Below are 72,089 nucleotides of genomic sequence, written 5' to 3'. Positions count from 1 at the left end.
CAGAATGATTCCTTTAATAAGTAGAACTACTAAAACAAACTTAAATTTGTATAATTTTCCTTGATTGAACAAACATTTGAAAATCATAAAATTGCTGAACTGAATAATATAGGTAAATTAGCTTTTGATATGAGTAACAAATGCAGGGGGTGGGGCTAAGATTGCATAGTAATCAAGTGAAGATCAAGATCTTGAAACGAAAGCTCTATACATTTTTTAATATACAAACTTATATAGCATTAAGTTTTACAAATCATTTCATAGAACCGTATGTTTCTATATGAAGAACTTTAAATTTATTAAAATTACGCTTATTTTCTTAAAAGAAAAAAGAAGATTTGAACTAACAGTGACTCAGTTTTCTGAACGAAATAAGGCCTTTCTCTTTCTAATAGCTCTCTGAAAACTCTTTCATAATTGCTTAACAAACTCCTGTAGCTATTGCAGTTATTAGTCGAGTCATGAGTAGTTGCATATCTCTCAGCAATTGCTACAGGATAAGTAACAACTTCCAAAGATCGAGATATCTTTCATCATAAAAATATTTATATTTATATAAAAGATGATAATTGCAAATAAATATGAAAACAAATGACACGATCAATGGACGCCTTTTGTATGATAGTCCCAATTTAAGAAGAAACATTTTTACACAATTACACGTATAAGTAAATATGACATTAAACTGTTTGTGTTTTACCTTATTGCTATTGGTATTTATATTATAATTATAATTATAAATAAATTAAAAAAAAATGATAGTTGCGACAAATCGGTGTTTGCTGGCAAAGGCAAATATAAGTTTATATCAGAAGACACATGAGAGGAACATCGGGAGTTTAAGGCGCGATTATGATTGTATGAATTCATCGTTCTGTATATCATAGATGTATTTATACAATGTATGGTTGAATGGCTGGGTGGCTCAAAAGCTGAAAGGCTGGAGAGGCTTGATATGAAAAAATACCCCGCCTTGTACTTGTACAAGGTACTGCGTTTTATTGACATTTGAATAATTTAATGATACCTAAAAAACAAGGTTTTAAAAATTTAAAATGACGACTATCCCTATATATAACCGGGAGCCAGAATAGCAAGGAAATTCTAATTGTTAGCATGTCCTGAGTATACTGATTAGTTATATAGTGTTTAAAATTTAATATAATGCTATTAAAGGGTAATCCAGTTAAAACATTTCTGCTCTTTATTTTATTATTTAAAACAAATTGATGTGTCAAGTATGATTTCGACTCGTTTAAAGTGTTCAATGAATTATATCAAGTTTATGTACAAGAGTTCTCACATGTTGAAGTTTTCCATACTTGAAAGGAAAACAACTTTATCAGTACAAATGTGAAAATAAGTAAATGAAGAATTGCAACCAATGCATGTCTTTCGAAAAAGTCTAAAAGATTACTAAAATTTTAATTTCAAATTGATGTAACTCTCTGCTAAATAAATAAAGAAGGAAAAAAAAGAAAGAAAGAAAGAAAATCATTGGATTTTTCTCAATATACAACAAGATGTTTTCTACGCAGCTACTAATAGACTTCTTTAATAAATAGAACTAATAAAAACACTTAAATTTGTACCATTTTTCTTGATTGAACATACATTTAAAGTTCATAAAATTGCTCAACCGAATTAGATAGGTAAAATAAGATCCTTCAAAAGTAATAATGTTTAAATACCAATATAGTTCCCAGGAGTATATACTGTTCAGCCTTTCAAGCATTCAAATATGATCCGTAAAATTCCAAACTAGGCTGCTGAATTATTAACAACGTTTTCTAAAGAGAGTAAAATAAGACGTAACATAATACTTGTTGATTTTAACAACAAACAAAACAAGCATGGCAGGTGGTACTAATAACGACATGACTGATTAAAAATTTTAAAATAAAATATCGGTTTGATACAGATGCTTATTTGAATCAACTGTTCTTATTCTTATAAAATATTTAATTTGAAAACAATAAGTTCATTGTTTTTTTTTTTAGATTCTCATTAAACTATTCAATTTAAAAAACAATAAATATAACATACAAAAGAGCTGACCTACGACAAAAGAACAGTAATAATTACAAACGTGTTTTTTACACCTCAATTTTAATAAACACATATACAGACTGTTATGAACATAGTTAGTAGATCTCTAAGACAAAGGTAAGTTAACTAGTTTTTTTTTGGTTTTTTTTTTTTTTAACTTTTTGTCCATAACCATGATAACGTTAAGTTATGACATCAATTTTACTCTGCTTTAAAAATGCAACTGTCTGTAGTTTGAATCATTTCATGTTTGAAAAAAGTTTGTTAAGGAATGACTGTAATATTGTTTCTGTCTATGAAGAAATAACATAAAAAATTTAGTGCACACTGAATAACGCGCGTAGCGGGTTATTTATCAGTGTGCACCACAATTTTTATGTTATTTCGAATAGACAGAAAAAAATATTACAGTCATTTCTTATAATTTAATTCTAAATTCCATTTTAAACCTTAGAAAACTATGAAAAAACGTTGATGATGTCATGGTCACATAACTAAATTATGTCTATGGGCTCATAACAAAATAACGGCAGCCAATCAGAAGACGTGTTACATCCAAAATTGAATTATGATCGTATATTTTGTAAGAGTATTTGAAGATAGTTGATAATCTCATCTCGTACGCTTAAAACTGCAATTGTTATATATTGTTCATATCCATGGACTCTCTGCCCGAAACAGATTGTAATGTCAGTACCAATTAAAGGCGATATGTCATGTTAATTATGCACTGTTATTGCATTGCTATAAAAAAAAAAAATATTGAAGGAAAAACAGAAATGTCAAGCATATACAGTTTCGAATTTTCATGGAAATGATATATGCAAAGAATTAACAATGTTTTTTTTTATTCATTTTCATAAAAATTGTCTATTAACACAATATTTAGAGTGTCCGGAGATGTCTCGTTGCAAGGCAAAATTTCTAATCCTTTCCAACATACAACAGGTATATCAAACTAAGCGACCTCTTACTTAAGAATTTATCTATCACATTTCTGTTAACCTATTATAGTTCCGAAAATAAATGAAACATTATCCACTTGACAGTGATAAAAAGTAGTGTTCAAACAGTTAATCAAAATGCTGATCTCCGATTTTGTTCTCCTCCTAAAAAAGAGCACGCAAGTAGAGATTGATCGGTAGTTCATCCAGTTTATATTTTATGAAATTTATTTTTAGAATAAATGTTGTTTACACACGTAATTATATAAGACCGTGTTCACATTGACCTAAATTCGGTGTTGTGTTAGTGTAACTCACACGTAAACTAAACACAATTGCGTTCCCATTGATAAAACTCAATGTTTACATGTAGTTTAAATCATGTTTTACCTACACACAGTCGATAGTCAATGTAGGCCTTGTGTAGGTTAAGTGTACACAAAACTAGGCATTTAGGACATTAGTTTTATCGTGTATATATTTAAGGAGGAAACTATTTTTGAGTAAAATTGACATTTTTGATAATTATTAGTTGTCTAAATTTTACAGATTTTTTTTTGTTAAAAAAAATTAACGTACTTTATTAACCCCTAATCAAGACTCAAAGCAGCATCAACGGGGTGGGGTGGTGAGCTATTGATTTTGTTTTGGAAACAAAAAATGTTTCGAGTTTTTGGCCCTGAAAAACAATTTGTTTGTTTCACCCTCAGCTGCCACTATATATAATGTTAAAATTGATTTCAACTTGTCACCAAAATTTGTCCTTAACAAAATCAAAAGCTCACGCCCCCTCCCCCTCCACTAAAAATGAAGTAAATAGTTGCACGTTGCTGCCTAATTCATTTGAAAAAGGTCTTCCCGAATCGACTTGACGTACACAGAAATATTCGCCACTAGCTGGTCTTAACTCAAAATACGATTCACGCATAAATGCATGACTTAAAAAAGTGTGAGGTAATTGTTATGTTTGTCTAGTATATCTGATCCGTTAAATAGCACGTAAAATTAATAAAAAAAACATTACCCTATTCCTTTACTAAATACTCCTTGGAGAAGAAATACCATTTGAAACGAACAGAAAAGATAAAAATGTAGTGATCCCTAATATTTCAATCCTTTTTTTCGGCTGTAAGCACGCTGTTGAAGCTAACGTTTTCTAATGCATTATCGAGACATCTCTAGTATATTCAAACTACTGCAAATTATAAAGATGGCTTTCATAAAGTAGCAACCACTTAACTTAAAAAAAGGGGGAGGGTTATTTTTTTTATCTGAGTGAGATTTTTTTTCGCGCGTACGTTTTTATTCCTTTTTTTGTCGATGCTGGTGATCAAATACTTTTTTTTTCAATATTGAACACTAAAATGTATGGGGAAACTCTTGATTCAGAATATTTTTTATATCATCTGTATTACCATTTTTTTTTATCAAATTGGGGATCGGAATATTTATATCCCCATCCTCCACTCTCCCCCCTTTTGAAGTCAAATGGTTGTTCCCTTACCGCTAGAAAAAATTTCCAAAAATTTTAAATTCAGTTCTACGTAATGAACATTTAAATGACATATAGTTTACAAGTGAGAACAAATCTTATGTACATGTAGCTAAACAAGATGTATAGATGTGAACAAATGTAATGTGAAACCAGTGTACACTACACTAAAGTAATTGTAAACGTGTTTACTCTACACGGCGTTTGGTGTGAACATGGCCTAAGTCTGTGAAAATGTGATGAAAACAAACAACACATATAAATGCACAAAATATATATTAATTATAAATTTTACTTTACTTTAGGTTTACACTCAGGTGTAGATTCAATTTTATATACCACTTCCATTACCCTTTTAGGCATTTCCTTCATAGCCAAGTATAACCAATGTTTTTACAGAGATCTTTGCATGGAAATGAAAGACAATGGAAGCAAATAGGAACAAAGAATAGGTTAGCATTATTGGTCCTTATTGATGATTTTATCAAAAAGGACGAGGAATTCCGAAAAGATAAAAATCGTACGATTGAGAAAACCAGACGGGAAGAGACAGACAAAAAGATTTTAGCAGATCGTGCACAGAAATTGGAAAGATATAAGCAGCATAATACCAGTTCTTTGTCTATTAGAATTACCCAATTAAATAAAAGAAAAAGGGATAGCAATGAAGCAGCGAGTAGAAAAATGAGAAAAATGGAGGAAGAAGAGGCCGAAAGGATGAAGTTTCTTTCAACAAGGATACAAAATGTTAAAACGCGCACACATAGAGCTAGGGAAAAGGAACGAAATGATGCACTTGAGAGAGAAAAGCAGCTAATGGAAGCCGCAATTCGGAAATTAAATTCAATTAAAAGAGAAAATAAATTGAGAGAAGAGAAAAATAAAGAACAAGTCGAAGCAATGAAAAAACGTGTTAATGAACTTGAACGACAGAAAACCATAGCAAGCGTCAATGCAGAACATGCCATGCACATTATTGACAGAAACAGACAACAAAAAATTGAAAACTCGCTGCATCACTTTCGCAGTGTAGAGCGACAATTTGAACGGGATGCAATATCTCTGGCAGAACGAATATATAACCTTGAACGTGAGAAAATCAAACAGAAAGAATTGCTTCGTCAACGAAATGAAAAATTTAAGCAAGAAATCGAAAGGAGGAGAAAAATATCTACTTTGCACAGACAAAACGATGAAAAATGGAAACAAGAATATATCTCAAACTTAAAATCACGAATATCAAAAGTAACAACATCTAAAGGGAGCTTAGGATCAGACATGCATGAAAATATCGCCGACGTAAAATTAAAAGCCGAAAAGGAAAAGCTCGCATTTTTCAGGAAACAACGGGTTTTGCATGAGGAAAATTTAAAAGAAGACGAAAATATGTGGAAAAGAATTAGAAATATGTCTAAAAAGAAAGAATTAGCAACGGATAAAATGATTGATGCGATACAAGATATCCGAGAGAGGAAAATGGAACCCAAACAAACTAACAGCAACACAGAGCCAGAACCGGAAGTTGAACCCGAAATGTCAAAGAGAGAAAAAACTTTACTTAAATTTGAATTAGAGGCAAAGGAACGGGAACAACAGAGAATCAATGACGCTTTTAAAAAACTAATGGGAAATATAGCTTATAAATAGACAACCTTATCTCCTTGAGCAGACGTTAAATGTATAAAGAGAATACCACATATATCAAAATCAAATTCAATAGTAGCCTATAGTTCTCTTATATTTAAACGAAATTCAAAATATCTGATTCTAATCAACTTAATATATATCAATAATATCAATTAATAAATAAGAAAGTTGTAAGTAATTCTTATATGTTCATTGCCATGGTCAGTTCTATCGTAATTTCGATACACCACAACCCGCCACCCTTTTTAACACATTGTCAAGGCAAAGGTTTAGTAGATTTTCTGTGACCAAAATACATACATGACTTATAAAAAAGAAGATGTGGTATGATTGCCAACGAGACAACTTTCCAAAAGAGACCAAATGACACAGAAATTAACAATTATAGGTCACCGTACAGACTTCAACAATGAAAAAAGCCCATACCGCATAGTCAGCTATGAAAGATCCCGAAATGACAATGTAAAACAATTCAAACGAGAAAACTAACGACTAAATTTAAGTAAAAAAACGGGAAACAAATATGCAACACATAAACAAACGACAACCACTGAATTACAGGCACCGGACAGACACATACAAAAGGCCTAACTCACCAGATGGAGAAAAATACAAATATTACAAATACTACAAAGTAACATTTATTCCTTTGGACTATATCAGCCAGACATATGTATTTAATAATTAACAATTAACAATATCAACAAAACAAAGACAAAAAACAAAACAAAGACAAAAAAACAAAACAAAGACAAAAAACAAAACAAAACAAAACAATAAACAAGTAAACTCAGACAAAAAAATAATGAAACTTCGCAGATGGCAGTGGAAATTATGACATTGGACGGGACCTTCCCACAATATGAACAGCGGTGTTACAGTACTTGATAAGAAAACAACTGATAATTTAAAAAAGGTAAACTTATATATCCACGTCATATCTGTGTTTTTGTTTGATGTGCTATAATTTGTACTTGTATTCATCTGATTAATTAAGCCTTTTTTCAACTGATTTTTATAGTTTGTTCTTATGTTGTACTGTCATACCACTGTTCCCGGTTAGGGAATTATTAGGCACTTACAAACATGTTTAACCCCGCCACAAGCTGTATGTCCCTGTTCCAAGTCGGGAGACTGTAGTTGAGTGGTTGTCGATGGTTCATGTCTTTGCTTCGCATCATGGTGCGAAGCTCATAGTTTCAGTTTGAACCAACACGCCATCTTGGAATAATAATTTATCACATCTAGATTCTGATTGGTTGCTTTTGATTGGATGCGGCTGAAATATAGCAATAGTTATAGGCTTAAATTAGGTCAATAAAATTGAGAAAGGAAATCGGGAATGTGTCAAAGCGACACCAACCCGACCATAGAGCAGACAACAGCCGAAGGCCACCAATGGGTCTTCAATGTAACGGGAAACTCTCGCAACCGTAGGCGTCCTTCAGCAGGCATGTTAGACTTTTCTCGTCTCAGGATAAAACGGAAAATTGACTATGTGTATTTCATTACCGATCAACTATCATTAATTCATGTTCGTTTTAATCGTGCATGTATTGCTCACTGAAATTCAATATTGAAACTTTTAATTTTTAGTACGTGTGTATTTGCTTTGTTAATCTGCAATATGCCCAATTGGTCTTGCTTAAATATGTTCCTAAACAATGTTTAAAAAATGCATTATCTGTTATCTGTATTTTACAACTTCTGCCAATCTAGGCAAACATCTAGAGTCGTGTCTACTTGTAAATGTTTTTATTTTCAACAATTAACGTGAAGAAATTGACATTCTAAGTCTAATGCATCCATTTTATATCAATTAATATATGAAAATAACACATTTCCCAAGCACATGCACACATACATGTAAGACCTTAAAGTATGAATGAAGCGAAGCAGTCCTCGGCTTTTTAGAAAGCTCAAACCTGGTCATACATGTCTTTTTTAAATAGTTTTGTTATGCATTAGGCCGTTAGTCATTTTAATAGAATTGTTTCATATTTTTTGTGTCGTGGCCTTTAATATCTTATCATGCAGAATGAGTTTTCTAGTAGTTGTCGTAATTTGGCCTATAATTACTGTAATCTACTTCATTCAAACTTCGGTGGATAGTTGTCTCATACGCAATCATACCACATCTCTTTTTCTTCCAAATAGACCCCTAAGAACGATACCAGATACAAACAACTATAGACATACAAAAGCGAACATAGAGTACTCTCATTTATACAAAATTAGTATAACCCTATGATTAACGTTGATAAATGAAGATAGCAATCGGATTTAACGGCCCAATTATGATATCGGAAGTGGTTTTCTGTTTATTCACTTCAAACGTTGAGAGCAGCAGGTGTTGACTAGCGACCGGTAGAATACAGCTGCAAAACATTATGAACAAATGCTATAAAAATGGAATTACGAATTGCTCATTTTTTTCTAATTTTTCACACCCAAGATATATATCAGAAACCAATTTTCTCCACTCTCAATAGTTTTATTATAATTATTGAAAGAGCTCGGCGAGCCTCGCACGTCAAATATCAAAATGTAACTGTCCCGAGTTGAGAAATATTATAACATACCAGTCACGTATAAGTTGTTGCAGTGGTGGAATCTATATATTAAAAAAAATGCACTTAGAAGTTAGTACAATTACGCGTCACACTGTCTTGATTTTTACGCCGATGGCAACATGATTATGGAAATTTTCAAAATCAGGACTGATCGTATCCAGATCGGCCTATAATACTCGTAGTGCCATCTTTAACCATTTTTAACCATCGGCCACTTTTTCTAGCCTTCGGGAACAACTTCGGGAAGGGTTCTTAATTTTTAACATGTTAAAAAATCCACGAAGGTGTGTCCGATGTTGAGGGTTCGTATTGAGTTCGTATCACCATCCTCACCATCGTTATGTCACCGGGAATGCATCTTTGAACATCGTATTGCATTCGTGTTTCCATCGTTTCCATCGGGCAGTTTTGACATATTACGATGTCTACACGAATGAATCACGAAGCTACCCGAAGGTCTTACGATGGCAACACGACTTCGTGAAGACCTCGTAATCCCGCCGTATTGCCATCGAATAAAAGTACGAAGGCGACAAGATGGAACTACGACGGCAATAAATCCAGCTAAATGTAAGTTAATTTTCGCGCTAAAATACATTTAAAGTGCCATGCGCGATATGCACTGGTCAGTCTTAAGTTATACGACAGTTAAGAAAGACGTTTACAAATCATGGAGCTCATACCATATGATTCTATGAGAACAAGAAAGGCGAGAGCGTTGTTTCTATTAATCCAAATGGAACAAAAAGAGCAGCTATTAAATTTACTTTTACAAGTAAAATATCATTTTTTTGTCAATTTTTCATATCAAGTAACATAATGAAAATCATAAACGCGACTCGTACACCAACACTGCAGGTACATGTACATGTATATAGGGAAAACAACTTTTTCTCCATTATTCTGATTGTTTATGTAGCGTCTGATACACGAATGTTTACTCCATAACCATTTAGTTTTCTATATGTCATATTTTGCCGCATTTGTTTTACGTTGCTTTCCCCACATCCTTCCTTTTGTCTATATTATTATGATATTCTCCTGGAAAGAGCTCTTTTGAAAAAAGTGAGAAACGAACCCATTACCTTACCTTTATAAGATAGATCAGTAAACATGGGCATAATTATGGGTGATTATTTAGACTAGTTCACACAATTTACAGTTCAAACAAGAAAAAATGCCGAGCGTGGCATCCCCTCGAATGTAAAATATTGGGGACAAATATGGACACTTTATTTGTATATGACACATGCAGAGAATGAGACTCAGAGTCAAGTTTTACCATTCAAGCCCACGGTCTTCCGTCTGATGATTAATTCAGAATTGAAATGTACAATATAAAAAAATCATCATAGATACCTGCAGGACTAAAGGAGTAGGTCCGGTAAGGACAGATTTTGGCCTCAAATTTCAAGTTAATCTGACGAAAGATTTTGACCACTTTTTAAACACTTTTAAAAGTGTTTATTTCATTTGAATCAATTAGTTTATGTGAAATATTTAAACTGATTTAGTCATTAAAAACGATCCGATTCAAGCTCAAATATGAAAAGTCTACCACATATGCGAAAAATGTCACTTTTCAGATGGTTTTTGTCAAAAATGAAAGTTGTCCACAACCTTTATATTTTTATATATTATCATAAAATACAACTAATATTTTAATATTAAGGATGAACACGAATGCGGCCACTTTCGTTTTACACAAAAACCGTCTAAAATTTAACTAAAATGCTAGAATTGTGAAGATTTCAGTAATTAAGCATGACTTTATGGTGCTAGTAACCGATATATGTGCATTGTTATGTCAAAAACAGCCCATATTTATGGAGCAGAAGCATTCTACTGTCCAGTAAATAACTAAAATTTTACATTTTAACAACTTTGTAAAACTGCTATATTTTGAGGCCAAAAAGGGGTCTTACTGGACCTACTCCTTTAGTATTAACGGCAGACGCGCGTTTCGTCCACTAAAGACTCATCAGTGACGCTCGAATCCAAAAAAGTATAAAATGCCAAATAAAAATATATTCAATATTAATCAAACATTGATATGAAGCTTAAATACTCGTCTTCGGTTAACCTTCGTATGTCCATCTTTTAATATCGTATTTAATTTCGCACCATCGTATTGGTCACTTTTTGGTATTTTAACGAGATCGGAACCAACTTCGTACGCACTTACAATTTTCGCCTTCGGGTGTCCATCGTATCTAAAAATCGGCGTTTTACATTTCCGCAAATTGGCATTACTTTTCCGCGAAAAAAAGATGACGTTTCCGGAAAAAAAAGTTTACGTTTCCGCAAATAAATATCTTACTTTTCCGGAAAAAAAGTCACTAGACCACTTTCGAGTTCATCCGTCACCGGAAAAAACTCGTCAATTATACGCGCCTTTATCATCGTCATTTGTGCGTTTAGGGGCGTCGTCACTTCCTTCCAATGTTGAGCGAGTAGTTGGAAAACTATAATTCTATATTGTACGAATTATTCGGCAAATTGAATTCTCAAAATTGACAATCAACACTGCTGTCATTAGGGAAATGTCAGTAAGTACCTACAGAGCAACCATTATTTCTAGTTTATCCTGCACAAAGACGATCACTAAGACGCTTGATGAACGTAAATAGTGCAGGGATACAGGCGAGCCCCTCTATCTGGTAAATGACGTCATAAAGGCGTGTATAATTGACGAGTTTTTGCCGGTGACGGATGAACTCGAAAGTGGTCTATTCCGGAAAAAATAAATTATTACTTTTCCGCAAATAATTACGAAATACCTGTTGTTCGAAACCAGAGCTATAATAGAAAAGTGAATATGTATTAAGTTAAAGGTCATCTTAACATGTAAGTAAAATAATTATTAAAATATATGAAAACGTATGTTCAAAAATATCTTGATATGAGTTCATAAGTCAGTTCTGGCAGAATAGTTGTAGCCAACACGTCGTACAAAGTCCATAGTAGCACATTCACCGTTTACAAGTTTTGTATTTTGTTCAGGAAGGAAGTCCATCTTCTCCTTTTCATATTTCCGAACAGGTGCTTTTGCCATCTATATAAAATTCCAGCATATAATCGGCAGACCTCATGCATTTATCGTCAGTTGGAGCATCGGCAACCAATTCAACAAAGCATTCTTCAATCATGTTAGTTGGCAAGTAAGCCAAACCAAAGATTTCTCAATGAAGTTTAACTCATCCTTACCCGAGTCAACTAGTTATATCTAGTAAATTTTAGCTATACTGAGATCAGAACATTTTCTTTATTGAAAATAAAATAAAAATATTTATCATATAAATTTTTCATGTACATTCAAATCTTTATAATTTACCAGGTAAATTTGCGGAAAAGTAATAAATACAAATTGCGGAAACGTATACTTTAAATTTGCGGAAACGTAGTATTGGGACTTTGAATAATTAGCGGAAATGCAATACGCCCCTAAAAATCAGGACAGTGTGACGCGGGCATTTAAAACAACGGTGTTTGAAGAACAAGACTACCGTTAAAAAGCGACTAGGATTTAATTATTGTCTCACTTTAAAACTTAAAAAAAATATATCAATAACTATTGGTAATTACGTTCACTTTTGTTTTCAAATTTTGGCCTCAAATTTCAAGTTAATCTGACGAAAGATTTTGACCACTTTTTAAACACTTTCAAAAGTGTTTATTTCATTTGAATCAATTAGTTTATGTGAAATATTTAAACTGATTTAGTCATTAAAAACGATCCGATTCAAGCTCAAATATGAAAAGTCTACCAAATATGCGAAAAATGTCACTTTTCAGATGTTTTTTTGTCAAAAATGAAAGTCGTCCACAACCTTTATATTTTTTTTAAATATTATCATAAAATACAACTAATATTTTAATATTAAGGATGAACACGAATGCGGCCACTTTCGTTTTACACAAAAACCGTCTAAAATTTAACTAAAATGCTAGAATTGTGAAGATTTCAATAATTAAGCATGACTTTATGGTGCTAGTAACCGATATATGTGCATTGTTATGTCAAAAACAGCCCATATTTATGGAGCAGAAGCATTCTACTGTCCAGTAAATAACTAAAATTTTACATTTTAACAACTTTGTAAAACTGCTATATTTTGAGGCCAAAAAGGGGTCTTACTGGACCTACTCCTTTAGTATTAACGTCAGACGCGCGTTTCGTCCACTAAAGACTCATCAGTGACGCTCGAATCCAAAAAAGTATAAAATGCCAAATAAAAATATATTCAATATTAATCAAACATTGATATGATTCAGAAGCTTAAATACTCGTCTTCGGTTAACCTTCGTATTTCCATCTTTTGCTATCGTATTTAATTTCGCACCATCGTATTGGTCACTTTTTGGTATTTTAACGAGATCGGAACCAACTTCGTACGCACTTACAATTTTCGCCTTCGGGTGTCCATCGTATCTAAAAATCAGGACAGTGTGACGCGGGTATTTAAAACAACGGTGTTTGAAGAACAAGACTACCGTTAAAAAGCGACTAGGATTTAATTATTGTCTCACTTTAAAACTTAAAAAAAATATATCAATAACTATTGGTAATTACGTTCACTTTTGTTTTCATTGAAATTAACATTTGAAAATCAATCTTTAACTTATCAATTATTCTTTCAAATTTCATGTTTAAACGGTAATTATTACTTGCGTAAATATTTACAATCCTAATTGGACAGATCGAACAAATACATGTACACCTGGGAAAATTACAGATCTGCAAACATAGATGTCGAGTTCTGTGTAGTCAAACAATTATGGCTTCCGTTGGCTATAGGGAGAATTTATTTTTCAACCTTACAGAAGAGGAAAAGGAAGAGTTCACGTGTTCAATATGGTTTGTAATTGCCATTTATTAATTTTGTTTATTGTATCATCAAATTGAACGCTTTCATTAGCATATTTTTACTCTACGCTGTAAAATATTTGTTTTCTTATATCGAAAAGTGTCAAATAATTTCAAAATTAAGAAAGTTCTGTCTATTTATATATGATTATAATGGTATTGTGGTATGATTGCTTATGAGAAAACTACCTACCAGAGTTCAAAAGACGTTGACATAAGCGATAATGAGTCAACGTATGGCCTTTAACGACGAGAGAAAGTCATATCGTATACTAGTAGGTAGGCAGCTGTAACCCGTTACGACCAAATCTATAGCAATAGCGCTTCAAAATATCGCAATATTTTCTTTACACCTAATGAACATTAAAAAAAAAAAAGAAAATATCGCAAATACTTTCCGCAATACTGTTGATGAGATTTTGCATGTACTTGATCAGTTGTTATACAATCACTTTTTATATAAATAAGAAAAACAAATCACATCTAAAAAGAAGTTTGAAAGCCTATTATAGATTAGCAAAAAGTTTCGTGTTAATTGTCGCCATTTAACTTGTATTCTCTCACATTTCGAAATGAAACCACTGGTCAAATTGTAACAAAACGTATCAACAATAATGTTTTACCTCTTTAGAAATTATACGTGGGTCAAAATAATGTAGTAAAAAGTATAAAATTATGTACTGATCTGCTATAAAAGATGAAAATAATATATCTTAACGTAGCGTAGTGTGTTTATAATATATATGATAATTCTTGTAGTTGTCACATCTTACGGCAGCCTCATGAGTGTCAAAATGGCCACCAGTTTTGTCATTTCTGTATTACAAGATGGAGTCACCACGCTTCGCATGGTTCCTGTCCAATGTGCCGAGTGGATGGACTTTACCGCGAGAATGTCGAGTTAGAAGATCGTATAAACCAGAAAATTGTACGATGCGAATGGAAAAAATGTTTTTGGACTGGGCCGCTGGCGAACTTGGAAACACATTTGCATACTGTTTATGTGGAAAGGAGTAAAAGAGATGCATATCGTAGTTTGGGAATGGATACGAATCGATCTCGGCAAAGTGAACGGTCACGAAAAACTGAGCAATCAATCATGAATCAAAACACTGCCTTGTCACAAAATATTCAGAAACTTGATTTACAAAGTCATGCTAAGTTCGAGAAAATATACAAACGTATCATAGAAGATGAATGGCAAAAGTTGAAAAAAGGAGAAAATATCAAGCGCCGTTTTATGAAATTAAAAAGTCACATTGAAGAAGAAGACATGCGCATGATTCATAGAATCAAAGAAGTAGAGATGAGGAAACTTAAAGAAATAGAAAACAATAAACGAAGAGTTCAAAGTCTAGATTTAACTAAAGAAAAATTCAGGTATGCAAATATATATTGCTTCAGTTTAGCCAATTAACTAGCTGTCGTATTAGCCTAGAACAATAGCAATCGTAATGATAAAAGCTGACAATTTTTTCATGAGAAACATGCGATTGGAAAAGATATCATTTGAGCAAGAAAAATAGCTCCTGTATACAGTTTAAGCACAAACAAATCTTCTGATACAGCACTTCAATACAATATAAACTGATAACAATATACAATATAAAATTTTGAATTTTAAGATATATATTTTTAAATTTTCTATTTTAGAGATACTTCTCTGAGAAGATCACTTCGAAAAGATAAAGAAATCAAAGATGAAAATATTTTACAAAAGCATCGGATAGAAAATATGCTGAAGAGAAGAAAATCGGAAAAAGAAAAGAGTGAAGAAAAATTGAAAGAAATAGAAAGAGTAAAATCGGAACGTAGTGAAAATTTTCAACGCCGACTTGAAAGGGAAGAACGTGAATGGAAAGAAAAACTAGCAGATTTATTGAGAAAGATCAGAGAGACAGAAAAAAAGAAGAACGAAGAAATAAAAACCATGCAAACAGAAATACAAAGTGAAAGAAGTAGAGATAAAGAGAAAGGATATACACACAAGAATATTTCTTTTTACAATGTTTACAGAAAATGAAAAACAAAGAAATTTGAAGATGTTCTTCATCTTTGACGAAGATTGTAACTTTATTGGATCTTATTTATCATCATTACGTAACGCAAATTATTGTTATAAAAGTTTTGTAAAAAAAATGATGAAGGGATATTTTTATAAAACAGTATATTTATCAATAATGTTGCTCTTATATCTTACTGTTCCCTTTGTCTCGTTTGAAAAAAAAAATTGCTAAATATAGCAATTTAGATCCGATATTTCATAAAAAGTATAACTGTAATTGTTGTTCGCTACACTATAAAACATCGATATTCAAAGCTATCAAAGAGAGCATTATAGTTAAACAGTCCAAGTCACATGTAGGTATGCAACTACAGGTAAGAGTAAGCGGCCTTCAATAATGAACACAGCCGATAGCTTATACTAGGATTTAGACAAGCCCGAAGACCATATTTAGTGTTTTTCGTTATTATATTCGATCTCTAATTACAAGAATTACAATAGATGTTTGTCGAATGTTATTTGGTATATCCGATTGACTAAAAAAAGACAAATCAGATTATTCTGAGGTAAAATAAATAATACTACATTACCTCACGTCACATGTGAACAGTATACCCTTATGGCAATTATTTTTATGCGTTAACTGCATGCATAGAAACATTGCTGTGCCTCGGTCTTCTTAAGAACTGCAATACCATCTTTTCAGTTGGGCGTACATTCAGCTGTGCAGGATATATGAATTCGCAGTCAATTACGACTAAAATGCAAGGTTATTATTTGCATTGTGGGTAGCACAGGCTTAGAAGGGGATGCTTATCTTGACGGATGACCTTATCTTGTTTTTTTTGTCAATTTAAGCAATACTCTAACTCATAAAATTAATTGTCATAAGGGTAAACATGTGACTTGATGTATTGTAGTATTACTTTCACTTATTTGTAAACACAATCATTACGCTTTGCTCATTGTTGAAAGCCGTACGGTATTCTATAGCTGTTAATTTGTGTGTCATTTTGGTCTTTTGTGGAGAGTAGTCTCATTGACAATCATACTGTATCTTTTTTTTTAGAGTTATAATGTATTAATGATTGGCATTAGTGCAGATATTACCTCTTCATTGAGTGTGAACACCAAATACCTGTCTCTGTGGTATTCTGATTGTTTGGATGGTTGGTAAATTGGATCAAGTGCCAAGTAAAATAAAAAAAAGGGTCTATATTTACATTTGATGCTACTTTGAAATTCTTTAGTTCAGTATATGAATCATGTGAATGGAGTATTTTAATTACCTGTAAACCTATACCGTCCTAATAGAGCTTTCTTACAAATTGACGAAAGGTATGTATGCTTGGCGAATCATACGAAAGACTCGTTTTAGGGCTCCTTTATGTTGACATAATCTAATAATAGCCATGGAAATTCGATGGCATTTCACCCTTATGTTAGCCTTCTAAGGACCATTACCCTACATGCAACGGCAATTATTAAATTAGATTTTTCTTGATACATTGTAGGTAGGATTTTCGGACGTTCGATAGGAAAAAATATAATACCACCATGTAAAAGAAGATACATTGTAACTCTACAAAACAGATTAAATATAGGGAAGACTGAAGAAAAACAAACTCCTATGTAAAAAAGGCGTCCAATCTTCCCCTGCACTTTTCAAAAAAAAATAAAAAAAATTATTTAACAACAACAAAAAAAGGAAAAAACCAATGCAAATACATTGTACACTTCCCTGATAAACAAAAAAACCCAAAATGTTTTTAACATAAAAAGATATTAATATATGTTAGTTAACCTTAAAAAAAGAAAGAAAACATTATTTGACATGGTAACTTCCTTATGTATTCAGTAAGTACTTTTGAATTTTGTTCACCCATGAAACATGTGAATTTAGATAATAAAAGAATGAATTGATAGTGTATGTCACTTATTCTTATAATGGCGATACATGTGACAGTCTTATGACTGATGAGTACTCATTTTTTATAAAGTATTGTTGATTGCATATTTTCTATTCTTGTTTTTTGGGGGGAATTTGAGATAAATTTCGAAACATTTTGTAGGAACTTGCTAACATCACGTACGAGATATTAATTTGTCAACGATCTGTGGTAAATAAACTCATCATAGATAACAGGACTAAATTGGTAAGTTAGTATATCAATACAACTTTAACATCATGTTAATATGATTTAAAATTATATGAAAAAATCATTTTCGTATTACAAAGTTAAAACCTTATTTGGGCACTGATGGAGAGTTGTCTCATTTTCAATCATGCCTCCTACTCATCATTATTTTTTTTCATAATTGACATAGATTCAATAAATAAACTCATAATGAATAACAGGATTGAAATGTTGTGTTTGCGGCAAATTCCCATTTGTCTACAAAAAAATCATCAGTTATGCTCGATTCAAACAAGTTAAAAAGACTAAATAAAGTACAAAGTTGAAGAATATTGAGGACCTAAAATTCATAAACGATTTGCCAAATAATCTAATCTTGAGATAGAAAACGATTTATCAAACCAAATTTGTCTGCGTGTGTATTATTTTCAAGTGAATCAATTACTTTACCTTTGGGAGTATTGTGTCAAATTTCCAGTTTTTAATGCTTCTCCAATTCATATTTGATTATCACAGACTTTTATTATTTTAGTTTCGCATATAACTGGTAGGTCATTTAGAAGATACACCCATTTGTGATACAAAATTATAAATCTTAGATGACTGTTTTTAATATCTCGAGATATAATCCAGCGGCTACAGGCATATTTCAGACGTTTTGTTCACATCCTGATATAAGCATGAAATTTGGCATATACCTTCCTCAACTATTATTCTTTAAATTCAGATAGAGAGGCATTTGAAAAAAATGTCTCACTTCCGGTAAAATACAAATACCGAACATTTTACTTAGATCAGGCAAATATCAAAGGCTTGTATGTGAAAAGGTATAATTATTATCATGCTATTATAATAATATTTGGTACAAACGTTTATTATGTACTACTTATTGATAGATTATATAGATTATATGTCTTCAAAAAAACTTACTTCCGGTTTAATCCATTATGGCGGACATTAAACAAAAATAAGACCATTTTTTAAAAAGGGGTAATTGAAATATGTGTTTTCACGTATTGCTGCTATCATTATATTGTGCAGGAACATTTCTTTGGTGCTTCTCATGGATACAATTTATAGGAAAAAGTCTTTAAAACATCTACTTCCAGTAATGTCCATTATGGCGGACACGGAAACATCATTTTTTTATTTTAATATTTAGGTTATTTTTTTCAAAATGTAAAAAAATATATTTTTTTTGTGCAAGTCATTAAACGTTTGGTCTCAAAATCTCAAACTCTCTAGTATGTTCAAAATGTTTTACTACAAAGTTAACACTTCCGGTAATATACAGCACGGTTCTATATCCTGGATGTAGTGTTTTGGATAGATTGGTTAATCGAAATATACTCACTAAAGTACTAAAACATTTCTAAAATTACTACTATTTACTCACAACCACCACCACAAGCACTTGTTTATATCCATGGGAAGACCCACTATCAACGTATAATGTAGTGGGTCTCCCCATATATAGACCAAGTGCCTGTGCCACAAGCACTCAAAGCAGTGCACGAGAGACACCATTTTACTCATTTACAACGACCGCTGCATCCTTTCTTACATCCAAAATGTACAAGCTCCTCACAAGATGATAATGCTTTAGAAACAGTTTTTTTTAAAGGGTTCCCATTGATCCTCTTTGTCCCTTTCCCATTCATTAGGGCCTGGACTAGTTAGCATAAGATCCAATTACAAGCTCGTTTCCTTATCACCCGCATTAGTATATTGCACATTGCATCACAAACGAGATGATTTTAGCTTCCCAATTGTGAACTCTCCATTTCTATGTAGCAACATCCCAGCAGCGCCTGCATACAAAGTATAAATCTCCCAATTGAAACGATATTCCCTTTCATGATTTTCTACGTCTATCCCCTTCCATTTTCATGAATGTCAACCATCGAATCAAACTATTTACCGGGTTTGTAATAACATGAGCAACACGACGGGTGCCACTTTTGGAGCAGGAACTGCTTACCCTTCAGGAGCACCTGGGATCATCTCCAGTTTTTGGTGGGGTTCGTGTTGCTCAGATTTTAGTATTTTATATTGCTTTTTGTGTACTAATTTTTCTGTTTGTCCTTCTCATATTTAGCCATGGCCATGCAAACTAGACTAAGTTGAGGGAATAGCCTCAATAAGCCTTCCCGTTTGACAAATAGTTATGTTCTTGCTTCATTTACCCAATTTGATAAATTTGTGCGATCTTACAGTAAAACTACGGTGATTTGGACTAATCAGTCATCGTTCTTAATGTTAAAGTCACATCTTCAAATGGCATCAATGTCTACCACATAGTTTTGTTTCCTTTTCAAGCAAACAGAAGACCGTATCAAAACCGGTAAATGTATGGATCACTTATTGCCTAGTGCATTTGAAAGGTCATGGTAGATATTTATCTGAAGTTTTTTGCCGTCCCTAACACAAGTCATAGTTTGTCTACCCTTATGTCACGAAATAGCGAAACAGTAATGAAAGCATCATCCATAACGACTATTCGAATCATGAGTAGATTAAATCCGTGTGGCACTGCATCAGACATATGCACTATAATTCTAGTGTCAGTCTCTTAATGTGAACATGGTGTTTAACTTGAAACATCATCATGTGGTGGATTCGTTAGAAAATCCTATGCATTTGTTGCTACAAATACTATATACATCCAAGACTTCATCATCTTGTTACAGTTTCAAGGGGTTTCTTAAGGTAAGGACATAATACTAAATCTGCATACTCGTTAGGAAACACTTTGAAACTGTTAGCAACTGTGGATGTAGTCTCGGATGCACAAAAAGAAAATAGTTTGAAGGCTGCTACAAGAAGCAAGAGCTAGGGGAAAGGGAGTATACAGACGAGTCCAGGTTCAAAACAAATTCCTCATAATTTGCAAAGTTTTCTGAGAAATGACGACAAGAAGAAAGAACTTAAAGAGTTTACATTCACAGCAGCTTGGTCAATAATTTTTTTTGGGAAAAGGTAGTTGCAGCAAAAAATGTTCGTGATGTTCTGTGTTATCCACCACATTATGGTGTTTTAAATTTAGCACCATGTGCACTTGAAGAGGCTGACACTAAAATCCTGATGCATGTGTCTGATGCAAAGGAGTCATAATTCGAACAGTCAATACTGATGTTGCTGCCATTGCTGTTTCGCAATATCGTGATATAGGAGCAGACGTACTTTGGCTTGCGTTTGGGTGTGGGAAAAACTTTTGATATACTTATCTATCCATAGCCTTACAAATGCACCACGCGTTGAGCGTTTACACGCTTGATGGAAAAGGGAAAAAAAGCCTGCATTGATGACATGTATGGCGTTTAAAGATGTGACTTTAGAAATATGAAAGATGATCGATAAGCCAACATCACTAGATATGGATTTGATAATGTCATTAGACATTAATAAAACGATCAAAGGTTTTACTGTAAGATCAAACAAACTTATTATACATATCATCATAAGGGGTAAACGAAGCAAGAAACATCTCTTTTGGGAAGAGGAAAGACTAATTGAGGCTTTTCTTGTCCCACCCTCGGTCTTGTCTTTTCCAGAATATAAAATGTGCAATATATAATGGCGGGTTTTGAATGAGTAAAAAGCTTGGAAATTATTCCTTTGCTGACTATCACAGACGCTATTGAACGCCGAAGAGACAAATATGATCTATGGGAGCCCTTTTGAACAACTCTTTGTGAGGCCTCTTCATCTTGTCAGGAGCTTGTAATCTATAGATGTCAGAAAAAATGTCACGGTCTTTGTAAATGTGAAAAATCAGGTCTCTAGTGTACTTAATATGTACTTGTGGTGGTGATTGTTAATAAACATATATTTGCGGGCTTACACTAGTCATTCTAAAGATGTTTGAGTACTTAAGTGACCTTATATTGTTTAATCAATCTATCTAAAACTCTATATCGAGGATACAAGTTGATCGATATGAGGATTCATTTCGGAATTTTACGCCATAACGTATTTTTACCGGAAGTGTTAGTTTTGAATTTAAAAATTATTACAATTATAGTAAATACGCATTTTGAAGATAACTTCAAGCCAAAGGTGTAGTTACCGGCACAAAACACATTTTATTTACATTTTGAAAAAAAGTTGAATATTAGAATTAAAAGTTAATATTTCTATGTCTGTTAAATTGGATATAATCGGAAGAAGGGGTTTTTAAGAGACATGTCCTATATATCTGAAGAACAGTTCCTGTACAATTTACTGATAGATACGTTAAGGTGGTACCTAACACTACAGGGAGATAACTCTGTAAAATCAGCTAAACGTTTTAATGACGTTGTGTTGTTAAGGGAACATTAAGCTTCTCAATGATCAAAATTAGTGTTTGTCAAACTGCTATATAACCAGTGTAATTTTTCTGATAAAATGGTTGGTTCAAAATTTTTAAAAATTTTATATTTTTGTTAAAGGGTCAAAGTAAATACTTAGTCAAAATTTTATGAAAATTAAACAAGCCAAATTAATTTTAGTGAAAGTGTTGGGTACCACCTTTTAACACGTTTCAATTACCCTCCAAAAATTTTAAGCTTGTGTAAGTACGATGTACAAATGCCTGCACCAAGACAGGAATATGACAGTTCTTGATCATTCGTTTTTGATGCGTTTCGTCAATTGATTTTGCCATGTGATTATGGACTTTCCGATTTGATTTTTCTCTAGATCTAAGCTCAGTATTTTTGTGATTTTACTTCTTTTTTTTATTATACCTTCTTTTTTGATTAAGCCCCCAATTATTTTTAGATGCCTCTAATGTAAATCACCAAAATAACGAACTAAACCATATACATTTACTCTATATGAATTTATTATGACAGCATTGTCGGTAAAGAAACTTTATTTAAATGATTTTATTTACATATACCTTAAAAGATATGATTGGTGACAAAAAACATGTGTTGACTTAATCATCTTGATCTTATAATTTTTCAGGTACCACAACCAAGAAGTTGTATAACCTAGAAAGTTTTATGAAATAATAAATCAGCTTAAATCTTAAAAAAAAAACCTTTCATTTCTCATTTTCTCACATGACACATACATTTATTAGGGAAATGGGACTAAATTGTTGCAAAGAAGTCGTTGATGCTGTATTTGTCATTCCTTTTACAGCCGGGCGGCTGTCTCAGTTAAAGTCTGGAAACAGAAAATCAGAACGGAAAGAGAAAGTTCACGATGGAAGTATAAGCGGTATCATAATCCTAACTAGTATTCTAGTTGTAACATTAGTGGTTCTTTTTGGGATTGCATCATTTGAGCATCCAACTGACAAAACATTCGCTGGTTCTTCAATTGGTTCCAAGCAAATATATTTGAGTATTTGCTTTCTCGTAGCAGCCGTAACATGTATCATTTTCATGATTGTACATCGACTTAGGAATAGCGTAGCGTCAATGCTCTTACACAAGATCGATTTTTTCTCAGGATTAAACTATCGTTCTTGTGGATTTTTACTGGCGCCACTGTTTTCTATTCAGCAGTCAAGATGATAAAGGCAATAACTTGTAATCCAAATGTTACCACTTCACATCAAACCGGGTGCAACAATTCTTCGGTAGTGTCACCAGAAAATGAAAGTGTAACTGTTATGTACAAAATTGTACAAATTTTATTTTGCATTGTTCAATCGACATTTGTACATCGATTTATGAATTACAATTTCTGTGTTTCATGGAAAATTTATTACAGTCTTTTGTTGATATTCCTCGCTAACATTTCGCAGTGGACTCAGTTTTTTGTTGATGTATACGTCATGGAGGGGGAAGCCGCAACCACGTGTTTAGCAGACAACAAAACCAGTATCGACAATAAGTGCTATGCAGCAACTGTGTTTGAAGCAGTTAGACCGTATTGCCATCCTATTGAACTAGAATACTCACTTCTAAGTTTGCTATTTTTAGCAGAATTATGGCCGGTACCTGTAAAAAGCAAAAGTTCAAATGATGAACTAATATCTATGCAAGACATCGATTCTATTGGACCAAGCTCAATTTCGACTAGAGATGACACATCCACGGCTCCAACAAATTCAATAAACAATGAAGAAAATTCGAACGACATTGAACTACTTATGCCTGAAAACACTGTTGATTCATTTTCCTCTTATCCGGTTATTTATGTTATAACTGGCATTCTTATCTGTGCCCCAAATTTTGTATTTGGATTTCTGTTAAAATCTGAAAACATATTATCTATAAGGAATATGAGCGATTCGGATGTTCCTTTTTACTTCAATTCGTCTTTGGCAGAGCTTTTAGGTTTTGCCTATGATATAGTTATAACCATGATTTTGATTGTACTCCTTACTTTCTGCTTTCATGCTTTGTCCCGGAGTTCCTATTTTAACGCCACGCGTTCCGTTGAAATATTTCACTTTCACCAAAATATACTAATTATCAGTTTCTTGGGATCTATTGCATATGTTTCTTTTGAACTATTGTCATGTGTTCTGTTGATGGAAGTTTTTGATAAATCCGGACTTAATACGGTAAATAAAGATGCCTATCTTTTAATGGTAAAATGGGGTATAAAAATTTATCAATTATATTTACAGGTTATTTGCATCCTACAATTTGATAATTATGAGAAAGCAAAGTGTGTGAAAGGAAATAAGTTTTTGATGATGAAACAAAGTATTTTTCTGGTGATAGCTACACTCAATTTTTGTTTTTGGGTTGGTGACAGTATATTTGAAGCATCATCTTACGACAATAATGTTATGCAAGTTGTGTATGATAGGGGAGCCGAAAAACTTATCACCCACTTTTTATTCCCTTTCTTGGTTTTCTTTCGTTTCGAGTCCTTCATCTGCTTCTATGGTATTTATAGAAAAAAAGCAAAGCAATGAATTAAGTCCTCAGGGGAACAGAAATTTGTGGTTTGAAATTCGTCGATTTTTTTTTTCACTTATTCACTTTATTCATCCAATTGTAATATAATTGATTTTTTTTATAACCAATAAAAGATATGCTCCAGCTGGTACTAGATAAGGTATGACAGTACGAGTATACGCACACGGTCCGGATCGTACAGGAATGGTCCAAATACTCATATGGTCTGGTACATATATACAGTGTTCATTTGAAGTAAAAACATATTGTTTGTCAGTAAAAAAAAAAATCGGTAAAACTCGGCTTCAAAACACGGCATTTAATGAGCAGCCATATTTGTTAAATCATAACAAACAGAGAAAAAAAATTGACGATTATATGATATATTTGTGAAAATAATGATAAAATCGTACACAAAGGACTAAGTTTATGATGTATACATGCATTGGTTCAAGAATTGGACAAACATTATTTGTCACCACCCACTCGTTCCATATGACTTTAATTAATCTGCTGACTTGTATGCAAAAATAAAGCTCTAGTGCATTTATTTTTAGTTATTTTCTTATAAAGTATAGCAAACAAAGTATATATTGGATGCATGCTTTCATTAGTTTTATTTGGCTTTTAAATAACTGTCATTTCTTGCGAGTACTATCAGATCTGTTCTTAGTGTCTTTTTGTTCTTTGGGTGTACTAGTCACGTCCACTCTTTGTTTTTGTTATATATGCATTTCTATATGTATCCATCTGATGCGTTAGGCCTTTTTTTTAATCTTATTTTAATAGTTTGTTCTTATGTTGAACTGTCACACCATTTCCCAGGTACGGGGAGTGTTGGTATCCCCTTACTTGTTTAACACCGCCATATTATGTTTGTATGTGCCTGTCCTAAATCGGGAGCCTGTAGTTCAGTGGTTGTCGTTTGTTGCTGTGTTATACATTTGTTTGCCGTTAAAACAACAATTTGTACATCAATTTGGCAATTAGTTTTCTTGTTTGAACTGTTAAACATTTGGAATTCAAGTCTTTTATATTTTGTTTTCTCATCTTAATCAATTGACGAGCCTTGAACATTGGAAAACTATTGTGGTCTCAGTTTTGTATGAAAGGCGTATAATTATCTTTGTCCATATGTCACAGTTCGGCCTTCAACAATGAAATCCCAAAACCATAAAGTCGGCCACAAAACGTTAAAAATAGACAAATAACAAACATTCTAAACGAGAGAACATCAACTACAAAAACTAGGGACAAAATGAATATGGTGGTTCAATGTCCCGAAAAGTATAATCACCAAAATTGTGAACTTCGAGCTTTATACCAACATTCCTCATGTGAAATTTAATACAAATCATATAAAAGAAATAATCCACAATGTCTTTCAACATTTAAAGGGTAGCATAGGAATTCATGCTGATAAACGTTTCCACGATAAAGTGCACAGGTAAAACAAATAATTATAGAAATCGTGATTTCATAATCATAGCAAAAAAATGTAATTATAAGTCTTGAATGCCTTTCCGTTTTTCCCAATTAATTTACAAAAATAAGCATTCAATTCTGTCGGTATTAAAGACCTCTCTTCTCCGAATCAGACTTTGTAAAACGCCACCAGTGTATGAGTACAAAGTTAAACCAGGGTTTGTCAAAGAACGTCTCGTCATTTTTCCAAAATAGTTCATTTTCAAAGGTACCAAAACTTGTTAATAAATATTCCGTATCAACTAAAAAAAAAAAAAAATACACGATCGTCTTGAAGTACAGATTCTGGGTACTGACGCTGTCATCGTAATAATGTGTTATAGTATTCTGTTTTTTGTTTTTTTTTGTCCTGTCTGTTTTTGGTTACATCCATTTGACGTGACTCATTTTTCATTGTGCCATTGTAGTTTTTTGTATTCTTGTCTTTCATTTGTGCTAATGTACATGTGCTTTGTCTTTATCTATTTTTGTGCTTTCATCGAATATCATACAGCAGAGGTTACCGTAGTCCGAGATTACTCTGACGTCCAACGGCTGTTTTGCCAGACAGGCTTGGGCCGTGCGACGTCAGAGCTCGTCCTATATCAGAAAGTGGATATTTGTCCACCCAAAATAGATGCGCTGCTTCGTCCATTCTGGTGCCGTCTGACGGCCTTACAATTATATAAATCGGGCATAAATCTGTTCATTTTTCATTTGTCTCTTCATTTATGTAAGTTTCACCTTCCTGTCAACCTTTATTTTCTCATAATTAAACAGTTTCACAGTGATACATCGATTTCGGCATTTTGCCTTTCATTTTCAAAGATTATCACGTGACCACAAGAAACCAGTAACGTGGTCGGAACTAAATGGTTAAAAGGAAGTACATATAGATGACTGGCGCCACCTAGATTTTACATCCAAGATAATATTAAGTAGAATTAAATTTATTTTCTGCTGCCTTGGTAATTAGAAATTAAAATTGAAATAGTGAGAAATGGGTATTGGCCATTGGTGTAGAAGTAGCGAAAAATTAAGAGAAAACTCTCTTAGACAAGCAACATTTTCTGTGCCAAATTAAGCAAGGAGTGTTCTTTATTCATACTCTTTCGAAAATTCCGGAACCGTTGAGTACCCTTAAAAAATGCCATTTTTCTATCAAAAAAGCAGCGGCACCATATGTGTTTGACCATTGCAATTACACCCAAAGGTGTTGATAATTCAGAATTTGAAATGGTTTTCAATGGATCTTTGATAGTGAAAAGGCAAGACCAAATAAGGCTACCATTGTCGCCTATGTAAATAATTACTTCCTTGTAACCTAAAGCTTCATATTGAACTCCTGTAAAGGAGGTGAAAAATCGTGGTTGACTCCTAAATGTTAAACCTCGATCTTCTATAAAGGAGGTGAAAAAATATAAATATTTCAATATTTGGAGTCTCAAGACCACGAACTCTCTCTTAACTTGACGTCCATTTAAAAGTGAAAGTCAAAATGCCGAAATCGATGGGTCTCTGTGAAATCTGTTTAAATATGGAAAAATAAAGGTTGGCAGGTAGATGAAACTTACATAAATAAAGAGATAAATGAAATTGAACAGATTGATGCCCGATTTATATAATTCAAAGACCGTCAGTCAGCAACAGAAGCGACAAAGCAGCGCATCTATTTTGGGTGGGCAAATATCCACTTTTTTAATATGGGACGAGCTCTGACGTCCAACAGCCCAGCTTGTCTGGCAAAACAGCCGTTAGACGTCAGAGTAATCTCGGACTAAGGTTACCATAGTTGCAAACAAATTCCATGTATATAATACAAGTAACTAATTTTTCAGTGAGAAAGTTTAAAATATCGATCTTTCTTTTTACCAAAAATGTAGTGAAAACAAATTTAAGAGGTAACTTAATAAATGCCTCAAATTGAATTATATTAGACATTTGAAAAGCGAGATAATTAAGAAATAACATGTCTCATGATGAGCAGAGCAAACTAAAGACTCAATCTTAAATTCAAACTTGACTTTAAATTTTAAAATTTTGTTAACTTAAAAAAAAAAATTATTAGTAAACACACGTATACATAGAATAAGTAGCCTCAATTTCAGATTAAGAGAGATCGTTACTAGGAAAGAAAATTTGATGGTCAAGGAAAAAAAGTTGCATTACCTCGTCAGCTGGAATATGCTTGTTTTGTCCACTCAACAGGGTAGAAGTTGAAGCTGATTTCTTACTTACATGCCGCTATATAATAATGTTAGAGAATAAAATCATAATATTTTAGCTGGCACTTATGGTAGAAGCATCGTTTTGGAATAAAGAACGATAACTCTTTTTAGACGACCCATCTGAAAAGTATCGTCACTCTCGTAAAATCTCGTACGATTATTTTTTTTAATGGCGGCCAAATTTAACGTTTTAACGTGATCTTGAATAAACGGAACAGATCGGAATAATTTCGATGTTTACTACGACATTAATTTTTATTTGTTTGATATAACAAGGATTCAGAAATTTTGGTAACTTGTGTGGCTTATTTAAATTTAATTGTACCACGGAAATTACTGAAGTTAGAACAACAACATCTAACGCCATGTTTCGTCTGCTTCAACATTCCATTATCAGTGAGGTCAAAACAAATGTCCTAAATAATCACAGGTACTTCATTCAAAAGTCACAAAATAATAGTTAACGATAACTTGTTTAGCGTAAAAGTTCCGTCCAGCCATGGGAACACAAAAAAAAACTCTGCAAGCAATACATCTCGCATTTCTTTTTACAAATTGGCCATGCCGGGCATGCGGGGTATAAACTCCGGTGCACTGGTTGACCATGACTCCTTATGTTCATCTGCCACATATCAATATTCTCCACACAAAGGAACAGTGATAATTATACAGTTGAATGTGATCACGGTTATTCATGTAGTCAATGGCGAATCTAGCATTTTTCATAAAAAAAAAGGGAGGGCTGACGGGGCGCTCCAGTCATGCTTTAGTTATTTCCTATATAATCATCCTTTTTCCCCCAAGAAAAGGGTCTCCCTCTGGATCCTATGGTAGCCCACAGACTAATTCAAAACTTAACAAAAGTTAAAACATTCAAATAATTCACAATCTTCTAATTCTGTATTTCCTAGATGGCAAACTCTCAAGACATCTTTTCATTGATTATGTCACACCTTATACAGTCCCAGGAAATGGAAACTATTTTGTTTTCTCTCTCTAAGTTTAATCATAAAATGAGACTTGAGTCTGAGTAGTACATTTAGAACTGACTACTGTATATATTGTATGCGTCAATACTGTCCAAAATTGGATTTTTTGAGTTATTATGATAACCCATGAGAAAAAACCATGATACATGTAGATATATACAGGGCATGTTACTAGGAAGGATGTGGGCTACATCCTTTGAAATTTAAGCTGCAGCAGTTGCCTGCATATTTTATGCATTAGTTTATCCCTGGTCAAAACATTTTCACTCTACCAAGTACTTTATCACTATATCACTATCAGGTTCACATTTCAACCTTTTTAGCATACTTATGATATAACATCACAGTACCAAAATTGTACTCAGTAACCAAACTGCACCTATTCAACAAAGAATACCTGCAACAATCTTACAAGTTTTGTTTCACCATGGTAAATTATCTTATTATCATCTTTTTACTCTGATAGATTAATTAATGAGTGATAGATTTCTCTTAGAAGAAATTTAAAGGTCTGGGTGACTATAAACTATACAGAGAACAATACCTGTTGTATTTGTTCAATGGGACAAAAGAACTGCAAAAAGTTTAAATGGACAGGTAACTATCAGGTGAATCTATGGAAAGGTTCAATTTGGTTCCAACAAAATGAGCAAATTAAATGTGTTACCATGAACATCCTTTTCTTCCAAAAATAATAGTTACAGCATGAAAAAAAAAAAATCTCTGTTTATATCCCAGTTTAAAGGAGTTGAAATTAACCATAAATGTAATGATGTATGGAATTTGGGTACTGGCCTCATTACAGGATCATGGATTGTTTGGATGTAATTTCAAACACATTTTTCAATGACTCTACATGGACTCCAAATTAAAGTGGTGTAACTCTATTGTAAACAAGGAAAGTCTACAAAATAAGAACAGAATAAACTTTTGTCTGGTACATAAAAAAGTTGGGTAAAAATAACTTACAATTTAGGTAAAATTAGGGTATTCTCATGTTAGCAACTTCACAACAGACTTACAAATTTATTTTCATGACCAAAACCCCCAAAAAAGTACAAACCTAAAGGCAATAAAATGCATTGCCATGCACAGCCTGATACGACCGCAGATGTATATTGATCATATAAATAACACCAATTTTTGTTTATGTCAGTTGAAATCAAACATATTTTAATTTTGGATCCTTTAAACTTCAATATGGACTAATTTGAAAACAGGTATCAGGTAGACCCACATATTTCTATTCAGCAGAAGTCTTGAACTACATGTACATATCTCCTTCATTTCATATGATAATAAGTCCTACAAAATATTGAAAATGTGTACATTTAAATTTTTTTCTAGCTCCTCTCATGTTAAAGTAGTAACTTTTTGGTCACTATTTATGTGTTGCATCTAAATAAGAATTGTAACACTTTATAGTAACTGAACAGGTTAAACAAATACTTCTTAAGAAACAGAAAAAGAAGACAACTTGAAACAGCACAGCCATGCCAGTATATGTATGTATAACACTCAGATCAGAATAGCATGGACAATGTGTTAGTTCTATGTCCTTCTGAATTTATTGTAAGGAAAGTTATCAAAAATTCTGCAGATATTGTAATGCAATTTTATCAAGTGTTTTGTACATTGCTGTTAAAAAAAATCACAATCAGTAAAACATTTAAACAAGCTAAACTAAATTTTTATAACTGTAAGTTTCAAACATTGACAAATGTTTTATTTACCAAATAATTTGTGATTCTGTGAGAAAAAAAATCATGTGCATTTAAAGGGATAGAAGATCTTTTTCCTGCTCCGTTGCATGTCAATTGTGAATATAAAATTACGATTACCAAGTATATTTTCTTTATCATGATACTCACATTAACATTATCATGATTATCAAGAAGTACACATCATAGGAAAAATGCACAAACTACAGATAAAATATTTAAAACACCCTATTTTGAGTGCATCTCCTGCCAAATCAGTATATGTTGAATCTATATATATATATACTAGATGAGTATTATCAATGTAAATAAGGTAATTTTTGGAAGAAAAACTAAAAAAAAACCAAAAAAAAACCAAAAATGTTGTACCACAACCCCAAAATCAATTATAATCTTCCTTTTGTGTATTGAATCTTGTACTAAATTTCATAGAGATCCATTTACTTATACTCAAGTTATTGTCTGGAAACCAAATGTGTCTTCTTGAAAACAACTATGCCATGATTCAGCAAATTTTTACATGCTTGTATTTCTGATTTCCATTCTCAATTTTATTTTGCTGTCATATAAAAACTCGAAAAGTAAGCTACATCATGTGCATGTAATACAAAAAATATTTGCAAAAAATGACATAAAACTGACTGAATTAGTACATGAAATTGATGTAGAACATGTACAACTCACAAACTGAAGATGATCAGAAATACAATGAATGGTTTTTTATTTGAGTCAGATTTTTTTTACCGAAGCCCTTCAACTAAAATTATTTAGTCAAAATTTAACACTATTATTGATGTTTATCATAACAAATTGGCAAACACGGCCTAATTATTATACGGCCTTTATTATCACCTAAAAAACTACTGTGTACAGACTTACATGTGCGGTTTGGGAAGTTTTTATGTTTTAATTAAGATATATATAAAAAGTTAAATTTAATTTGCATATATATCTGAAAGATAAAATCATTTTTGGTGAAGATCTGGATTAAAAACATTTTTTTTGTCATATGCTTGAACAGATATTCTATTCATCAATTTATGAACCAGAATATTTTTTTAGGAAAAATACCATAATCCCTCATGCCTTTTCAAGTTCAATGTTCGTTCCCTAAACATCTTCTATCTGAACTTATAATTTTATTTTAGACATTAACAATACGTTAATGTAGCCTAGGACATTTGTTCTGAACATGCATGAAATATTTGCCACTGGAAGTTAAACAACCAACAACTAATCAAAACATAGGACATTGTCTTAGTATAAAGCTGGCATTTAAGGTAGCGCCTTCCTCATATTAGATTTCATAACTTGAGACACTTGAGGAAATTGCATTTAAACTTTATAATGCCAAATGATTACATGCAGTTTATATATAAGATTCCAGTGATTACTAGTAAAAACTATCATAATTTTGTATTTAAAATGAGAAGGGCAAAAGTTCTATGAAAAATATTCTATCTAGTCAATTTTTTAAATGTATATGTCGTGTACAAGTTGCAATTTTGTACAGGTTATAACATGTACAAACATATTGTACATGTTATAACTTGTATAATGCAAAAATACAAGTTATAACATGTACAAAAGTACCTCATACATGTTATAACCTGTACAAAATATTGCTTAAAAATGGTTTTAACTTGTACAAAATCGAACAATAAGGATATCTTTCTATTATCGCATTATCATGTTTATCGTATTATTATGTTTGAAGTTATAACATGTACAATATGTTTGTACATGTTATAACCTGTACAAAATCGCAACTTGTACACGACATGTATACACACATAACATTTATTATCTAACTCATTAAAACAAGGAGTTATCCTCCCTTGCATACTGTATTAACAATCTTTCCCCCTTTTATCATTAATTACTTATTATGTTTATAAAAATCATAAATATATTGTATTGTCTGTATTAATACATTGATTGGGCTCTATGAATAAGAAAATAAACTTTTTTATTCTATTCTATTCTTAGTTACTAAAAATAGTTCTAGTTTCGTTTTTAAAAGTTCCGGGAAATTGATCACACGATATTTTGAATATATCCTTGTTTGTTGAAGTCTTTTCGATGACTGGTACCTCTGATGAATTGGATTTTTTCATTGATTTGAATTGGATAAGATAATGATCCTGTTTATTTTACTTAACAACCTTATTGCGATAGTCACAGGTATATAAATTATATATGTAATAACAATGCGTAGCAAAGATATTGTGTTACTTAAATTGAAATGAAAGTTAATTAATTGTGATTTGCAATATATTCTATGTCTATGTTTCCAGTATCAAGTCTTGGTTTACCTTATTATTCTTTTGCAAATAAAGAGTTACCTTTAGTTATCTTCTATATAGCTTTATTAGCCTGAAATTAAACCATTGATTTGTTTTATGCTTTAATTCAGTTCATGCATATTCCATATTCTCATATTTGATCAATTGATTTAAAAATATATAAAGCTAAATTCACTGATCACCAAAGAGACGATCTACTGATTTTGTTCATAAATAATCTTTAAAAAAAGATACAAAAGTCCTCAACATTTTACTAAATAATTGATTGACAACTAAAACTATTTTATTACATTTCTTACATCAACATGATCAAGTAAACAACACAAAAACCCAAGGAACGTTTCAAAGTTCGCAACCCGATGCAACTGACTTTTATGCCACACTGCTGTATAATTGGCCATAATCGTTTCTTCCACGGCATACACAGTCTGCAAGTTCGGTCATTTTGTGTGCAGTCGTTTCGGTCATGACTTGAGCAGATTATAATTGATCATAATTGTATTAGAATCAGAAATTAAAAAAATGTTTTCAAATCATTCATCAATATATATAAATTGATAAAATTTGTTGTACTTTTAGAATGTTTTAAAATTAGTTCATTTGAAATTACCGATTTTATTTTGATATTACACATTTTTTATACAGATTGCCTCTCTTTTTTAATTGTTAATCGTAGACTGGTTCAATATCGGACACAAATGGAGTGTGTCCACGCATGATACGTAGAAAGGCGATTAACATGTTTAAGGTTGTATTCTTTTACGTTTCATTCTCGTTTAAATATTGTTCTGGAACTACAATGTATTTCCAAAACATGTAATACAATAGTCCATTTGCCAATCCCCGATTTCATTCTGTTATCACACTCTTTTCAAACAAATTTCTCCTTCGTGATAATCGTAGACTGGCTCCATACGGGACAAAATTGGCTTTTGCCAATGCAAAGCATGACGAATTGAAAGTGTTGTATCGGCAGTTTAACTTACTTTTATTTTCAATTTCAAAAGTATTTAGTTAACAACAAATTAATGCAATTAAAAGATTTGAAAACCTTAAAAATTACTCACATTAAGCACAGGTAGATTTTCTCTTTCTGCTAGCTCATCATTGCAAATAAAATTTAATGTTCCGCATAAGGGTGAAAAATAAAAAAGGGATCTCTAATAGTCCATTTGCCAATTCCCGTTATTGACCCTGGAGATCCTTTTTTTAGTTGTCTCTCTTATCAGGGACATTAGTTTTTATTTACAATGGAGAGCTAGCAGAAAGAGTAAATTTATCTGTGCGTAATGTGAGCAGTCTGTAAGGACTTCTCATATTTCACTTGCACTAATTTGTTGTTCAGCAAAATACTTATGATATCAAAATATTTTTTCATGATAAATTAGTAAAACCGCCGATTAATCACATTCAATTCATCATGTTTTGCACTGGCAATGCCCAGTTTTGTCCGGTAAAGAACCAGTTGACGATTGACAAAGGGAAGTAATTAAAAAAAAAATGGGTAATAACAGAATCAAATTGGTAATTGGCAAATTGACTATAAATAGAAAATATCAAGGAATTGTTTGAAAAAAAATATTATAATCAAACTGAACTCTGGAATAGAATTATGTATCTATATACAGAACTGAAATGTTTGCAGCAGGTCTGCAGCAGACTTTTACAGGTTTGCTGCAAACAAAAAGCTTGCAGGAACCCTTTTGATAATGTTTCAGAAGTTTATAGCTAGCTGCAAACCTCTTGCAAACATTGCAGCTTTTATGCACACCATTAATTTAAAACAATTTATTATTTTTGTATTATAAAATACTATACTATGAATATGTTTAACCCCGCCGCATTTTTGCGTCTGTCCAAAGTCAGGAGCCTCTGACCTTTGTTAGGCTTGTATTATTTTTAACTCTTTTTTTCCTTATGTATAGTGGAGTTTAGTATGGCGTTCATACTCACTGAACTAGTGTATATATATTTATTTAGGGACCAGCATTGAAGACCTATTGGTGACTTTCTGCTGGTGTCTGTTATATGGTTGGGTTGTTGTCTCTTTGACACATTCCCTTTTCCATTCTCAATTTCATTAGATATTCATACCATTTGCAATGTCATTTAGGCACGTAAAAACAAAATAAAAACCTTTATTAATCTATTTATAAACTTTTGTTATGATAGAGTTTTTGAATTATTTTATGTATGTAACATGTGTAAGTAGCCTAACTTTCTATAATTTGCTGTGTTATATATATGTGATGTGTACACAACATTACATTGGTTAATTGTTTTTGAACCAAATAAATCATCTGTATTGCACTATAAATACTGTTGGATAATTGTATGATGTATGCAGTTCCTGCAAATTTGCAGCAAACACGTAGGAGACAACATAATTTTAAAATAAATATTTACTGCAGGTCTGCTGCAAACACACAGGTGAAAGATTAATTTGAATAACAATGTTTGCTGCAGGTCTGCAGAAAACACTCATTTGCATGGTAAATTGTTTGCAGCAGACCTGCAGCGTATTTGCAGCAAACATGCCGCCAATACATACTCTGTTCGCTGCAAGTATTTGCAGAAGACCGATTTTTCATTAAGAGTATAATAATAAGAAGTTTTTGAGTAGTACATTTTTTGAATTTTATGACCAACCAAGTTAATCTCATTTGCCATGTTAGCCAAAGTCTTGAACAAATGGGTGAGTGGTACAAGAAATGATTTACCAGAAACTTGTACATCAACTATTATATTTTTTCTTTTCAAACTTCTAAGATATATATTTTTAGAATTATATAATATTGACGATGGAATAAAATGCTTTTTGATCTAAAATAGAACTAAAAAAAACAAATTTCCAAAATTGACAACATAGTAAATTACACATGAAAAAGCGACACATTTTTTATAAAAATTTCCTATGGCCATATTTACAATGAATTAACGAATTAACTACTAATATCCATAAAACGGATGTTCAACATTCGTCTAAAGGACATCTAGAATACATTAGTAATAATGGTTTATAATCACGGTGTTTTTTTCTTTCATTATTTAAACATTGTTTAATGTTTGCTTTATACATTTCTTTCATTTAAACACTAAAGAACTGATACAGCAAGTACGGACCAGCAATTTTTTTAAAAGTCTAAATTGAAAAGGACATTTAAACCACTGCGTTGGATTAAAACTCCAATTTTTATACGTGATTATTTAAAATAATACTCTTGGTAGAGGGGTCTGAATACAGCACAAACATCATTTTCCAACAGATAAAAAAGTGAAAAAGTATATTTTAACAAAGCGCATTTGACTTTCAGGTTCAACAATTGGTGTTCTTAAATCCTGCCGATTGCCAGATAAATTGATCACTAGGTGTACCAAAATGAATATTTATATTTATTTAATACCAAAATGAAAACAATCATCTTGTGGAAAAGATGGTATATCACAAACATCAGATGCACAAATTTGTACACAATATCCGGATTTTGACAATTAATGTCTCTTCAGTGATGTTAGGGATCGGAACCGTATTCGGAGGGCCATATAATTAACCTCAATTTCAGATAGACTCTTGAATTTTGAACAGTCGAAATAGGATGAACGAATCATATAAACCCCAAGGAAAATACAATACAAACGAAAACATATAAACGTTTTTCTAATTCTTATTTGATTAATTCTTTTCCAGACCTGGTGGTTTCTTATATTTTATCATTGTGTGGTTCATATTATCTCAGATGTTTATTGGTCAAAATTTGATAAAATTTTCTTGCTTTCCTCTAGTATCCTATTGTGATGTCATTGAAAAAGGTGACCATGTCTGATGACGTCACATTTCGAACTTACCTTTCTGCGGCAAGTCATTAAAAAAATGATAAAGATTGTCTGCATATCATTCTATAAATCATAAGAAAACTTGTTACACCACCAAGTCTCTCGCAATGCGAGATTTACCCACACTCTACACTAAAGTTTACATATTTAAATATTTAAACGTTCTGTTAACCTGGCGTTTTGAAATCAAAAATATATGATAGTCTCAGTTTAATAAATACTGTATCACACTCGATGCAGCGGTAGAACATGGTATCTTAATATTTTTTTCATATTCTAAAACTTTCTGAACCCTCATTATAGTTTCTCGGTATAGTTCTCCCCGACCCTCAGTATAGTTTCTCTGTATAGTTCTTCCGGGCCCTCAGTATAGTTTCTCGGTATAGTTCTTCCGGACCCTCATTATAGTTTCTTGTAATAGTTCTTCCGGACCCTCAGTATAGTTTCTCGATATACTTCTCCCCGACCCTCAGTATAGTTTCTCGGTATAGTTCTTCCGGACCCTCAATATAGTTTCTCGGTATTCTTCTCCCCGACCCTCAGTATAGTTTTTCGGTATAGTTCTTCTGGATCCTCAATATAGTTTCCGGTATCGTTCTCCCGGACCCTCGGTATAGTTTCTCGGTATAGTTCTTCCGGACACTTAATATAGTTTCTCGGCATAGTACTTCCGGACCAACAGTATAGTTTATCGGTATAGTTCGTGTATGATTTTAAAATTACATATTATTATTTAATTATTTTACCTCGATAGTAACAGAAGATTTTTTTATTGAAAGAATGGACGAGTTGGGATATTATATTCAGTAAAAAGTGAAGCATTCTTATTTTTTTCCACTAACATCTGACACTATTATTTTTTAAATGTATTTATGAAAGGTAAAGCAAAATATTTTGAAAAGTAAACATTAAAATATTTACTGCCGATAAAAAAACAACCAAAGTTAAGAATTGTTGAAATTAAAAAAAAACAAGAACAATTTCCTTAATAAATGGCACTGCGAGTGTGTCAGATAATTTGATCTTTTCTTCGTACTCTTGGTATTGGTAAAAAAAAATCATGATGCCGAAAAATATAAATTTGTTAAACTTTTGAATATTTTATATTTGATTAACAACTTGAAAGACTATGAAATTTCAACATTATATATTTTTTTTGTTCATCCTCTCGTTAAAAAAATATTAAATAAAATTAAACATGTAGAAGGAAAAGAAGCGATATTTCTCTTAATTAATGACACTAAACCCTATACATAAAACTTAAACTAACAAGTAAAACATAATGATGTTGCTCTGTTTTATATCTTTATAGGTGCTGTCATCAGCTTTAATATCAATACAGACAGCATCGTTGGAGAAACAGTTGTTCTACCTTGCGAAAACAAACAAGGCACTGACTTAGTTCAATGGACTCGCCGAGACAAAAATACTGAGAAATCTTTTACAACTGTATACACTGATGGGTGGCGAATAAATACAGGATTGAGGCATCACGAACGACTGATGATTATTGGTTCGAGAGGTGGACAAGATTATGGATTACAAATATCTAATGTAACAATGTTGGATTCTGGGTTATACAGATGTGCAGTAGATACCACAACTAATTTGACTTATTATTTGGTTACTTTAAAAGTTGAAGGTGAGGGGTCTACCAATAACAGAATTTCACATAAAAGTCTTCTCAAATATCTGTTTTACAAAAGGAGTATAGTACGGTTTTGGTGATTTTTTTTCTCCAAAACTGAATTGCATTTTTTTTCTCTCGAATTTTCAGATTTATAAAAATTATTCCATAAACTTGAATCAATCAAAATGTAGTTTTTAATATTTACTTTTCGTAGTCCTTACAAAAATAGTGAATTTGGTGACAAATACATCCATTGGACACATATATGCTAATAATGTTTTACAATGTACACCTCTTTATAAATTGCTAGTTGACAATTATCCCTTTTGGTAAGGCCTGCGCTTTGTGCTAACTTGACGGAGATATTAAAAGAAAGTCAAGTCTATATAATTATCAATCATAACCTAATACGTAAACATGTTCGTAAACAAATGTGCATGTTTTTACACAGGTTAAAAGTATAATACTTTTGTAATCGTCATAAAATGTCATGATAAATTGCATAGCCAAATTATACGTCGATATGTATCTTAGTGCGAAACTGTTGGGAATTAAAAACGCATGAATTCTCATATAAAAAATGGTTATTTTCATCTTTAAAGCTTGAACTTTGAAAATTTCAATGATTGTGTCATTTGAATTCATGTTTTGAACCGGAAAAAATACTCGGAAATATTTATAACAATTGCGAATAAATTATTACTATGGTATTTCAATGTTTCCAATTTGCTGTACAATACATACTTGTATGTTAATTATAAGGAAATAACGTGCTGAAAAAAACCCTGATCTTTTTCCTTATACATTTACAAAAACACTATGCCAGTTGACCTTATTCTTTTTAGATCGTTTTGTTAGTCTACTGATATAGATAAAAAAAAAAAAAGAGAGGGGGGAATGAAATCACAAACAATAGTTCAACCCTGCTAAATTTTTATTGGTCTGTCCAAAGTCAGATTAATACTGTACCTTCTAAGAAGCTTTCTAATGTCATGATTGTCTTCGAAAGTAGATTATTTAATGTTGTACATATCATAATGACTTTTATTTTTTTGATTGAAGAGTGTATATTGCCCTCTAGATGTCTTTGATTTCCTTTGAATTTTATTGAAAGATTTGCATGCTCTGTGAACGTAAGAATAGATATAAAAAAATGACGAGGAAGATGATAATATACGACTGTCAATTGTCCATTTGCAAGTTAAATGAATACTCATGGAGATAAATATCAACATGAGACAAACTGAGCTGGCGTTTTTATGTGCTGGTTCACAAGTTTAAGTTTTCAGTTCACAGGAAGACATTTCACTCTGCCTAGACACTTTATTTTGACTCCAAGACAACCAGTCTTAGCTTTGACTTTTAAATACCGAGTGTTTGGTGGATTAATAGGAACAATGATTATTTAATTTATTGTAATCCGACTTTAAATCTAATCTACAACCTTTCACAATCAGGCGAATAATCTATACTTTGAAACCATCGTCCGTTTCCTAGTGACTAAGTTGTGTGCCCTCATACCATAGACGTGCTATATCGTTGTTGTCTAATTGTTTGTTGTGTTTCAGAATTTGTCAATGTTCTGTACCACGTCAGGAAAATGACAGTTGTTAACCATTCGTTTTTGTGTTTGAGATTTTGCCATTTGATTAGGAACTTTCCTTTTTGAATTTTACGGAGTTCAGTATTTTTGGGATGTTTTTTTTCTATATGTGGATATTACCTTGCACTTAAATTTCCCAATGCATAACTGTGGTTTTGTTGATTCTAGCAAGACTCAGAGTGAAACATGTAAACATATTTGCTAGGGATCTGGTTCACTTCAATTTTGTAGAATTTATTCCTTTCTGCAGGTTTTGCAGTTATCCTGAGTCAGATATTAGATTTACTAGCTTTTTTATGACGTTTTGAGGTTTTCCGATTTTGTTTATCAATCAATTCAAATCTCTTCTCCTATGTTAAAGAAATAAAATTTTACCACTGTTATAGATATATTTCTAATAATTGTGTTTAGCCCCCCCATAAAAAAAGTTTCAGAAAGGCTTGTAAAACAACAACCATCTTCTTTGTTGAATAATCATTTTCACGTTACTTTTTTCAGATAAATTTGAGGACCTGAGAAGCCATTCTGTATATACCGTAAATAATACAACATTTCCATTTATGAAGAACACAGAAGATACCAGATTCTTTTTTTGTAAATCATGTTTTTATTTACCTCATAACATTTGCAATGCCAATTTTAAGTAAAAAAATATACGGTATAAACAAAAATAACATAACGATTATTCCATGACAATTAAAGAACACAAACATAATAAAAATAATACACTGCTTTACAACACGTGTTCCATTAACAACCGACAAAAATCTCAGCAATAACATCCAGTTTTTATGCATATTTTTATTGAATTTATATTAGACCTCAAGAAATAATATAAAACGACCAACATATTGGAACAATGAAATATGAGAAATACCTGCCATTGCAAAAATAAAAGTAAATTGACAGTAACAGTAAAAACACATATCACAAGAAAATGATAGAAACCAAAAAAACCCCTAGAATTAGAATATCAGTTGGAAAACATGGTATGCTTGACATTTTTAAACCGTAGCCTGGATAGCTTGGACTTAATCTGTGTACTGTCCTTCCTAGGAAAAAAGGACAGACTACCACGCACAAATTAGGTATGCATAATGGTTATCTTCCTTACAGAAAATGTATTTCGATATAAATAGTTGTTCTGTATATGAAGAATGGACTTTAATGTTACATTTTTTTGCACTGTAGCATGTAGGAATAATAAAAAATAAGAAGAAATCTAACACATCCATTAATGTACTAATTGTATTGTTGCATTGTAGCAATTCCAATTGTATTCATCCTGTCGATACCGCCAATGATTATTGTGATTGTTCTAGCATTGATTGCAGCAATTATTCTATTTCAAACAAGACGCAAGAACAAAGTATCATCTTCACTAGTGAATAATCATCCGGCCGATATTGAAGAAGACCAGCAAAATGATCATTATTATGATAAGGTCGATTACGAGGAGATGTCTTGCAAAGTTCAAAACAACTCTCTTAATATTGAACCATATTACCACTACCCCGATTCAGGAAATGTCGAAGTGATATTGGAGAATCAGGAAAACCCTTTGACAGGGCCACCCCAGGAAATCTACAGTAATGACCAAGCAAACTTTTCCGAACTTACCAACGACTATTCTAATGTGAGCAATCTTTATCAACCCCTTACTGAACATACTGAACATTGGGGACTTTACTCCCATACATATGTGCAATGTCCACCATTTCAAACTGGGAATCATTACCACAACATGTACAACATTGCTGACCTAAGTCAAATGGGTAATTTGTAGCAACTTCTTTTGACGAAATAGAAGAATTAAACATTATTATATATTGCTGATACACAATTAGTATTTTAGATGTACATATAACATGCATAATATTGGGAGCAGCTTTTCGTTAACTTTCTTTTTACTTTTGTGATTTGAAACAATTGTTATTTCAATTATTATTTTATTATTGGTATATTGGTATTGAATGTTCTAAATGTTTTGTATTATGAATAAAAAAATTAAGTTAGCATTGTTGCATTGTTTTAGCCTATAAATTAATAGTGCATACAATATTAATTATCAATTTCAAAAATTAAACAAATAAGCACGCATAGAAACAAAAAATCATCAAATGAAATAAGGTAAATAAAATTGAGAAAGAAAAAGGGGAATGTGTCAAAGCAACAACAACTCGACCATAGAGAAGACAACAGCTGAAGGCCACCAATGGGTCTCCAATGTAGCGAGAATTCACGCACCCGTAGATGTCCTTCAGCAGGCCCCTAAAAAATATGTATTCTAGTACAGTGATAATGGACGTCATACTAAACTCCGAATTATACACAAGAAACTAAAATTCAAAATCATACAAGACTAACAAAGGCCAGAGGCTCTTGACTTAGGACAGGTGCAAAATTTCGGCGGGGTTAAACATGCTTATGAGATCTCAACCCTCCCCCTATACATCTAGCCAATGTAGAAAATTAAACGACTAACAACACGCACATTAAAATTCAGAAGAAAGAAAATTCCGAGTTCAATGTCAACAAAAGAAAATAACAGACTACTAGCAGTTAACTGACATGCTAGCTCCAGACCTCAATTAAGTGATTGAAAGATTATGTCTTCATCATATTAATATCAGGCACAATCCCTCCCATTATGGATTTAATATCATACTTTCATAAAATATATGAGAACATAACCCGTGTCATGCCAACAACATATTTTTTTAATAAATGTGTTGCTTCTAAAACAAAACAAATAAGAAGGAAAGATGTGATACATATAACGCCAAAGAGAGAGAACCAAACAATTCTTACAGCTAGAGTTAATGTTGTCTTTGTCTTTAGTAAAGTTAATATCGTTTTTTAATATTTAATCATAATAATAAAATATGCAAACATAAGCATGAATACTTTTTAAAAGTTTGCATGTACTTTAGGTTCTGGACAGTCGTCGGTCTAAAATAGAGATTTTAAATAAATTGACATGACTCAACGTGATCAACCGATCTAGTCATTGAAGTATGATGACAAGGATGTTGTTCTGCATTTAAGTTTTTCCTGTTCTGCGGTTATGTTTTTCCTGTTTTAAATGCTCAAATTAATATGTGTTTTATTTAATATTCAACAATTACTTTTTTCTTTAAATATTTTTATCACTAACGTTAACACTACCACTTTTACTATACCAGATTCACATTATTAAAATTATTGAAGATTTGTTTAAAAATAAATGTAATTAATTAAACAAAAACTGGAAAAATATAAGAAAACAGTCAACCCTCATGGTAGGTACTGGTCCCAGTAGTGGTTATAACATGTCTTAAATTTGTTTGGTATTGGAAAAACCTATCCCAAATAACAGACTTCTAACTTTGTACACCAGACGGGCGTTACGTCTACATAGGACGCATTGGTGTCGCGCGAAAATTGATATATGACATCAGTTAAAGTTATTGTCATTACAATTATAAAACTATTACACAATCAATGGGGAAATTTAAAAAAGTTTATTCGCAAACATATCAGCTTCCTTCTTTTTGCCACACTAGTTTATAAATGCGTCATGATATCTACAAAAAAAAATATTTTTAACTCTTTGTTTGCATTTGTTTTGGCCATCCACCATAGGAAAACGAAAAGAATAAATGCTTTACATCCATTGGCTCATATGCAATATATATAATAATAATTGTGTAGTCATCTTGATGTAAATTATTGAAAGCGGATACAGGCCTTCACCATGTTTACAATATATTTCATATTAGAAAATTTTGTTAGTTGAGCTGTTAAGTAAAAATAGCCTTATATGGATAAGCGTACGTTAGCTACATGTATTAATTAGGGGTATACACGCGTTATTTTCTAGATATTGGTAGTAATTGGTCATTTTTGCATTTGTATTAGATTATTTACTCTGATTTTGTTTAGGGGATATCCAATTTCTAAAGGAAAAAATGCATGAAGATTAATTTTGTAAGCAGTAAGTATTCTTAACAGCAATAACATTTGGCATCACATTGCGTTTGCTCAAATGATATTTTGTTCACATTTTACCCATATATTTATATTAAAGTGTCATTAAATGTCAAATTCATATTAACCGGCTTGACTCAAATTTCCATATTTAATTAATAGCATACTAAAACGTATATCATAATTATAAAAAAAAGTCTACAATAAACAATGTTTGAGGCATGAGCTCGATAATATTTATCATCGTATCGATTGTATTTAATTAAAGCAGTCACCTAATTAATGGTAGATTATGCTCTCAAAAGCTGCTGACAGTCATATTAGCGATTAAAACATTTATATTGATAGAAATGGATAGCGGACTCTTGCAAATGGATTATTCAAGGTTTGTTAAATTTCATATGAATTTCAAATATGTGTTCATCATCATTTTTACCTATATAAAATGAGTTTTGTGGATCGAATCAGACAATCAAATGATTGACATTTGTTTCGCTGGCAATGTTGATATAGTTTACCTTTTTAGTAACTGAACACATGTTGTTAAGACAATTATGTCATATAAGTCGTTATCTGTGAAATGGATATTTCATAATTGTAGATAAAAATCGTGATAGCGTCTGCGATTTTCGAAGAAATAATTTCAACTTTGCAACTTCAAACTCTTAGTTTTAAAGCTGACTTGTAAGCTACAACATTAACGCTCTTTCAATATATCATGATAGAAATACAAGCTCTAGAATATCGTATCATACACGACATTTTTATATAATGCTTATTTGAGTAAACTTCACTTATCATTTGAAAATCAAAGTTTTAAGTTACCACCATCCTTGTCCGCACATCAGTATGTCTTTCTAAAAAGTAAAATCACAAAAATACTGAACTCAGAGGAAAATCAATTTGGAAAGTCCATAATCACATGGCAAAATCAAAAAAACAAAACGCATCAAAAACGAATGGACAAGAACTGTCATATTCCTGACTTGGTACAGGCATTTTCAAAATAGTGGATTAAACCTGGTTCTATAGCGCTAACCCTCTCACTTTAATAACAGTCTCATCAAATTCCGTTACATTTACATGATGCGTTAAATAAAGTCACAATCAATAAAATAGTCAAAATATGGGAACATCAGTCATCATCGTATAACAATTTAACAGGACACAACAACATCTACTATCTACGAACACATGGATTGATTTGAATGTCTGACGTCAGAAAAATTATATACGTCACATAAATTTGTCGTTCAATGTGCATACAATAGTTATCAAAAGTACCTGGATTATAAACAATTTTAAATTTTACATAGGCAATGAGCGCAGACAGGGTTAAAAAATAAAAGTATGTAAGAATAAATTACAGAAATCAAACTAGTCCAAAAGTTATACATAGAATTTATGAGAATCCAAAACTTTTAAAAGGAACAATTTAACAGGACACAAAAACCTATCCACGAACGCATGGATCTAATTGAGTGTCCGACGTCAGAAAAATTATATACGTCACATAAATTTGTCGTTCAATGTGCATACAAACAATTTTAAAATTTACATAGGCAATGTACGCATACAGGGTTAAAAAATCAAAAGTATGTAAGAATAAATTACAGAAATAGACCGAGATTCAAACTAGTCCAAAAATTATACATAGAATATATGAGAATCCAAAACTTTTTAAAGGGAACAATTATACTGTCAATGACATCACTAGTATTTTTTTCCCGACATAGTCGGTATGGTTTCGGTTTGTGCCCTTTGAACTTAAGGACGCTTAAACTATGGCAACAGAATACGCATGCTCGAAGATCATTTCTGTGATTGGACAAAATGCTTTCATGGTTGGTGATTAGGTTGTGTTTGAAAAAACGTCTCGTTAATTATATCGTGATGGAAAGCAAGTGAACAACTATAAATATTTCATCTAGATCTTACAAAGATTGATATTTTTATTTAAATAATTGTTTCTCCAATAGCTCTTTGCATCCATGACAGCTGTTTATTCGGGACAATTATATAATTTTTAATGTAAACTTTGTTGTACGAACGTACATGACTTTTAGAACGCACCTACGCATGTGAGATTTCCGCGGGGTTTTGGTGAATATACTAAAATTTAAATACGTCAGATTAACTTTTTAAAAATAGTTCTTGTTTTAAGTTTGCCCATTAATTAATAGCAAACTAACCCTTTTTTTATTTATTTCAGAAACATAATTTGTGTTTGTCTATACAAAATCATTGACATTTGAAAATGTTGTCAAATGAGACAACACAACACAAATTGAGTGCTAATTGACTTATTTCAGATTTGTCTTTCGATCCAGAGTCGTTTTTTTCAATAGAATATATGGCTGGTTCTTGTTCAAATTATGCTTGATGCGGTATACCAAAATAACTTCCTAAGATCTACAATGTACCTACTTTCCAATGTAACTCTCAAGTTAAGACTACTTATTTCATTAGTTGTCCTTAAATGGGTATGATTTCCCTACTTCTTATGTTTTTTTGCGTTTTGTCCAAAATATCACATATGGGGCGAAACTGTATAAAAGCAAGATCTATCTTTGTTTACATTTTCGGCATTGCATCTATGGAAACTAAATAAGATAAAGAAAACATAATAACTATCAATATTCCAAGCAACGTAATTTCTATACATATGTAAAAAATTTAAGCTATCGTCTATAAATATTTCACCAGATTCACTACACGCTCTTTTTGCATTACTACCATAAGAGGAACGCTAGCGTACTACAAATAGCCTGGAATGGCTACAATGAGAAATTGTATTGAGCCAACTATGCATTGGTGTGTGTTCATAAAGCATCGGACTTCGAATAATCCGCACGTTAGTGTACGACATGTTATCTTGACATTTGTTACATTTATATCTAAATGTATTTCCTGACCAAGGGCTTGTGCATAATAAAACGGACTTATCCAGCTCGAAAATGATAGTTGAATAATTAATTTTCCCCTGTATTTACCTGTTAAACATGCACGCACATGTTCTCAAAAGCTGCACGCCAACCATATGAGTTGTGAGCAATTGAAATGTGTATACGCACCAATTTTATGTACCGAAAAAAAGTATAGTAATTTTTTTTCCCATTAAATGAAAGTGAGATAATGAATGAAAAGTTCACTTTTGAAGTCAATTTGGTAGAGCTTTTATATCAAGAAAGAAAACATTGCTAATGAATAATAACTTGCAAGAAAATAAATTGAATACATATTCATCTTACTTTCAATTTAAGCCCTAAGCTAGAAATGGGAAATGCATGACGTAGGAATGTTCATCTATTGAAAGGAAAGGAATATCAATATTTGAAATGAAACAAGGATAAACCATGTGATTGGCTGTTTCGATCCACAGAACTCGTTCTCACACAGTAACATCCGAAGCAAATAGATCTAGAAAAAAACTAATTGGGCGAGTTCGCCATCTTTTATATCGGGTTACATAAAGGCAACAGTAGTATACCGCTGTTCAAAACCGTCGTCACATGACGTGTTACATGACCGTCGTCAATCTTTGAAAACATCATCCAGCACATCAAAAATACGTAATTATGTTACAATGCTAATAGAGAGATTTGGAGAGAGGGTGGAACAATTAAAGGCCCATTATTCGTCTATTTGATTGTCGATCATGGCGTCTTGTCCAGCATACTGATACTGAATCATTACTGTTACTCTCTATTTATAGTGATAACTAAACTGGACTAAAATGTGTTATTGACTCATATACATGTATAGCTGGATAGCATTATTTTCAAAACTAATTCAACTGCAAGTGTAAAATGTAATTTACGTAATTTGAATAGTTACTCAACTTTAAAAATAGTAGTTATTAATTTATCACTAAATATACATACTGCTCAATTCTGATTTTCCGTGTTGTTAAAACACGCAAATAAGTCATAGGAAGTATCAAACATGAAGATTATAGGAAGAACATTATAGGTAAGTTGTTAAAGTTCAATCCTTTTGTTTGTTTTTACCTTTTAAAGCAAGACAATCATAAGAATCTAAGATGTTCCTTAATGGCCCTGAGTCAATGGTAAAAGTCTACAGATTGCTTGAAAGTAATCGTATACCAAAAACAACATTGTTTTTAGAAAAAGGGTGCACACGCTAAAATTTCTAGCTTGCTTTACTATCCATTGAGTTTATGTTGAAAATCTTAAAGGTCAAGCTTTTACTACAAGTATCACATAAACATTTTGAAAGATCCACGACAAGGGCGTCAACACAGACATGAACACCTAACATTTATGTCATTCACCAAATAAAGTTGGCCTATTGCTTATGACAATTGAGAAACAGGCTAAAACACATAAACTTAGCATAAACCAATGAATCATGCAATAAGTTAAACACAATCATTCCATTCGTTGAACGTGATTGACCCACTACTTATAGTATATGAAACACAAATCGAGACACAAAAACTTAACATTGACCGATGAACCATGGAAACTAGGTCGAGGTCATATTTAACCTGCCAGGCAAACGTGTACACATGGCAATCTTTTGATGCACTTAGCATTTGTATGTTTTTTTTTTATCCCAGGCATAGATTACCTTAGCCGTATTTGGTACAACTTTTTGGAATTTTGGATCCTCAATGCTCTTCAACTTCGTACTAGTTTGGCTTTATAAATATTTTGATATGAGCGTCACTGATCGGTCTTATGAAGACGAAACGCACGTCTGGCGTACTAAATTATAATCCTGGTACTTTTGATAACTATATACCTACTGTTTAAACATGTTATAGAATTTGAATAATACACAAAAACACAACCAGATGCTCCGCAGGGCGCAGCTTTATACGACCGTATACAACCCTGAACGGTTGGGGCAAGTATGGACACAACATTCAAGCTGGATTCAGCTCTAAATTTGGATTGTGATTAAATAGTTGACACAGCATAGGTTTCTGACACAGAATGAATGCGGTCTAATGAACTTAACATTTTTGTTTTGCCTTTGAGCAATTCACTATGCTGTTGAATATTAATCCTCTCAAAAAAATGTTTGAAGAAATTTTCTTTTTATGTATGAAATTTCAAATGAGAAAAAATTACCCTACCCCCCCCCCCCCCCCCCCCCTTCCCCCCAATTTTTTTTTTCACATCCCCTTTCCTTTATCTCAAAACCGGTTTCAATTCAAATTTCTAATGGAGTTTGCAACAATAATTACTCATTTAAATACATCATAAAATATTAAAATGTAAAAAAAAGTGCTTTTTATCACTGAATGGTAAAGATTGTTGTAATTTATCAGTTGGTATAGTAAAAGTGAATATACATTGTATATTGTATAAAACAATGATTTAAGTTGATTCAACTACTATTCTGGACAAAGAAAGACAACTCCAATTAAAATTTCTTGCTATTGTACAATATTGTGCAATAAGATATTTCTTGCTATTGCGCAATACTGTGCAATTGAAAATAATTGCTATTGCAGAATACTGAGCAATTGAAGATTTCTTGCTATTGCCCAATACTGTGCATTAGATATTTCTTGCTATTGCGCAATACTGTGCAATTAAAAATACTTGCCATTGCAAAATACTGTGCAATTGAAAATTTCTTGCTATTGCACAATACTTAATATAATAATTTTGGATCCTGATTTGGACCAACTTGAAAACTGGGACCATAATCAAAAATCTAAGTACATGTTTGGATTCAGCATATCCAAGAACCCAAAGAATTAAATTTTTGTTAAAACCAAACTAAGTTTAATTTTGGACCGTTTGGACTTTAATGTAGACCAATTTGAAAGCAGGACCAAAAATTAAGAATCTACATACAGTTAGATTTGGCATATCAAAGAACCCCATTTATTCAATTTTTGATGAAATGAAACAAATTTAATTTTGGACCCCCATTTGGACCAACTTGAAAACTGGGCCAATATTAAACCAGATGCTCCGCAGGGCGTAGCTTTATACGACCGCAGAGGTTGAACCCTGAACGGTTGGGGCAAGTATGGACACAACATTCAAGCTGGATTCAGCTCTAAATTTGGATTGTGATTAAATAGTTGACACAGCATAGGTTTCTGACACAGAATGAATGTATTCAAATGAACTTAAAATTTTTGTTTTCTCTTAGAGCAATTCACTATGCTGTTGAATATTAATCCTCTCAAAAAAATGTTTGAAGAAATTTTCTTTTTATTTATGAAATTTCAAATGAGAAAAATTTAACCCAATTTTTTATTCACATCCCCCTTTCCCTTATTCCAAAACTAATTTCAATTAAAATATTCTAATGGAGTTTGCAACAATTACTACTCATTTAAATACATGATGTAAAAAACTGCTTGTTATCACTGAATGGTAAAGATTATTTAAATTTATCAGTTGGTAGTAAAAAGTGAATATACATTGTATATTGTATATAACAAAGATTTAAGTTGATTCTGGACAAAGAAAGATAACTCCAATTAAAAAAAATTCTTGCAGATATTTCTTGCTTACTATACTGGACAAAGAAAGATAACTCTTAATTAAAAAAAAATTTGCTATTTCACAATATTGTGAAATTAGATATTTCTTGCCATTGCACAATACTGTGCAATTGAAAAGACTTGCTATTGCACAATACTTAATATAATAATTTTAGATCCTGATTTGGACCAACTTGAAAACTGGGCCCATAATCAAAAATCTAAGTACATGTTTAGATTCAGCATATCAAAGAGGCCCAAGAATTTAATTTTTGTTAAAATCAAACTTAGTTTAATTTTGGACCCTTTGCACTTTAATTTAGACCAATTTTAAAACTGGACCAAAAATTAAGAATCTACATACACAGTTAGATTTGGCATATCAAAGAACCCCAATTATTCAATTTTTGATGAAATCAAATAATGTTTAATTTTGGACCCCGATTTGGGCCAACTTGAAAACTGGGCCAATAATCAAAAATCTAAGTACATTTTTAGATTCAGCATATCAAAGAACCCCAAGGTTTCAATTTTTGTTAAAATCAAACTAAGTTTAATTTTGGACCCTTTGGACCTTAATGTAGACCAATTTGAAAACGGGACCAAAAATTAAGAATCTACATACACAGTTAGATTCGGCATATTACAGAACCCCAACTATTCAATTTTGATGAAATCAAACAAAGTTTAATTTTGGACCCTTTGGGGTCCCTTTTTCCTTAACTGTTGGGACCAAAACTTCCAAAATCAATACCAACCTTCCTTTTATTGTCATAAACCTTGTGTTTAAATTTCATAGATTTCTATTTACTTATACTAACGCTATGGTGCGAAAACCAAGAAAAATGCTTATTTGGGTCCCTTTTTGGCCCCTAATTCCTAAACTGTTGGGACCGAAACTCCCAAAATCAATCCCAATCTTTATTTTGTGGTTATAAACCTTGTGTCAAATTTTCATAGATTTCTATTATCTTAAACTAAAGTTATAGTGCGAAAACCAAGAAAATGCTTATTTGGGCCCTTTTTGGCCCCTAATTCCTAAAATGTTGGGACCAAAACTCCCAAAATCAATACCAGCCTTCCTTTTATGGTCATAAACCTTGTGTTAAAATTTCATAGATTTCTATTCACTTTTACTAAAGTAAGAGTGCGAAAACTAAAAGTATTCGGACGACGACGACGACGACGACGACGACGACGCCAACGTGATAGCAATATACGACGAAATTTTTTTCAAAATTTGCGGTCGTATAAAAATCTAAGTACATTTTTAGATTTAGCATATCAAAGAACCCCAAGGATTCTATTTTTGTCAAAATCAAACTAAGTTTAATTTTGGACCCTTTAGGCCCCTTATTCCTAAACTGTTTGGATCAAAACTCCCAAAATCAATACCAACCTTCCTTTTATGATCATTAATCTTGTGTTTAAATTTCATAGATTTCAATTCACTTATACTTAAGTTATGGTGCGAAAACGAAGAAAAATGCTTATTTGTGCCCCTTTTTGGCCCCTAATTCCTAAACTGTTGAGACCTGAACTCCCAAAATCAATACCAACCTTCCTTTTGTGGTTATAAACCTTGTGTTAAAATTTCATTGATTTCTATTATTTTAAACTAAAATTATTGTGCAAAAACCAAGAATAATGCTTGAATGGGCCCTTTTTTGGCCCCTAATTCCCATACTGTTGGAACCAAAACTCCCAAAATCAATCCCAACCTTTCTTTTATGGTCATTAATCTTGTGTTAAAATTTCATAGATTTCTATTCACTTAAACTTAAGTTATTGTGCGAAAAAACAAGGAAAGGCTTGTTTGGGCCCTTTTTGGCCCCTAATTCCTAAATTGTTGGGATAAAAACTCCCTTTTATGGACATAAACCTTGTTTTAATTTTTTTTTTAAAAGTATTCGGACGACGACGACGACGACAACGTGATAGCAATATACGACGAAAAAATTTCAATTTTTGCGGTCGTATAAAAGCTTAACATTGACCAATAAACCATGAATATGAGGACAGGATCAGATGTTACCTGCCAGACAGTCAGACGTGTACACCTTGCAATTATTCCAAAAAGATTGTTTATTTCTTATAGTACTTGAAAAAAAGAACAACCTACAAACTTAACATTGAACAATAGCCAATGAAAATAAGGTCAAGGTCAGATGAAACATGAAAGACCAAAATGCACGCCTTTCAATCAATAAATACACCACATATGGTTGACCACTTGCTTGAAGTAGCTGAGAAACAGACATAAAAAGTAAACTTTAATCTTCATCACTGATCATTGAAATGTCGTCAAAATCAGATAAACTCTGTCTGATAGACATGTCAACATTGCAAGGGACCATCAATCAAATACAGTAAAGTTATCATTTGAGTAAAAAGTTTCCATATTCCCATCAGTATGGATAAATGGCTATTGAAATGTAAGGACTGATACTTTGCACATTGTTACACCACGGTAGCTGTCTGCATGTGAAATGTATTTATATTTTCTGAATACCTTGTACTTAAGTTTAGTTTATTAAGGAAGATGTATGATATTTTTTAAATTTGCAGTAATATTTGAGCCAAGTGTTATTGCACCCAATACTTTTCTTTAATTAAGATCTTTTTTCCACAAGAGGATACAAAAGATTGAAGTTCATTTTGATTTTTTAACATATTTCTCACTTTAAACACTTGCAAATTTCAACAGAAATTTTGATAAATTTCAACAGAAATTTTGATAAATTTCAACAGAAATTTTGATAAATTTCAACAGAAATTTTGATAAATTTCAACAGAAATTTTGATTAAAGCCAAATATATTTTAAGGTGGAATCATGGTATACCTTCATCTTGGATTCTATAATCGCAGTGGACAATTAGTCTGTTTATTTGCACAAATCTGGAAATTTGGAGATATTTGCAATTTTTTAATGGTTTAACTGTGTTTTAATATAAAGAAAACTTGGTGATCTATTGTGTTATCCAAAATATTTCAAATAATACTAAATTTTGTGTTTTTGGAATTTTTTTTTTAACTAAGCCATTTAATCTCTTTTAGTATAAGATTTGTATTTGGACTAATAGGGATTTTTTAATTTTTACTTGTAGTAAGAAAACAAGTTAGATGACACCATTTTATTTTCTTAAAACATATAATAAAACCTATCTGCTCACAATTTATTTCAAAATTCTATCTCATAGAAATTTTTTATGCAGACACATGTGTATTTTCATGAACAATCATTGGAAACATGTGTACTAAGTTTCAACTTCATCAAAAAACACTTTGACCAAAAACTTTAAGTGGGAAAGACTAACAAAGATTCACTGTCTTAGGGGGCAGGACATTTTTCAGGACGTCAGGATCGGATGTCTTAAAGCTCAAGATTTTGGGATTGATCTCTGGATTTCAGATCAGGACCACTCTGACAAACCCCCCTCTCAACAAACAAATGGATCAATAAATGGACAGACAGAAGAATGGATGCACAGACCAGAAAAGATAATGCCCATAAATGGTGCATAAAAATAAAATATTGTAGAAACTCTTTTAATTCTATGCAATAGAATAAATAAAAGTATGACTGTCTAAACATCTATATAAATAAAAATTTTAAATAAATACAAAAAAATTTGTTCATTTATATGGATATTTAAATCCATGATTATGTCTGCAAATGATAAAAGTTGATCAGTTTATATGTCATTCTTCATTTCATTGAAAAATCAATAAAAGACCAAATCGAAATATAAATGATATGTGTTGAAAATGAGGCACTCCATTTTATTTTACATGATTACAACTATTCAAGTACAAAAATATAAAATATGTAAAAGATCTTAAAACTGAAGTAAAAATAATCCATAATACAACAACGCTGAGACAATACAGGCTTGACTTGTAAATACTGAATACTAGCACATGAAGAATCCCAAATGGACAATTAATGCCTTTACAACATGTTTATTAAAACATAACAAAATAATGTAAAATCTATTTAAAAATATACATTTCACTATACTAAACATTACACACCACATTTTACCATTTATAGTTATATTAATCTCATTTTTTTTGGCAATTTTTAAGAAATGATCTATTATGATTAAAGAATAAATTTGAGATGTAAAAAAAAATAAATTAGAAAATTTTAATTATCAGATGATTGGATTCTTAGACTTCAGAAACAGGTCAAATTTTCAAATTCAAAGACATGATTGAATGTGGTAGGTTTCTTTGTTAAGCAAAATTCATATTTTACATTTAAAAAAAAACATAAAATCTATCAAAACATGAGTACAAGATATGATTTCTTTTGATTCTTAAATTCAACTAAGTTGCAAAGGCTAAGGCAATAATCAGGATTGACATCAGTTCTTGTTGGATCTACAATAAAATCATATAATTGATAAAAGTATATATATATTAATTGATTTTTTTTAATGAATGATACATATTTTGCTTTTCATTTTTGACGCTACACCTTGTATGCGATATATAAAACTTCTCAGCTTTTATGAATCTGTACACAATACCGATTAAAATGATGTCTTACTTTAAGGATTGTGACCCCGAATGGTGAAACTACAGCTAATTTTATATGTCGCATAGTTGTGGTATTTTGGCCAGTGGCAAATCGTTTAACTGGCATATTCCAAACATTTCCTGTATCCTATTGTCATCCGTTTATTTAAAAAGAAAAAACATAAAATTGGGTTTCTTTTGAATAAATAGAATAAAAACTGTTAAATAAGCATAAATAAAGTTACTTTAAACATATTTTGTCCCTATTATTATATGAACTAAGTTGTAGCTGAGTTGAGAAAAATATTGAAATAGTGTATTTCTTATATATGATACGTGGAGCTTTTTAACTATAAAAAGTACAAAAAATATAAATTAATGAAAAAAAATCCATGTTACACTAATCAGTAGTACAGGCCAAAGAAGAAAAAATCAACACATTGCATGTGCAACTTTTGGTTCCATATATAGGAGAGAATTAATAAAAGTATCATGACGTGGCAATAAGCTAAAAAACTTCAAAATTTGAACAGAGTCTGGTTTTCTTATATCTAGTTGCTATGTACAAATCTGTAATATTTGCATTAAATATACCAAACTGATGCTTCAAAATTAAAGTACACATGCCATACAATATTTTTCAGAATTGTTTTAGTCCATTCACTAACACATTTCTATGCAAAAACCTCACTATATTATAATTATGTTTGTCCCTTTAAGGGTGCAATCAACAGTTTTTTTCTATGACGTCTTATTTTGAGGGACCATCTATAATTGACCCTTAGTGGTGTTAATGTTAATGAAGATACTTGTATAAAACTAGATATCATTAGAATCAGAATTTTCTCTAGTTTATAATGAAATATAAATAAATTGTACTTTTAATAGTACCAAAAAGTTTTATCCAGAGTAAATGGGAAAAACATTGCCTAATCTATGCATAAAAAACATGAAATCAGGCCATGTGCACACCCATGCAGACATGATACATGCACATTTTTCATATTCAAAACTGTATGAATTTCAAAGGTTTTTACCTGGTCTTTCTAAAAATTTATGCTTCAGGCTACGTTTGCCTGCTCCGAAAAGAGCTACAGTGGGTGCAAATAAGTTTTGCACTTTTCACTGCCAAAAAAACAGGATGTTTACAGTTTGTCTCCCCTTAAAACATGTGTATTTAATCTAATTTTTAAAAATTATTTTAATCATTCAACCTGTTTTAACTGAAGCTAATTAACTTATTTTTACAATCAAATATAAAAAACATGATACTTTTTTACCAATTATGTTGATAAAAAGGGACTTCCCTCCAAGTCTATTTTTAGTCGGGGAATAACCCCTAGTTTTTTATACGAAACTGTTTATAGCACCCTTAATTTTAACAGATCAGTGTTATATGAATGACTGGAAGCATAACACAATGCAATTCTCAGAACATATTTGCTGTTGGTTATCTCCCTTTTACATTGTTTTAATAACTTTAAGGTGGTATGGGTGTCTTCCTGCATCTCGGATTGTAAAAAACAGAGAACCAAAGGTCCAGATTTTCTATCAAGTTAGCAAAATTTGATGCAGAAATGCAGATATTTAATGTGAATTTTCATTTAAGAGAACCAATTTATAAGAATAAACTCATCAATATTATTATTTTTGCAAACTTTTTAAAAAATTTTGGTTGTTTTTAAAAAATAAATAAATTGCCATTTTAAGGGGAGATAACTCTAAAACAGTGCATTTTCTGAAGGATTGTACATGGAATTTTCCTATAATGTATTTATGCCGGAAAAAACTTACGGTGATCCTAATTTTTCTTTTGATATTCTTAAAGCATTGTCTGTAAGCTATCTTTTCCTTACGTATTTAACAATTCTATCATTTTGTTTAGTTTCTAATCACAAAATGGTGTTTTTTCCTGAATAATCCATACAAAATGTGTCATTTTGTCACGGCCTGTAGCTTGAGAAAATGCGCGGTGACCTATCATTTTTATTATATTTTTCAACATATATTAATAGATACTACATTTTGGTAAAGTATGAACAAATTCTATCATTTCTATTTTAGACTCCCATACCACCTCAATAGCTTACTATGTTGTCATGGTTGTATTGGTTTTGCTCATTGCTGAATGCTGTACAGTGACCTATATTTGTTAACCTCTTAGTCTCTGTGGTTGAGGTGCCTCATTTGCTATCATACCACACTCTCTTAATTATTGTTATTCTTAAATTGATTGCTTCATTACAACTTCTTTAACCTACCTATCAATTCTCCTTAGAACTTCAAATATAACTCTTAAGACCTTGTTTTCATAGGCATTCCTGCTTCTATATCATCCTGCTTTTGTTGATTACATCTCCTTTTACCTAAGAATACAGCTGCTCCAACTAATAGTGCTACCACTATAAAAGATCCAAATACTATCCCTGCTTTTTCACCATCACTCATTTTACCTTTAACAATATACAAAGGAAATAATTAATTTCATAATCAATCTCTTTTATCAGCACAGACAATTGTTTACCATAAATATCACATGTACAAGATCTGATTTACAGCAAAGGTAAATGAAATATAACATTTAGATATAAAGTTAATGCTCAAATTACTCAAACTCATAAAAACATAACTAATTTTCACAAGCCATGTATTTTCAAAACTTTGGCAAGTAGAAAAATACTACAAAAATAAATCGTCAGGAGAGTGTAATTTTGATTTCTCCTTATTTATCTGCATTTAATAATTTTAAGAATCACAAAATAAAATTGCTAGGGAAAAGGATAATAAAGGACTAAATGTGAAATATAATATCTGCAAAAAATAAGTTTGTATACAGTCCTGACAGTATAACATGCTCAATCACAAAGTGTTTCAATTTATTGTAAAAAAATAAGAGTATCGAACAAGCTTCCAGATTATTCCTCAGTGTCTCTGGTAGTAATTTATATGTGTGCAACAACTATTAAAGCATTTAACATGGTTGATGAAAAAAATGTATGAATTATATGGAAAATTAGTTATGAAGGCTATGTTTAATTTACTGCTCAAATGTACATGATTTAAGGATTAAAGGATAGACAACTCCTGACATTATTCATATTATCAGATATTATATGTTATTTTCTCTTATAGTCACTCTATCATGTCCATAGAGGTATACCCTTGACAGATTTAAATGGGAATTATTCAACTTTAAGAATAATTTAATGTTAGGTATGGAAAATAGGTATTGAACACCACTTTTAACATTCAAACTCACTAATATAACTTGTCATTGTTGGTTTAAGTGTTGACATGGTTGTGGTCCTTGTTTGTTCATGTGTTAACATGACTGAGGTCTTTGGTTGTTCAGGTGATGACATGGTTGAGGTAACTGTATACTGGCTAGGTGGAGATACGTGTTGTAGTACTGAAAATAAATACATCATTTGTTATTTTATTTATACTGCAAAAGTACCCCTTACAATTATTACCTACACCACATACACTTGACTTACTGCTCATAGTATCAAAGAAACAGACCTAATCTTTTAACTTTAACTTTGATCATTTGTCCATGAAAGTGAAGAGTGACAAAGGTATGCCCTGCTTATTTGGGACTTTGTGATATATATATAAGGGTGAAATCTTAACTATCACATGAGTTTTATCAAGATGCAGTCACAATACGCACTTATTCAGTTATGGTAGTTGCATTTTCAAATCAGTTTTGCTTATAATCCAGGAGAATAAAACATAACAAGTAGAAAATGTGAGAAGACTTTGCCTCCGCTTAAAAACATGACAGTAAACATGATGTTGAAGAGTGAATGTTAAGTAGTTCCTGAGAAAATGTGACGAAAATTTTTCAACTTGGATGTCATTTGTATAATGATTTAAGTGTTCAGTAAACAGGAAGTTGTTGAGTGATGAACCTGAAAACACATCACACGGTATAGCTGACTTATGTGAACCCTTAAAACCAAATTTAAAGAAATCCTTGTAATGTTGTTCCTGAGAAAAATGAGACGAAAAATATTTACTTAGATGGATGGACAGATGAACGGAAGGACTGATGGACAGATGTAAATCAGTATATCCCTATCTTTTTGAATTGGGGGCATAATAATATTCATACAGAATAGCTTATCATTTTTACATATTTTGTGAATTTCCTTTCATCGAAAGAAGCATATTGTAACTTGATTTCTATATAAATGTTTCAACTAGGGAATATAAAGCAACTTACACTCAGATCTGTTTATTTTCTTAGTAGCAAAACCATTATGGCATGTGAAGTCAGACATAAAATCAGTCTCTGTTACGTTCATTGTTATTGAATAGTCATGTACTCCTGGAGGATTTTCAGTAATGTTGATTTTTTCAATGTAAGATGATAGCACCTGCTGATTAGTGGTCAAATCAACATTATTTGGACCTCCAGACCATCTCCAGTTTTGTGAACATGAACATTTACACTTGCAGTGGAAAACCAAATCTCCAGTATTGACAAACCCACTTACAGATGTCTGTAAACAGTCATCATCTAAAACAAGCAAAAAATGTAGTCAGTAAGCATCATTATTATCTATACATGTTTTCAATGTAAATAAACATGACCTTTCTTTAAAACTTTAGGGATAACAAATGGCAAACATGAACTCCCAACAAAGCGCAGACAAAATTATGGGGGCCCTTAAAACACTTGAGGAGAAAGCCCATTGGTCCTGGAAGTCTGTGACACAAAGCAGTAGCCCAAAGCCCCTGACTTCAGCACTGATGATTGCAAAACAAGTCTAGTGAACAACTAAAATTGTTTTGAAATAGTAGCCGGCATTTTATTAAATCTTTGAGGACAAGTTATATAAATTTGTCACTGATATCAGTATTCTGGTATCCCCATTTATTTATATATATGTTGGTTTACCCATCTTATAAAAGGGAGCCGGTCGTCGGCCCAATATACCTTAATACCAACGAAAAATTGATAAGATGAGATACCCACATGAATAACAGGAAAAGTTTCTAGAAGAAAAAACTTAAGCAGAAATTTGGGGGCCTGTAAAATTTCATGTGGGCCTTTAACATTTGAAAACCAAAGGCCCACCTGGCCTATGCCTTGAACATTATAGACTGAATGTAGCAATGTATACATACCTATATTTTTAGCACTTGACACTGAACAAAAAGCACTCAAAAGCAGCACTAAAATCATACCTAGAAAGAAAATAATTAAACTTACTATTAACTTATAATTACATGTGTTATCTGCCACATTCATTACAGGATGTTCATAACAGATGAACAGTGTTGTTAGGACTTAAGTGAAAATTTCATAATGTTTAATGACCGTACACAAATAGCTTCAAGTACCTAAATTTGATTATTCCTCATTACTGAATGATGGGTTGCTTGGAGGTCAGTTCAACCAATTTTTCTATGTATCCATATTGATTCAGAATTAAATAAGTGAATTAGGACACATCTACAAAAAACACAGAATAGAAATTTTTGCCTCTCTATCTTCTTTAATTTATGCTATAAAAATCCCTAAAGAGAGAAAAAAAAATGGGTAATGTGTCCATGGGACATATAGATGATGCATTGAAGAAGATGATATTGAAGATCATAAAGAGACATAACTCAACATCGGCAAAAGTGATTCATTTTTTAACATAAATAAGGTCGTTAGTTTTCTCGCTTGAATTGTTTTACATTGTCTTATCTGGGCCTTTTACAGCTGACTATATGCAGTATGGGCTTTGCTCATTGTTGAAGGCCGTACGGTGACCTATTAATTTTAATGTTTGTGTCATTTTGGTCTTTTGTGGATAGTTGTCTCATTGGCAATCATACCACATCTTCATTTTTATATTAATTTGAACTCTGTCTGTGTTTTGTTGTAATAAGCTCTGTGTATGCGTTTCATAGCATTTGGATGAAAGAGAGATTTCTACACTTTAACACAAGTTATTGTCTGGAAACAAGAATATGCTTGTTTTTACCCCATGTTTTCCCTTATTCACTGCATGTTCAAAGCCTTCCCTGCCCTCTGTGATATGGAACAATGTTAGAGAGATCCATACACTTACACACAAGATATTGTCAGGAACCTATAAAAAGAATTGTTTTTGGCCCTTTTTTTTCGTAAACTGTTGGTACCATTACCCTCAACTCAATAACAACCTTTCTTTTGTGGTATTGGTGAAATTTCATAGAAATCCATTAACTTAAACTATAAAGCTATTGTCTGGAAACTAAATGTGTCTCCAGACTCTGATAATGACATCAAAGCATTATAGGAAGAAGAAAAAAATTGGTTGTACAAAAATACCTTAACCACAGACAGAACCTAAATGCTGATGATGCAGATCTAGCATATAGGATTTCTATGTCTCTATTTTGCAACATAAATGTTGCAGGCTCAACAATAAAATTTCATGATGTGTTTGAAACTCATAGATAGAAATAATTTTGCAATGTATGTTGAGAGTAAAATAAGGTCAAAGCAGAACAATATTAAATAATTTATCTTTAATTAAATATATTTTTAATGATGAAAATATGAAAAAATCCAAAAACCTACCATATTTTGTCTTGTTCAGTATGTTTGTTTTTATTTTGTTCATTTTATCAGGGTCTTTTTTATTCCAATCCATTGCTTTTTCTTCTTCCTTATTCTGCCCACATCCAACACGTTGAATGATCTGGTATGTTTCAACCTTGCAGAAACCTGAAAAATGAATTAAAATTTGTTTAAAAATATAGACTACAGGATCATACAGGCAACCAATCAATATGAGTATCACCTCTTCGAATACCATCTATCCCAATATAGGTGAATTTATTTCGGGTAAAAACATGAGTGCACATGAAGAATTGTCTTCTCACTTTTTTTGTTTATTACTTAACTTTACACTCAGATTTTCCCCATATACGTATACAGGTAATGCAAAAATTTACAATTTTTATAAATCCTTGAAATTACTATATAACTTATATCTACAATCAAATTGTGAATGGAAAAGGGTAATGTTTTAAAGAGACAACAATCTGACCAAAGAGCAGAAAACAGCAAATGGCCAGCAATGGGTCTTCGCAACAGCAGGAAAATCACGCCCCCTGAGGCAGACTTAAGATGACCATTAAACAAATGAACAGTAAACATAGAGATATGTTTCACCTTTTTATCATTTGGATAATGCAAATGTTGAGGAATCAAAAGAGCAATATAGGTAAGTTTGATCAAATATTCAAAGTCAATGATCAATCATGAACCATGACTGAAGGTACAAGGCTAAACAAACTCCATGGAAATTAGTTTTGTCAATGCTAATAAATTATTGTCCAGAAACTACAAAGATGCTTGTTCTTAACCCCTATTTGACCCAGCTAAAGTTTTTATTCAGAACCCTATTATTATTTCGGACAACAAGGGCAAAATGAAAGCATTAAACGAAGCAAACTTTTCACCTAGTATCTTATCAAATTTAATGTCAAAAATAATTTTTTTCAGGACCAACTTCACAAATCATGCAAATGATTTCAGTAGTTGAATCTACTTTGACTAACATGTGGACATTATTATCTGCATTAAACACTTTGTATTTGTTCAATGATCATTAAAGTAAACAATAAGTGACTGAGGTGATGAAATGCCAAATCCTAGGTATTTAGCTTTATGCCATTGTCAATTAATAAGAGTGTTATACAATAAGATAACACATTTACCAGAAGGAAACATGATATGCATGTTATTTCATAACTAGATGCATGTTTTTGATTTTAAGGGCAGAAGCATGGGGATAAGGGCATCACGGGCAGCTGACTTCTTTAATTTTTGAAAGACTGAAACACTGCATAAGATAAGATGTATGTATATAAATACATCATAGATACCAAGACTAAATTTTGTATATACACCAGACTCGTGTTTCGTCTACCAAAGACTCATCACTCATCAGTGACCCTGTATATTATATGTATTTCAATTAGGAAAGACCTTACATTAATTGGTGGACTATATTGTAACATGTGGTCAAAATACAGACACGATCTGAAAATTGTATTTAACTTAAATTAAGTTACCTTCATTCAAACCCATTTCAAACTTGGAAACTTTAATACTGCAAAGTGTTGGCAGACATTTTTTCTGATCTTCCTGCTTCCACTTAACATCTATGAAATTGGCCACAACACCCACAGATGGATTTTGCTTGAAACCAAATAAATCTGACTTTACAGTCAAATTGACTTCTGAAATAAAAAAAAACATACAAATTATACATTATAAAAGTCATTTATTAATTATTCTATAAAAGGTTAAAGAGAAACTGGCTAAGAGATATTTTAAAAATTCAATTTATTATTATTTTCTTTGCTCAATTATTTATGAAATGCAAATAAATAATTCACTTTGAGCAGCAAAAATGGCTCAATTTTGTAAAATAAGCTAAAAAAATCATTGATTATGAATTGTTCACTTCATCAAGTTCATCCTTCAAGTCTGAATGTAAACCTGAGAGACGGATGTATCAATTTGGTTGTAATCTACAACTAGAGGCTCTAAAGAGCCTGTGTCGCTCACCTTGGTATATGTGAATTGAACAAAGGAAGCAGACAGTTCATGACAAAATTGTGTTTAGGTGATTGTGATGTGTTTGTACATCTTACTTTACTGAACATTCTTGCTGCTTACAATTATCTCTATCTATATAATAATGAACTTGTCCGTGTAGTTTCAGTGGAAAATGTAAGTAAAAATTTACAAATTTTATGAAAATTGTTAAAAATTGATTATAAAGGACAATAACTTCTTAGGGGGTCAATTGACCATTTTGGTCATGTTGACTTATTTTTGAGTCTTAAATTGCTGTACATTATTGCTGTTTACAGTTTATCTCTATCTATAATAATATTCAAGATAATAACCCAAAAACAGTAAAATTTCCTTAAAATTACCAATTTAGGGGCAGCAACCCAACAATGGGTTGTCTGATTCATCTGAAAATTTCAGGGCAGATAGATCTTGACCTGTTAAACAATTTTACCACTGTCAGATTTGCTCTAAATGCTTTGGTTTTTGAGTTATAAGCCAAAAACTGCAATTTACCCCTATGTTCTATTTTAAGCCATGGCGGCCATCTTGGATAGTTGGCCGGGTAAAAAAACACAAACTTTAAACTATATACATCAATAATGATTGTGGCCAAGTTTGCATTAATTTTGGCCGGTAGTTTCAGAGGAGAAGATTTTTGTAAAAGATCATGGATATTTACGAAAAATTGTTAAAAATTGACTATAAAGGGCAATAACTCCTAAAGGGGTCAACTGACCATTTTGGTCATGTTGACTTATTTGTAAATCTTACTTTGCTGAACATTATTGCTGTCTACAGTTTATCTCCATCTATAATAATATTCAAGATAATAACCAAAAACAGTAAAATTTCCTTAAAATTACCAATTTAGGGGCAGCAACCCAACAATGGGTTGTCTGATTCATCTGAAAATTTCAGGGCAAATAGATTTTGACCTGATAAACAATTTTACCCCGTCAGATTTGCTCTTTATGCTTTGGTTTTTGAGTTATAAGCCAAAAACTGCATTTTACCCCTATGTTCTATTTTTAGTTACGGCGGCCATCTTGGATGGTTGGTTGGGTTAAAAAACACAAACTTTAAACTAGATACATCAATGACGGTTGTGGCCAAGTTTGTTTAATTTGGCCCAGTAGTTTCAGAGGAGAAGATTTTTGTAAAAGTTAACAACGACGGACGCAGGATGACGACGCCGGACGCCAAGTGATGGGAAAAGCTCCATTTGCCTTTTAGGCCAGGTGAGCTAAAAAATGAATTCGAAATTATTAATATGATATGATGTTTCTTCACAGTAAATATTCAAGTGTTATTCTTTTTTAACTTTTAAAGTAATTCAATATTATTGCTACAGCAGTACTCCAGTTATTTGCAATGAAATAATGTTAATGTTTTACGTCTTATTTTGCACTTCTTAAAAAGGGGGATGCTGATTACTTAAGTCAGTATAAAATCATGTGCTCAACTTGTTAAACTGTTTTCTTTGTAACTGGATTTTAATTTATTCTTTTAATCTAAATTATTATTAGCTTTTGCTGAAACTTAGTTGAATAATTCAATAAATCATCTATCTTCAGAAAGTCTTCTCCAGTCAGGTTTGTTGATCTTCCTGTACAAGCGATTAGCCATCTTAATCTGGATATCCCTCAGGAGTTAAAACTGTATTGGATTATAATACAAAAAGCCTAAGGGTTATGCAATTACATCCAATTGATTATAATTGCTTAACAAGAATGTGTCCCAAGTACACAAATGCTCCATCTGCCCTATCATTTTCTATGTTCAATGGACTGTGAAAATGGAATAAAATTTCTAATTTGGCATTAAAATTAGAAAGATTATATCATAGGCAACATGTTAACTAAGTTGCAAGTTGATTGGACTTCAACTTCATCAAAAACTACCTCAAGAAAAAAACTTTAACCTGAAGCAGGACGAATGGATGCACAGACCAGATGTCATAACACCCATAAATGGGACATAATAAATGGAGCATATAAATATAGCATCAGGCTAAAAAGAATGAAAAACAAATTTGAATGATGGCAGTAGACAATTTAATGATGGCACGGTTATTTGATGATGGTGGAAGATATTTGAATGATGGCTGGAATGCATGCAAAATAACATTGACCTATAGCTACCACTAGGGGTTCCCCATAAACTGACCTAACCACAAATTAATACATGTAAAAAAGCTAAAGTTTCAAAGTCAATAGACCATGAATGAGGGACAGGGTCAACTAATCTCCATGGGAATGAGATGAGCAAATGCTAATACAACTTGCAAAATATGATTGACCTACAATTTGTGGTTCACCATAAACTAGACCTGATCACAAACTAATAAATTGTCAACACTGCTGCCACTCTAGCCAGACATGCCAGAAAAAGCAGTTATCAGAACATTTTTTGGTGGTCATTATTGTATTAAATGGTCAAAATACAGACACGATCTGAAAATTGTATTTAACTTAACTTAAGTTACCTTCATTCAAACCCATTTCAAACTTGGAAACTTTAAGATTGCAAAATGTTGGCGGACAATTTTTCTGATCTTCCTGCTTCCACATCACATCTATGAAATTGGCCACAACACCCACAGATGGATTTTGCTTGAAACCAAATAAATCTGACTTTACAGTCAAATTGACTTCTGAAATTAAAAAAAACATACAAATTATACATTATAAAAATCTTCTTATCAATCAAGACTTTCATTATTCTATAGAAGGTTAATAGGGATTGTGACTTCGTATTGTGGTATATATGAGAGGGGATAGGAGGGGTCCTGATCCCGAAATCCCGGGCTACAAAACACCTGATCCCGAAATCCTGGGCTTACAAACACGAAATCCTGAGGTCCCGAAATTAGAAAAATAGAATTCCCCGATCCTGAAAGGTTCACACCTGAAATCCCAAGCTCAAAAACACCCGATTCTGAAAGGTTCACACCTGAAATCCCAAGATCAAAAACACCCGATCCTGGATTCCCAATAAAGATCCTATCCCCCCTCATATATATCTGAAACAAGATAACAACCCCTGCATAAAAGATGCAGTAGTTCTATGATTAGTCAATTAAAACTCATGAACAACATTCCAAATCAAAGTAATGGTATTCTTTGGTCTACAAACCATGTTTATTATAACATCTTGACAAAAAGTTCTACCATGAAAGAAAATTTAAAAAGTTCATTTAACATGTTTAATCTATTAGTAAAATACAAAAATATGTAAAACATGAGAAAAGTTCAAAAGACTACTTGCCTCATGTGCTTGTTTCCCATGTTTATTTTCAGTAAACATATATAGTACATGATCATGATGATGTAATTGGAGTCATATAAAAAAGAAGATGTGGTATAATTGCCAATGAGACAACTATCCGCAAAAAGACCAAAATGACACATACTTTAACAACTATAGGTCACTGTACGGCCTTCAACAATGAGCAAAGTCCATACCGCATAGTCAGCTATAAAAGGCCCCGATAAGACAATGTAAAACAATTCAAACGAGAAAACTAATAACTATTTTCCTAAACAGCCCTACATGGCAGGTATGTTAATTTGGTTAAAGTGAAATAGTATGTATACTGTATAGCTGTTTTTTTTGGTGGAGTGTAAATATTTTGCAGATATAACAAAATCGCCAAAATAACATTCCTCAAAATAGTGTATATGCTAAGGTAGATAATGATTTTGAATCCGCTCAAAATACCTAATTCAATAATAATCGTAAATTTATACACCAGCAAAAATAACCTGCTATATGGTATCATCATGTTACAAATTGCACATCAATAATACCTGGACTGAAAAAAATTAAACACTTTGCTAATCCCGATGCTCTGCAGTGCGCAGCTTGATATGACTGCTGAGGTCATTTGGACCCTTTTGGCCCCTAACTCCTAAATTGTATGGACCAACTCTCCCAAAATCAATCCAAATCTTTCTCTTTTGCTCACAAACCTTGTGTTTGAATTTCATTGATTTCTATTTACCGTATACAATAAACGTTGTCGGTTTAACTAAAGTGCTGACATAATACAAATTCTTATTGAAATGTTTGTCTACTTATTTAGATACAAACCTAATTGATACTTGTAGCATTTATCTAGAAATCCTGTCTTATCTTCTTGTCCTACGTTATGTACATCTTTCACTTTGTCCTCAACAGCAACTACCAAATCTATAAATAAAAAGTGTTTTTTTAAGTAGGCACAACATAAAATCTGTGGAAGTATTATAAAATTCTGTGATAAGTGAAACAAAAAATGCACTATTTTCAAATCACTGTATAAATGAGGAATTTATTTGTGTGTCACAATGTGTCCTTGTGCTATGATAGTTAATATATTGTTCAAATCTCATAAAAGTGGTTGAATAAATAAAAGATTGAACATTATGTTCAACTGCACAAAAGGTGAATTACATGTACCACCAAATCATAGTATGTCATGTACACTTGCATTGAAATGATATGTAGAATATTATCTGCAGTACTGTACTGGACAGTACAAAACTTTATTTAACATGCTCAAGACAATTCTTTATCATGCAACAAAGATAAATTCTGCACAATATTTTGAAAAGTGCAAATTTAACAAAGACTAGTAAGGGAAACTCAATGATGGTATATTACACCAAAATGAATACCTTTACAAAAACAAGAGTGCACACGCCGAAATGTCTTCCTTCTTTTCTGATCATTGATACTTTGATAGTCCTAAATATAAAGCTTTATTACAACTGTAAACTTTACCAAGAAATCTAAACATTGACCAATGAACTATGAAAATGAGGTCAAGGTCAGATGAACCATGCTAGGCAGGCATGTACAGCTAACAATTCTTCAAACAGAAAATTTAATACTTCATATATATCATATAAACATATACAGTCAGAGCTCAGACATAAATAAGTCTGAATCTGCTATTGACTCATAGAGGTCTAAATTTGTAAGTTTTAGGATTTGTCTCCCTTAAATGGAAGACAAAATACGACTTGAATAAGTCCAATATTTTAAAACAAGAAATAATTGTCCAGAATCAAAAAGTTGCAAATATCGACTCCTACAAGTCGATGAGTGATCAAAATTGGTTAACTTCAAGACCCATGCATATTTATAAGGAGGTCATGCATCTAAATCAAATAATGACAACATTGAAAGCCAATGCTTTGTCTTCTAAAGAAAAATATGAATGAGAGTCTAAAAAATCGGAGATAATGTTAATTTACCTTACAATGCAACCACCTGGAATCACACTTAATGAGGTAAAACATCTGTGTTTAGTAAGGATGTTCAATTAGATAATTAAATATAGATAGCTCAAGTCCTTGTGAACTCTCATACAGGTTTTTGCTGTCATAGGTGGTGTAGTTTGGCCACAAAGAAACATTAAGTTTTTTTACCAACATAAATAGACCTAAACAAATCTGTCAATTATTGACTTCGATAAGTTTAAAATTGAAACTACATTTTTATAATAAATACATGTTTTGACTTATTTAAGTCAAAAACAAAAATCGACTTGTTTATGTCTGAGCTCTGACTGATATATATATAAATACCTGTTGGATCCCAGGTCATGTCATCTAAAGAACCTAAATAAATAAAGAAAAAAATATGTTTCAATTCATAATACAGTGCAGCTTCTTGGGTTCGATAATAGATTGGCGTAATTGTACTATATATTCAGTTATTCTTATTCTCAAATAATAGCTATGAATTAACAATTATGTCAAACTCAGTAATTGAGGGGTGCACTAGTGTATACATACATTAATATATCATTAATACACATGCAATACATTTACGGTATCCAAACTGTATAAATGCATGAAATGTATATATCTGATATATATCCTATATCAGGAACCTGATGTACAGTAGTTTTCGTTTGTTTCTGTAATTTGTATGTGTTTCTCATTTCTCGCTTTTTTATATAGATTAGACCGTTGGCATAATGGTTGGTTTTACACTAGTATTTTTGGGGCCCTTAATAGCTTGTTCTTCGGTGTGAGCCAAGGCTCCGTGTTGAATGCAGTGCTTTGACCTATAATGTTTTTTTGGATGGAGAGGTGTCTTATTGGTGCTCAAACCACATCTTCCTATATCTCTTTATTCATATACTTTAAAAACAGGGGTCAAAATTAGCACTGGTTTGGTGGTCAGAGACCAGTATAATTGGCTTCATATCAGTAGGTTTTGTCAGCTTGTGGTCAGGGTGAGAACTAAGTATTACTGTTCCAGACCATATGTATATTTTATACTCATACGGTCCAACCATACATATAAGGTCGGACTGTACAAGTATAATAATATTTTGGACCAAATGGGTTAAGACAAACATTTCATTGAGTTTTACAAATTATTATTATTACAATTAGATGAATAAAGTAATTAATTATATTTATGTGAACATCGAATTAATAGAAATTTAATAATTCTGTATTTAATTATATATATCTTAGGCCTACTTTGTTACTCTTGTACCAGGTGACACTTGTTGCCCTAAAGTTTGTCTCAATGGGGTCAAGCATGATGCAGGATTTGCCATTTTTTTTCAAATGTGACACATGAAAGTCAAATAATTTAGCGTGAAAAAGAGAAGAGATGTAGGGCCGGACAGTGGAAATTACATGCACTATTATGACAACAAGAAGCCGGATACAGAAACGATAAACAGGATACAGCATTCTGACAAAACAATACGCAGAATCTGGGGTTGGGAGTTAATTATCTAAAATTAAAATACAACATATTTTAGAATTTTAATTGTGTACCATGTGTACCATTCTCAATTTTTTGTGACTACTCTCAGATTTTTAAATTTTTCTCAAGAATGTAAGGACTGGGGTATGCAACCACAACCTTTTTGAACAATCAATGCATTTGAATGGGGACATGTAGTTGTAACAACCCCTACCCCTTTGTCCTGAGTTAGGAAGCCCTCTTTTTTAAAATGGCTGAATCTGTCCCTGAGATGGACATACAAACGAGGGTACTTCCCCCTCAACTACAGCAGGGGTATAACAAAACCAGTGGCAGATGGGACAATACCCCATATGTGCCTTGAAATGAGGAACACAAAAGTCACGTGTAAACAAAAAATCTCTGTGTAGTGATATTTGACACATTTCTATGATAAACAAATGACTGACAAATGACTGAGCTGAACCATTAGTGTTAATTTACAAAATAAAGGAACACAGAATAAAATAAATGTGTAAAAACCATGGAGCTATGAAATGTGTTCAAAGTATTAAAATTTCAAAGAACTTATTGTGTTAAAATTGGGATTTTTTACCATGAGGAGCGACATCGCAAAAGGATACTCGGGGTTTGCTAAATTACGGAAAAATGAATCACACTTCGTACCCCGAAAATTTAACCACATATGTAAAAATGTCTCAGCTTCGAAACAAGCCATCATACATATACAAGTTTACGATATGGGCTGAGCAACAGAAGAAAACGTTACCATTACGGCCTATGGAGAAACAATTGCGCATATTGCCCCAGATGGGGAATTTTTTGTAAGGGCGCCCGCTGACTGACCTTAGGGAAGCCTACTTCAGTCATGCTTCAGTGATTCCCTATATAATCAATTAACCCCCCCCCCCCCCTTCTCCTGGATCCGCCTCTTAAATAACTTACTTTTAATGGGTATATCTCCAATATGATCTAAATCCATTTCTACAATTAAATATATCAATCTGCTCTGCACTTTTTTTTCCTTGTTCAAATTAATTTCTTTCTAAAACAGATGAAAATAGATATGCAAATCAAGCTTCAAATTATAACACTAGTTCCACTACATTATAAATTTGTGATCTGAAGTTGACTTTAATAAGTATAAAATCATGTAATAATAAAGTAATCACATTACAAGCTTAAGTGAGCAACGTTATTTTTAAACAACTCTTCAATTAAACCAGCATGTTACATTCAAATGCACAAATTTTTCCTACATCATTTGAACATTATAGCAAAAATAATTCAACATGTGAGTAACAAATGCATGTGTATGTTTGAGCCTTAAATTTGTTTCTAAACTATTAAAAGATAGCATCAGAATCAACTGGCAATGAAATATATATACATCATCATGATCATTCAGCGAGCCGGAGTGTCCAGAGAAAACCATGACCTTTAATAAAATTAAAGAGCTGAAAGCTCTGAAGAAAAATGACGCC

At 32.0% G+C, this 72,089-nt stretch overlaps 3 protein-coding genes across 4 annotated transcripts in view; 2 read left to right on the top strand and 1 right to left on the bottom strand.

Moving 5' to 3' along the window:
• Window positions 1–13,440: 13,440 nt before the first annotated feature.
• Window positions 13,441–15,635, top strand: LOC134719475 (trichohyalin-like). The gene is made up of 3 exons (XM_063582465.1): window positions 13,441–13,563; window positions 14,332–14,952; window positions 15,226–15,635. Exons 1-3 carry the CDS (start codon window positions 13,484–13,486, stop codon window positions 15,593–15,595), a joined length of 1,071 nt encoding a protein of 356 aa, XP_063438535.1. The 5' UTR covers window positions 13,441–13,483; the 3' UTR covers window positions 15,596–15,635.
• A 17,364-nt stretch (window positions 15,636–32,999) lies between these two features.
• Window positions 33,000–42,309, top strand: LOC134718617 (uncharacterized). The gene is made up of 4 exons (XM_063581253.1): window positions 33,000–33,152; window positions 38,421–38,750; window positions 40,840–40,935; window positions 41,607–42,309. The coding sequence occupies exons 1-4, from the start codon at window positions 33,107–33,109 to the stop codon at window positions 42,125–42,127; spliced, it is 993 nt and encodes a 330-aa protein (XP_063437323.1). The 5' UTR covers window positions 33,000–33,106; the 3' UTR covers window positions 42,128–42,309.
• An 11,615-nt stretch (window positions 42,310–53,924) lies between these two features.
• Window positions 53,925–72,089, bottom strand: part of LOC134719474 (uncharacterized) — a 21,670-nt gene continuing 3,505 nt past the window's right edge. The window contains exons 2-12 of one of the 2 annotated variants that reach the window (XM_063582462.1): window positions 71,551–71,650; window positions 69,462–69,494; window positions 67,981–68,079; window positions 66,374–66,541; window positions 63,378–63,545; window positions 61,876–62,022; window positions 60,447–60,506; window positions 59,539–59,835; window positions 58,570–58,719; window positions 57,572–57,763; window positions 53,925–55,172 (exon numbers count right to left, since the gene is read on the bottom strand). In XM_063582462.1, coding sequence (XP_063438532.1) covers window positions 57,606–57,763; window positions 58,570–58,719; window positions 59,539–59,835; window positions 60,447–60,506; window positions 61,876–62,022; window positions 63,378–63,545; window positions 66,374–66,541; window positions 67,981–68,079; window positions 69,462–69,494; window positions 71,551–71,587 — 1,317 coding nt within the window. In that variant the 5' untranslated portion in view covers window positions 71,588–71,650 and the 3' untranslated portion in view covers window positions 53,925–55,172; window positions 57,572–57,605. The remainder of the gene's footprint in view (window positions 55,173–57,571; window positions 57,764–58,569; window positions 58,720–59,538; window positions 59,836–60,446; window positions 60,507–61,875; window positions 62,023–63,377; window positions 63,546–66,373; window positions 66,542–67,980; window positions 68,080–69,461; window positions 69,495–71,550; window positions 71,651–72,089) is intronic. The other variant, XM_063582464.1, reaches the window with a different exon arrangement.

This window comes from Mytilus trossulus, chromosome 5 (genome assembly GCF_036588685.1).
Source record: "Mytilus trossulus isolate FHL-02 chromosome 5, PNRI_Mtr1.1.1.hap1, whole genome shotgun sequence".
In the NCBI taxonomy this organism is placed as follows: domain Eukaryota; kingdom Metazoa; phylum Mollusca; class Bivalvia; order Mytilida; family Mytilidae; genus Mytilus; species Mytilus trossulus.
The sequence above is the reverse complement of the archived record's forward strand: the minus strand, read 5'-3'. Positions and strand labels throughout refer to the sequence as shown.

Coding starts and splice junctions, on each gene's coding strand:
- LOC134719475 (XM_063582465.1), top strand. CDS start 13,484: ATGGCTTCCGTTGGCTATAGGGAGAATTTATTTTTCAACCTTACAGAA. Junction 13,564..14,331: donor GAGTTCACGTGTTCAATATG/GTTTGTAATTGC, acceptor TAATTCTTGTAG/TTGTCACATCTTACGGCAGC. Junction 14,953..15,225: donor TTAACTAAAGAAAAATTCAG/GTATGCAAATAT, acceptor TTTCTATTTTAG/AGATACTTCTCTGAGAAGAT.
- LOC134718617 (XM_063581253.1), top strand. CDS start 33,107: ATGATCCTGTTTATTTTACTTAACAACCTTATTGCGATAGTCACAG. Junction 38,751..40,839: donor GGTTACTTTAAAAGTTGAAG/GTGAGGGGTCTA, acceptor TACTTTTTTCAG/ATAAATTTGAGGACCTGAGA. Junction 40,936..41,606: donor AGATACCAGATTCTTTTTTT/GTAAATCATGTT, acceptor GTTGCATTGTAG/CAATTCCAATTGTATTCATC.